The sequence below is a fragment of the Anopheles cruzii genome, chromosome 3 (assembly GCF_943734635.1).
Source record: "Anopheles cruzii chromosome 3, idAnoCruzAS_RS32_06, whole genome shotgun sequence".
Lineage (NCBI taxonomy): Eukaryota > Metazoa > Arthropoda > Insecta > Diptera > Culicidae > Anopheles > Anopheles cruzii.
In genome coordinates this window covers 23,366,361-23,438,449 of record NC_069145.1, presented here as the reverse complement: position 1 = coordinate 23,438,449, position 72,089 = coordinate 23,366,361, and the positions used below count along the sequence as shown (strand labels likewise).

The window sequence follows — 72,089 nt, the reverse complement described above, 5'->3', positions numbered from 1 at the left end:
CAGATGCAACTAATTACTGGAAAAATCTACTGAATTGAAACGAACAGTTAGCCTGTAATTGTGACGTCCCATTGGAAGCACCGTCATTTTATCAATTGGTGCTACGCGACACGTCTCGGTCACGGTCGCAAAAAGTAATGCAATACTAGTTTTTATTGGGAAAAAAGAATTCGATGTAAAGCTCTGGATCCTACTTTCTCACATGTTGCTATGAGGGTTTTCTAACACAAGAGAGGCAATTTGACGAGACAATTGGTGTATGCGAGAATTGTATGCCTTTTAACAGGTTACGGAACACTATAAACACTCACTATTGAGTACCTTGAGAAAGCACAAAATTTATTGTATCACCATAGGTTCAACTCAATTTGTTCGAATATTCATTGCCGGTTGACTCCGGTTACGATACAATCGTTCGTTCAATAATGCTACCAGTCATAATATATCATCCCGTATCCGAGAGGGAAATCGAAACCATTTCGATTAACTGTTCGATTCAAACGTCCCGTTTCGCAACCGTTAAACGTACGTTGGATGTGATGTTTATCAAGCTCAATGAATGCAGAATTTCGTATCGTTTCGAATGAATTTACATAAATTGATATGATGTATTTATGTGTGTCATGAGATTAGGATGCAAATAATGGCTCACGGCGGTGGCAGCCACAATTGATCGGAAAGGGAAAAGGCTATGAAATAAGTTTTACATATTTCTACGGTACTTGTTTGAAGGTTCAATTCTTTACTGTGGGGGATATATTGTAGATAGAATTTTGTAAAACTCATCGAAAGGCAGGCAATGCGAGGTGCAACGATACAACTAGGGGCCAAATGAAAATGGAATTCAAATGTCTATTGCTAGTGGTGTCTCTTCTGGTGTTCGACAGATGCCGCATGTAGTTTCATTTGGTGAGATTCTAAAGGATAAACACTGAACCCATTTACTTAATCCGGGACGAGCCTGTACCGTAGCGGGTGTATCGATAACCAGATGGCCAGCTAGCCTAGTGTTAGGTGATTTAATCTCATTCTAATCACACCGAATCTAAATAGAGAATTCCCACGGTCAAATTGCTTCATGCCAGAGGCATGGCCAAATGAATAGGACCAAACGGTGGCTTTCTTCGGTCCAACGCATTGCTAATGGCTCTGCATTATCGCAAAACAAAGTGGACTAGCTTTAGGAGTTGGTCACTACACGAGGAGGTGTTTAGGATGTTTTTTTCCGGTTTTTGCCTCACACCCAAGCAGAGCATTCCGAGCACCCAGAAACGACAAATAAATTGAGATCATTAGCGCTAATTGGAATCATTAAATGTTTTTGGCCACCATTGGTACGGTTCGAACATGAGACGGTTTTATCGCAATTGTCGGAAAATTATCCGCCGCATACCGTGTAAGAGTCACGTGTTCGTTATTCAAACGTAGTTCTATGAAAAACATGACACACTCCAGTTCGGTTCTTTGGAGTTTTAATAAACACCACCCAAACTCAAGTAACTGAGCCTACAAGTTATCATTGAGCCATTAAATGCATGCTTGTTTTAGTCCATCATAGTATGCTCATTGGGATCGGAAAGCGATAACATAGACAAATACCTAAACTTGTTTGAAATTATTATTTATTTGTGCTTCTGACTGCTGTGAATGAAATGAAAACAAACGCTAGCATGTGAGATTCTTCAAAACTGGCTCAAAACAGTTAATTGATACACTATATTCAATCAAAAGCATGCAAAGTCCTCCGATAGCAGTCAACTAAAGAAGACGAAAGTGGCATAAGAGGCTTTCGTTAGGAATGTATCGTTCGAGAAGTACGGAGTTTGCTGCACAGTTCCCGGCCCGGCAGTGCATGGGTACGTTGAAGCGCTTCCTCATGTGCTTCCAGATGTTGCATCAATTTATTGCATGTCCTGACATGAGCACAAACCTGCAAAGCTGATGATCGAATCGACCCGTATCTACTGTGCCTGTGTTGCCGGGTCGTTGCCTCGCAAACGAAGAACCGAGGACCAAGGACTTAGCGAAGAGGTTCTTCAGAATAGCAGCAAATGGCCTGTGTGAGTGTGTTGTTACAGCTGGCTGTTCGCTTAAAGCTTCTCCTTCCAGTGGGGTCTGCTAGGTACGCTATAGGCAGGAGCATAAAATCAAGCAGTTTGTGACAACCGTCGGTCGCCGGTGCACGTGCCGACGTGAACGTGTGTCGCACAGGGCGTTAAACGGTCGACGCCAAATTGTCGCCGTTAACTGAAGAGCCTACTGGCAGAGATAATACTAGGTATAAAACAATTTGACGGCATTGCCGAGTGTTTAAAAAGCTCCACCAAATGGCCAATTAACGAGTAACGTTCCCTACCGCTTTCTTCTTCTTTATCGATGCCCTATTGACACTGCCGGGAGTCACGCAGTGTCACGCTTCAAGCTAAGCGGTGCATATGGTGTGTGCTCAGAGAATTATGTTTAATTAATTTAAATCATTTCCCTAGCATCCATCAAATTAATACGCATACTCAGGCACACACTCTACATACAAACAAACTGCATGAACGTTTCGTGCTCCGTTTTATTACTTAATGACTCAATTGAGAAACTTTCGTGAGAGGGTACAGTTGCCGTGGAAACGCCGTTGCTGAAACTCCTACACCGTATCAACTTCTTGAACAAGAAGACTTTTCTTTGAAAAGTTTTACACTAATAGTTGGTGTACGATAAGTCTTCCTTTCGATTTCGAATTAAAGTTTAAGGGCACCCATGAAACAAGAGATACACGGGCAGCGCTGTTAATGTTCCATTGGTTACAGCCACCGATTTTATGTTACGGCACAAAAGACAGAACGCTGAGGACAGCAATGCAATCTGCAATCTCATCAGTGTCAGTTTTCTGGAAATGCCAATCAGTTTGGTCGATAGCAAAGCGATCGGTAATGATGTGATAACGGTGGCATCGTGCTACGATAAAGTCAATTTATTTGACATCCTTAATGATTCATTTAGAGCTTTGGTCAGCATAATGTTCTTGTGCTGTTAGAAATTGACCAATTGACCAGAAATTGGTTAATTTTGATAATTGTTGATACACTTTTCCGTATTGGAGTGTTTATGAAGAATTGAAGTGCACCGTATTTTCTTAATAATGTATGACGTTACGATTAGTAGGACGCTAGTAACTCAATGAAGATAAATCATGATTAATAATAAACTCGGTATCCTGAGGCGTTTTAAGAAACGACCAAAATGGAACGAAAGAGAAAATTGGTCGATAAGACAGAGTGCGAGAATAAAGTTCCCCGTGGTGTCCATTTTCTTTCGCGACGATATCGTGGAAAATGGCCGACACATAAAAACCTGGTTTTTGCCACAAATGTTTCGTTAGCTTTCGACGCGGTGACGAATTGTCTTGCGCCAGTGTACACGTTGGCGCGTGAATATGTTGCGATTCACCTGGTCGTCCACTTTCCACAGCCGGCTTGGCCACAAGATTAATTGCTGTCGAATATCAACTCCGTGATTTTGTGTTGATAGAACGTAAATGCCGACATACCGTTGTAGCGACTTCCGCTGTACTAACTGCCCTCCTGCGGGCTCGCAGCCGCGTTTAATAAATCTTTCCACCGGAACACGATGTGCGTACTACCACCGACAGATATTCGCCAGTGCAATGATTAATTATACCAGCAAAATCATAAATTATTCACGTTGTTGTACAACCTGGACACAACTGCAGAAGTGTTTGTCTGTTCAATAAATTAACCTTGGTTCCCGGACACGGGAACGGGAATAATAAGTGACACAATGCTAGAAATTCAATAAAATGATGCTGTCACTTTTTTGAAAACAGTATCGATGGCATCTGTTTAAGGAAATAAATTTTACGTACGCAGGATAGGATGTGCCACGGAAGAGCAGGGTGGTCTTTGAAAATATCTTATCTCTCTGTTTTACAAAAACCAATCTGAAAGAGACTTGAGACAAAATGTAAATAATTAAAATGTTCCATCCAAAGGATGTTTAAGCTAACGGGTTAAGCATTCAGATGTTCGTGAAAAACACATTTTGCATCCATTTTTAGCTACACGTTTTTGGGCAGACATGCAGACCTAATTTGAACTTTTTACGGTTATGAGTCGTACTGACTTTCGCCGTTCTGTGAGCATACGAGAAGTGGTAAATTACATAAATTACATTCGAATGGTTCCTTCTTTTCCCATTTTCTTAAAATCCCCATCCGTTTGACATTCTTACTGTAGGTCGGTGTAGGTTAGCGCAGAAACCAATAGCTACACTGAAAGGCTAACACGCAACCAACTTTAAACTTTTAATTCAAATTCTGCCATAAACAGTGTTAAATGGTACATGCGGCGTGTGTCTGTCGGCACCGTCCGGGCTGAACGAAATTCCGCCAACTATTCTGGCGACCCATTCCAGTGCAGAGAAGTTGGCCAATTTCTACATTCTTTTCTCGCTCCGAGCTATGGCGACCGACTGCCATGTCACTGTCGTTATTTTGCAACATTGTCACGAACAGATTAACTCGAATCCTGGGGCGTTTTTGCGAGTCGAGCTGAGTTGACGGAGCGCTTAAGAGGCACCGAAACAGTAACGAGCGCGGAGAGTTGAGGAAAATACTGTGCACGAGCTTTCTTCAAGCTTCTGTATCTGTTACGAACTGCAACCGAACAGAAAGTATATGGAGTTATTTATGTGTAAGAAAATGGCAATTGATAGGACCTTACAAGGATTCGCCGCGAAAGAACCGCGAATACCAATACAATACAAATGACAGTTTTTTTGGTAGCACTAAAGTTTAGTGTTGTGGCGGGCAGCAATTACGAAAACTACCAGAGAAAATTACTTCCGTTGTAGTACGTTGAGTAAATTGAAACAAGTCTAGCTAGCATTCCCAATCGGTTGAGCTGCTATTAATAACAAAAATACTAATCAATTTATTTTGTGGACCCAACAGTCTATGCGATATTTGCAACCTCATTACTGTTGCGCTCTATTTCGCAACGATTGATTAACACGCATCAGCACGATTTCCGATTTTCTCAAGAGCTTGTGCAAACCGAACCGTAGTGGAACGTTACGTGATTTAGATGGTTATTGATTCATCGGTCAGCTCCGGAGAACCAACGTCGGTGGCCGCGGGCGTACTCAAGCATCAAACAGTCACCATCAATCGGGGCACTCCAAACCAATTCCGTGCGATAAATTGTGGACTTTTGCTAATTCATTCGCGTTCGTGCTTGGAGAGTGCAGCCTTTCGCGATGGCGATGGGTTCGACGAGGCCAACATCAAAAGCGACGGTGCACCGTGGCCAACAGCAAACCACACAAAACGCAGCACGGCCACTCGAAGCGCAAGGGGTCCGTTCGCGGCCCGACCCGACTGGTCCTCAGTAGACCCGGTGGTCCGTTTGGCGGTGGCAGAGGTTTTTCATCTTTCCAAATGGACCCACGATCCGGGCATCGCGGACTACACTTGTTGACTATTTCAAATCGAAACGGACGAAATGCGCGAATCTGCACAACGATGGCGTCACCGTGATGTAGTTGCCGTGGGGTAAAACATCAGAAACGGGGTGTTTTTTTGCCGTTCGCCACTATGCGACGGTTCACTGGATTCCGTTTAACATGAGTATCCATTTCAAAGCCGGAATGAACCGACCCGGATCGCCGTGGCTGGGTCGCCAGGGTCGTGAGGTGATTTTATGATTATTGTTGTTGTCGTCTAGCGATGGCGGCGCTTCACGGTGCCTGTACGTTTCGGTTTTATCGGGCGCAAAACAGCACAAAACACTGGCTCACTCTTGTCGAACGGATGGACCCACTCAAAAGTGACCAGTTTGCACCGTGTCTACATTGCCATTTGAAGCCAACGTGGTGCCGGTGGTCGTCGTTAGAGCACCCGCGGAGTTCGATTCTCGTGAATGCAAAAAAAAATCCTAAAATGTGCATTTAGACGCTACACTTCCACTGCGGGATGAATGGAAAATGGTACGTCCGGTACGATAATTACCAACCGACTCATTGCTGATATTGTAAGCGTGAAGTACCGACATGAAGTACCCGCTTGTGCACGATTTTATTTCTATTGCACGATGTAAAAATTAAATAGAAAATATATGATGGTTATTTAAGCTACTTATGACCGGTCCTTAAATAGTGTTCCCTGATGTGTAAATAAACTTAGCAGGAAAAGTCAGGAATTCACTTTGCTAGACTAAGTTGCCACGCACATCGAACGGCTGCGGTTTCGGTGCTACCTGGTGTGTAACTGATAGGATGTAACTGATACACGACGCGAGTGCCATTTTCAAGCGGAAAAAGATGCCAAAAAATCGAAACATCTTCCTCTAAAAGATAGTCCATACCGTTTGATGATCAGTTACTTTTTAACGATACGATGCGGAACTGACAACGAGCGCCAAGCTAGGAAAGTTTTGGGCAGTCGAACCAAAGAGGAAACTGTTGCCGAGATGTTCGCGGGCGAAAAGCAAACTGATGTTCGCGTAGTTTAACAAGACAAAGAGAATAAAGTTCTCGGCTGCTGTATTCCAGAGCCCGCGAAACTTACCTTGCGCATTTATTGACGGGAAACGAATAGTTGCGAAGTCGCGAAGTGTCTGGTGGTGGTGAAGATTCAGAAACGATACGTCCCTACTTCCGGTATGCGGCCCATTTGTTCGGCACTGTGAAGGGTGTTCGAAGTTCCTTCAAGTGTATCGCTAGTTTGTGGTAAACGTGTTGAGAACTGAAGACAAATGTAAAAAAATTTCACTCCAATCAATCTCCGAGGATCAAGCACAGAGGACAGCACCGTTTGTGTGTCAATACCATAGAGAGTCCAAGCACTTGCCGCATGTTCAGCACAATAATACCCACAAAACTGGGCGCAAATAACCGAGCTTTTCATTAAACAATTTAATGCTAATGATAATAAACATGTTTAAAATGTACCTAAAATGGACTTCCTTGTAGCACCAGACAACGAAGTGACATTGATGGTGTAATCCTTCAGGCAGTAAAGCGGCGATACGATGGCCCTCGTTTTTGATGTCCTCCCCGTTGACAATCCGCTACAGCCATTAAACGTCCCTTTAACGATCGCTTACCGTGGCACGCAACAGCAGGACAGTCTGCAGCCATGTAACACCTGCCATATGCAATGATATATCACTTGCTACCATAAACACCGTACCCGGGTCCGCTACGTGAACGTCCGCTGCTTGCCGGCGCCGCCGATGGCGAGCAAACTTTTTCGTCCACCATTGTTGGAGCACTGTGGAAAATTATGGGTTCCCACCCATATAGCGGCATCTTGCAAGCTGCTGGTGTGCGTACGGTTTTGTGGTCCTTCAGTTAAATCCCGTCGCCGGACTCGGTGCGACCAGAAGGAGTGTTTGCCGACTTGCCGCACCCGATTAGCCGGCACAGGACGCGCAAATATTTGTGCTGGTGACGGCGAGGAAAACGTGACCGTGTGCATCTTATTATCCTCCGCTTTTCCGGGCTTTTCCGGGTGACGGTGAGCGGGACGCTTTCTCGGTGCGAACACTGTGAGCCGAACACTCTAGGCTGCAGCTGGAATGCGGTTTACGGACGGAAAGCGACGGAACCGGTGGCCGTGTTCCGAATCGTGGCGGATTTGGATAAATATTTAAAACAACAACCACCGATCCAACGCTATCACCGCGCTGCACACGGAACCAGCTCTGGGGTCCAGCGTAGCTTCTTGCTGCCATGTGAAGGGTGATTCGCCCAAAATTGTGTCTGACTGTCTTGTTCGGCTTGAATATTCATAACGATGCATGAACGTGCAAATTTGCACCGAATGATTAAAGGTAAGCAAACGTGTCTTTTTATGTCACACTGGTGCCGGCAATCAACCGCCTTCCGTTATCAGCCCAACGAGGCACAAATGGCACGATTCATGGCACGACTGGCAGGGTGGGGCTTGCTCTCCACTCGGAAGGAAAAGACTTGAGATTTTCCTCAAACAAACGTTTTAATTTGCTTGAATTATCTGCCTTTACCAGAGTATCTGAATGTTTGTCCAACTCATTGATTTAATTCGCTGCCTTTCTTGGCGTAATTTTCTTTTTCAAATATTCAATACAGGTTTAACTTTGTTTCAACCTGTGCAATTGCTTGGATGAGTTTTTGGTCAAACGTCGAAGCCCTGTGCTCAGTCAAGGTAATACGGAGCCCGGACTACTTCATCCAAAGAATTCTGGAGCTTCTAACAACTATTTTTGAGAAGGCCTTCCGTATATCGGTAGTGTGGATCTCTTCCCACTGCGGTATCATGGGTAATGAAAAGGCAGACTCACTGGCCAAAAAGGGAGTTTTGGAAGGGGCGCTGTTTTCTGGGCAGGTTCCCCCTCACGAGTTTCTCCTCTTGCCCCAGCAATTTTGCCTCGGCAAGTGACAAAGGGACTGGGACGCGGGAGAGCTTGGGAGGTTCCACTATACTCGATCTCTCCGCAAGTCTCCTTGCGGCCTTGGAATAGTGGTCTGTCGGTATGCCGAGCGTTCATTCAAATGATGTCTAGACTTCGGTCTAATCAATTTGCATTGGGCGCTCACCTGGAGCGTATAAGACGGGCTAGCTCCAAGGCATGCGTCTGTGGTGCTGGATATCACGATTTGGACCACCTTCTTTTGTCCTGCGTGGAGTTCAAAGCGACACGACCTGCGTTGCTTGCGAGTGAAGAGGCCGCAGGATAGCACATCCTGGTGGGGCGCGATCTTGAGTATATGCCTCCCGTATACACGTCCGTTTCGGAGAACGGTACCGTCCTGTAAAACTTTACTCAATTGGTTCTTATTTTTAGGTAGGATTGTAGCAAAATTCAATGGATGAAATAAAGATGCTCCATTTTAGGTTAATGTTACAACGCGAGATTTGTGATGCGGATGCTTCGCGAGTTTAATTTATTTTAAGTAAAGTATTTTCACCTAAATCTCACCAAGTGCTTACGCTCGAGTTAAAAGGTAGCTATAAATCAACGTTCTACGTCACGCAGCTGCCAAGATCGGAGTGCTCCAAGTGGCCACTTGCAAGCACACACATCCAATCAGTTACAATTGCACATTCAAGTGGAAGAACACACAACGTGGACGACCAATGTTTTATCGCGCCATTCGTGAAAAGTGAACGTAGAAAAAATATCTTTCTCTCTCCCTGCTTCCGGCTGCATCGTCGGATCGCACAAATTAGTTACTTGCGCTGACAGTTTGAAGTTGGATTCGAGTACAGCAACGGATATAAGGAGTTTTTACCGCTCTGCTGTTAGTATCTATTCAGACTTTGTGAAGCTTAGGAACGGCTGGCTGGAATCACATTGCTCCGATTGAAAATAGGTTTTCATGGACCGAAGCTAAAGTAAAATTTTGCCCGCAAATCTGTTCAACTTCAACGCATTAAAGTTGAATTGGTCTATCAAAAATTATAAAAAATCTGCTGCAACTGCTAGCACAAATTAGTGATTATGATAAGCTCCGAACGCCGATGCCACCGTGCACAGTGGTGTACCACCGGTCTCTCTGAGCTTGCACTTGATAAAAATGCACTTACAGAAAAGACGTCCTGGTTATGCATGCGTCGGTACAGGACTCCGACGAAGGTAAGATAGCGGAGATTAGGAGCTCGATGACGGATGAAACAGCAATGCAACCGGTTTTCCTGTATGCCGTTCGTCCAATCACACGTTTAAGAAATCCCTCTGCTTCGTTGCAACCCAAAAGCCAGTAGATCGATACCGGTGCCGGTGTTTACAATACAGGATGCACCGCTACCTTACCTTTTTACATCACAGGATGGCACTAAGCAAAATCAAAGGATTTCTTTCATAGAGCGGATGCTACAAATACGAAACGTAAAACCGTTCAGCAGCGCTCATAGTAATAATGATCCTTTATTCATTACATTGCTCTTCATTCCGCAACATAGTTCGCACACTCGCCGAGTTCGCAGACACCGCAGACGGGAACTGGGCCGTGTGGAGTACATTGTGGTTTTGTTTATGATAATAATTTACTTTGCCATCTTCACTATTCCACCCTTCTTTGCGTGCACTTATGCGCACCTGCGGCTGCACTTCCACATGTTGATCTGACGTAAATCCGCGGTTTCCTTTTTTATGTTTGTGTTTATTTGATTTTTACACTCTATAATAATACAAAGGGAGAAGAAAAAAATCGACATAGCTCTTAAAAACGCAACGAACGCCAACGTGTTTTGGTTTGCGCAACAAAGGTGGGAGCTATCTATAAAATATCGTTTGCTCATCTTGCCTACGCGAGCGAACATCAAATAACCGTTGGGCAGCGAAAACAAGCATCACAACACGTGGTGCACAGGCTCATGTTGGCGGTGGCCATAAATTGAACGGCCTATTGGAAACGAAAACCACCAATTAGAAGGGGCACGCAAAGGAATCGTCAACCACTTTCGCTTCGATCCAATAAGTTCTGGAACCGGGAGTAGAAACATTGTATATAGAAGTGTGTGGTGTGTGTATTTTGGGGTGTGTATTTGTGGGTTGTAAAAGTCTTCCAAAGGATGACGGTTGTATACAGTGGGGGGGAACAGTGGCTTCAATGGTTCTTGGTCAACCTACACGACGGCGTATAAGACAAACCTGTGCACAGCGCAAAGGACTTCCTTACGTTTGCACAGATGGGGTATGTATTTTGCTACGGTAGCGATCGTTATGCTAAAATGCCATTGCAGCCCTCTGGCCGCTTGGTGGTGGGGCTGCGAAAATGAGTTTGATTGTTATTCCTACTCACACCGATAGTCGGCCAATTTGCTTTGTGCCGCTATTTGCTAAATTTTCCATTTTTCTTGCTCTCTACACGCTGAATGGGTAAAAGTTTCGTCGAGGATGTGATAAAAGGTGAAGCTGTAGATAGTTTTCTTTTTTACAGATAAATACAAAACCAAACGTTTTTCACCTGATCCCACGGCACAGCTCTCTGGAAGCTAGTTTGACGTGACGGAAACTGTTTCCCAGTTCTTGAAGGTGCCATTTTGTAATAAATGCATAAAAATGAGCTCCTTTCGGGCTTAAAGCATAACCATTTCCGTTACAGAAAAGCGTACCGAATCCGAAACGCACCCTACCGGGTGCTGTGTTAGTGAGTGATGAATGTGGTTTTGCTTTACAGACAGTGGTAACACTAATTATTTTCATCATTTCACTTTCACGTGCTTTACATTCTCCATCGGCGCCACCGGCATCACTGTTCTTGCGTTCTGGTTTTTGGTTTCACAATATTTCTTTCCCCTTTGTCGTTGCCATCCTTTCGCCGTGACGTCACTCTAAGAGTTTTGGAAAATATACTTTCTACTTAGTTTTCAGAAGGCAATAAACCGATTTATCGAAAGTAATCGGAAAATATGTCACGAACGTGTCTGTACGCGCGCCCTCTCTTTGCCTGTGTATGTTTTATTTGTATGTATATGTATAGTATATCATATATATATATGCACGTGTATATATTTCTCTTTTTCCCTACTTCCTTCCCATCCACCGGCCGGCCACGCAATGCTTTCTCCATAGGTCGCCCCTTGTTACCGTCGCGTTCGTTTCCCTAATCTCGATCTTTCCAGCAAGCCACTGCGCGTTTGCCACACAGCTGCTCACTGTTGCTTTCGGACGGTGCCTCGATTCCCCCTTTCCCTACTTTTGACGACCTCAACTACCGGATAATCGCACACTCTTTGCTTGCATCAACCACGATCACTCGCGCCACTGTCTACGTGCCAACGAACGCTAAGCGCGCCCGCCGGCACTCATTACGCTGAATATGTTTTATGATTTGTTTTGTATGTCGACTATCGCTACAGATACTGCTTTAGTCCCTAGCTCAATAATAACACACCGATAACAGCTTATTCCTCGCGTGTGTATGTATGTATGGGGGTGGATCAGTGGCGAAACAGGTGATCTGTGAGCTTATTGCTGCGTGTACGATGCGCGCGCGAGCTTTTGCACGCGTGTTTGGGGGGCGTGCGTATTTTTATAAATCACTCTTTGCTTTCACTCGCGATGAAGTATGCAGTTTTATCCTCGGACTTTGCACGTCCGCCTTCCTTCTCCGCCTATTGGTGTATGCTAGTGGCTTTCCTAAAGTGCCCTGTGCCACTCTGGCCACTGGGTGCGTTTATAGGCAGCGGTCTCCTATGCTTTCCAGTTTCCCCTCTGCCCTGCTAATCTGCATAAATTCTTAGTTTGTTTTCCCTTCAGCATACCGTTTTATGCTATGCCTCTCTAGACCGTGTGTGTTTTAACGCTTTAGGCAGATCGCTCCTTCTTATTGGTTTGTTTATTGTTTGCTTTCCAGTTGCTCTCGTTTTTCCCGTTTTTAAATAGTAGTTCAGTGTTAAGCCTAGGTTTATTTTGTTTCAAATTTGTATTACGCTTCGCAATCGTTTTAACGTTTCATTCTCTCACTTTCTCACTCGCTGTCCCGTTGGTTCGACGCAATATCATCATCATCATTGTTTTTGCACTTTCGGTAATAATCTCAACCAGCCTTCGGAACCGCCGTCCTCGTGCCGGTGTAGTGCTCAACTAGCGCGATCACATGTAACCACCGTTTATTGTTCCATTTGATGTACTTGCCTCACAGAGCGTCCCTCGCACATGGATCGCGTTTAAATGCTTCGTCGTGCCAGCAGCCAGCAGCTTGCAGCTTCCGTCGGTTCTACGTACGTTCCGTTTGTCAATGGTCCGCTCATTTGTAGTTTTATTTAATCCGATATCGAATTACTTTCTTCGGGAAATAAAATTACACTCGAATCCGAGAATTTTTGCATTTTACTCGTAAGTGTCAGAATACTTGACAAGCGAAAAGCGGAATTTCGGTAAATTCCAAACGATTAAAATAAATACTCCTTATTTGCAGTGCACAGCGGGTTAGTCTTAGCTGCCGAAAGAATTTTGGCGCTTGGAACCGAAAGTACGCAGAATCGGAACGGTAGAGGAAACAACCGACGGACAGTTGCCAGCACCGGTCGTGACGCTGATGGTGGATGGTGCGGCAGAATACAGCAAATCTCCGGCAGGCGGCTGCACGGAACGTGCGCCACCGCTCGTCGTGAGCATGGTAGTGTTGTTGTTGCCACCATTGCCGCCACTGCTACTACTGCCGGAGATTGTTGAAGCCGGTGCAACCCACAGTGGTGTGGGTTTCGGGAGGGCTACCGCCGGTGGATAGTGTGGTAGCTGTCGGCTGCTCGATGGCACAGTCGTAGCCACGGCTGGCGGAGGCGGTGAAAAACAGATACGCCCTGCGCCGTGCGCATCCGAAGAAGACGTCCCATCCGACGTGGATGCCGTGCGCGGACGGCTGGAGGACGACGTTTGGTGCAAATGGACCGCTTGCAGCTGCATGATCGGCACGGTCTGTATCGATGGTGGTGGCGGAGGTGGTGGCAGCGAACTTCCTACCCGGTTTTCTGACTCCCGTTCTTCTTCCTCTTCGGCCTCTAGCAAAAGGTTGCGTGCGTCGCAGCGAGCAATCGAGGGAGTGGCCGGACGTGACAGCGAACCCGGTGCCGCCCTGGTGCATTGCGGTACGCCGTTCGAACGCTCGTCGGTGGTAAACATTATTGCTTTTGAGGGGATTTTATCCAGCACCAAAGACGATCGGGATGATGATGTCGATGAAGGTAGTAAGGCCGTATTGGCTGCTGCGGATGGTTCCGGTCCGTTCTGGTGTGCCAAACTCTCTGCCCGCGGGTCGTACGGTACCGCGGTGCTGGCGGTCAGAGTGCTTTCTTCGTCATCGACGTTGCTGCTGCTGGTGGCGGAGGTTGTGAGGCTAGTGGCGGCGATGGCATTGGCGGTCGTGCTGGCGGCGGCTGCTGTTGATGATTTTTTCTTGCCGCGTCGCGTCAGGTAGCGGTTGAGAAGGGAGAGGAATTATTATTTCCGTTTATTGGTTGGATTCTGATTGCGCTGGGGTGTCTGTGGCCGTTGGCTGCTCGTGCCACTGTACTGGTATTTTGCTTTCTTTTCCGATGGTTTTAAAATCTACAAATGAAACGAACGAAAATGAGCTAATGAAACCTGCGAAAAAAAGCAGTCCGAGAGCGTACCTGAAACGAACACATCAGATTTGCGTCCACCGACATCATGCCGCCGGCGTTGTCGAACTCGCCACAGTAGTTGGGTGCAGAAAACAACGTCACTAGCGACCGGCGGGCGAAAAACTCGTACCCATCCTCGACAACCTGGTGCGCTCGACAGATCAGATCGAGTTCGTGGATTAGCAAAAACTTCGCTACAATGTCCACCCCGAACGTGAAGCTCACACCACGATCATTTTCGCCCCAGCCCTTCACATCCTTATCGGGATCGCTCCACAGCAGATCGCACAGCAAACCCGTGTCGGGAACATCCGTCGGCCGCATTATGCGTTTGATTTGCTCCATGTGCTGTAAAAGAAAGTTGTGACATCAGTATTTTTGCCAGCACAAATTACGGCTTTGGCGGAACGTACGTTCAGATCGGGGCTTAGACCACCGTGACAGCAGAAGATTTTCTCGTCAATGATGGCGGCAATGGGCAGGCAATTGAAACAGTCTGTGAACGTCTTCCACAGCTTCACATTGTAGCGCCGCTTGCACTCGTCGTAGAAACCTGGAACGAATCAGAACGTTCAGCCGCACAGCTCAAAACGCCGCCAGACGGTCGCCCCACCCGGCACTCACCATATATCCTATTAATACTGGCACACTCGTGATTTCCGCGCAGCAGGAAAAAGTTTTCCGGATACTTGATTTTGTAGGCTAGCAGTAGACAGATCGTTTCCAGCGACTGTTTACCCCGGTCGACGTAGTCACCCAGGAACAAGTAGTTGGCCTCCGGTGGGAATCCACCGTACTCGAAAAGCCGCAGCAAATCTGTGTACTGACCGTGTATATCACCTGCACGGAGCGAAACAGGGAGGAAAATCATCACGCGGTTAATAATGTTGTTTGATGGACACAAAACCAAACTGCCGGCCGCACAATGCAGCGTAGGGCTTACCGCATATTTTAAGTGGAGCCTCTAGTTCCAGCAAGATCGGTTGCTGAAGGAAAATTTCACGAGATTTTAAACACAGCGAGCGGATCTCTTCTTCCGGCATCGTGACGGACTTCCCTGGACGGCATCCCCGGACTGTGAACGAGAGTAAAGGAGGTGAAAACATTGATAAATAAATGCATGTAAATCGTATAAAGTACTTGGCAAATGTATAAGTTTCTGGATAGGAATTAGAACTAATACGATCAGATCTAGGCTGCGTTCGTTTTCATGAAGTTTATCTCAATTTTGACTAAGGGTCAACTAGAAATAGTAGTCGTCGCTGCCTCAAGGCCGCTAGAGAAGGCTCAAAAAGGTCAACAGACGAAAATTTAAACCATTCAAACAATATTAATCCAATTACAACGTCCGTTCATAATTTCCAGTCGATCTGTCCCGTGTAGCTAGAAGGCTTTGAAGGTTCTAGAAGCAGTGGTTAGCATAAAAAGCTGCAATATAGTGAGCTGCTGCCAACGCCGGACGATCAAACGGCACTCGTGGCCGGTCTATTGCTAGTAGTATGCTATTTTTAAGCCCGCCGGTAAAACTGCATTCAAGGCAAGACTGAGGTCCAATTACTAGCGAAGTGTCATCAGCTCTATTTTTCTCTGTTGACTGCAACATTGGTCAACGGGACAACGAGCTGACAAACACAGCCTGCCACGGGGCTTCGGAAAATTGCCATGGCTCTTCCTAAAATCAATTACTTCCCGCAACCACGAAGCACGAAGCGTGAACATATCCAAGGTCTAGGGTCCAGATTTTTCATACTACTACCTTCAAACGATAACGTAAAGTTGAAGCTGATGATCGCTAACCAATCGCAGCATACCACAGTAATTTAATCGTTTGCCGATCACTTGCGGATTAGTGCGCGGACTAACAACCAGTGTCCCCGGGGAGTACATGTGGGAACACAGCAGAAAAGAAAAGCGTCGACACGCAAACACTGGCAAACCGAATCAGAGTAGAGCAGAGTGTTACATGTGTTAATTACACTTTTCCCTGGTGTGCTGCTTCCCAGCTGACACACCTAGGGGCCGACGATAATATTAGAGCTACGAGGAATTATTTCACACACCACCGTCCCGCGTGGCGCTTAGCTGAGGGCCTGTGCTATTTCTAGTTTTCCACGGTCTCGTGTTGTTGGTTGGCGCGCGCCAGCCCGTCCCGCCCTAAAGCATGCGAAAAAACGGTTCGCTCCAATTTGCTACCTTCCCACAAAGTACGGCTTCTCGCTTCTATTCAGCCAGTGGCAGGGTATAGAATTGTCGAGCTAGTAAAAGGCTTGGTAGCACAGCAGAACAATAGTACCGCTCCGCGTTACACAGTTTGTATGGATGCGTGGTGGGCACGTGCTGCGTGTGCGAATGCCCTTCCAACGGAGGTGGTTGTAATCGAACCTAATTTACCCCTTCGTAATTCAGCGAATTCGTCGATTGAATTCGGAAAACAGTTCCACAGAGAGCGCGAGACCCCAGTTGCCGTGTAACGATTGTTTCGTGAGCATGTGGAACCCCGCGGTTGGGGCCGGTCAGTAATGACGTCAGGCTCAAACTGTGGGGAGTTGAGCAATTGAACCCGTCATCGAAATCGTGCCCAGCGTGTGCGAGTGTCTCGCGTGACTTTAGTTGTTGGTGGCTGAAAACGCTGAAAATAATTGTAACTAACTACTGGCCTCTGCCCAGCCGGTGGAGCTACGTAGAGATGTTGGGATGGGATGGGATGGGTTGACCGGAACGGGGAACAGACAACACTAACTCCGGGTGCCTCAGCGACCTGAGACGGCACATGAGACCTGAACGTGATAAAATTACAACCTTTGCGCAACCATCACAACAAGTGTAACGACGCTGGGAACAACGACAAAGAAATAATCCGCCCACGGGCTTTTTTGCTGGATTGCGTGACGCGCATTGCATTGCCTAAGTGGGCGCCATGTAAAGCGTGCGCCCGATTAATGGCACGTAAAATGCAAAGCTTACCGCAAGTGCGTGACTCAAAGCTTGCAGCAAAATGTGGTCTAGAATGCATTTTAAAACCCCTAATCTTCATTTACAGCTTTGGAGTCCGGGTCCGGGGCAAACACGCTGCCCCGGACGATAAGTTAAAGCACAAAAAAAAAGAAAGAAAGGCCCTAAATCAGCCACAAACAGCACAATTTTTAATGATTAGTAACTTTAGTATTTCTTTTCAAAAGAGTGCCAATTTTTATATTGATCACTCAACATACGTGATTTCTATTGCGTCATGGAACTCATAGGATGCACCATGTACTGGCCCAAGCCACCGAAACCGTGTGGTCCATTCCGAAGAGGAATTAAAATTCATTTTGACCACCCATTTATTTGCTTGCCATCCATCGGATTAGATCGAATCTATCAATCGCAGCCAAATGGCCGCAACCCCTTCTTCACGAGAACCTCCCCCAGAGAGCTGTCATCTGATTACCGACGTTTACCGCGCGACGACCAGCAAAGTGTTGGCTACACGGGCCTGTCGGTGGTGACGAAGGGGGTGATGGATTTATAGCTGTAAATCGTAAATGGGTTTGAAAACCGAAGAGCGTTGGCCATCGAGTGAGATCAACCATCACCGACCGCCGTTTCGTGAGGACACAAAATCTGACCCTGACTCAGCTCGAAGCGCGCTGGGCAAAGTAAATAACAGTCGGGTTGGGGCCCGCCCGGGACAGCGATAGATGTGGCGGCAGGTGCCGAGTAAATAAACAATAGTACGGTGAAACCGTTCGTTCGCACACCAGCTGCTGCTGCTGGACCGATGCCATGAACTTCAACTTGACGAATGGTGGCCACGAGGCTGTCCATGGAGACTCCGTTACGCCACATTGCGACACCGCGCGGCGACCTCTATAGGTGGCGCGCATCCGCCTCATTTTCATGGTGCACCATAAAGCTTGGCGATGATAATCGTCGTTGCGCGACAGTGGATGAAAAATGGGCGAAGAAATCTAAACCGCTCCTACTGCTGACGGTGCGCGCGGCCCACGATTCGTTGCGCTTCGAAAATCGCCGTGCCGCAGATTTGTTACCCCAAAGGGCGCAGCACGGATGGCGCGAGCGGTGGCCCCGCACCAGTTACGGTTCGTTAGCATAGAAATTAAGTTGCGAAATTGGCAGTGTTTCAAAGGGAGCGCGAAAAAATGGAGCGCATAGTGGACGATGGAGCTGGAAATGAGTAGTAGATTTCGTATGCCTTTGGGCGCGTTAGGATTACGACCGACGACGAGCAACGAAATATGAAGAAAATTTAAAAAAGGTGTCCGTGGGTACACCCATTCCTCGGATCACGGTTCGAAGGTTCCAAAATCTGCTGCTTCACCACAAAAATGTTGCCAACTACATTACCAAATCAGCCACAAACGGCGCGCGCGCGCTACGGAATCCAAAATACTGACCTGAAACGAAAGAGCAGAAAAAGAATTGATTAAACCATTACACGAATGTCGTCATGGAACTCTGCCGGTAAAGATCTTTATCGGGGCCAGTCCACAGCAAGACAAAAAGTCTATTCATTCAAAGACAACACTACTTGCAAGACTAGCAACAGCAACACAAAGAAAAACCAACCGCAGAAAGTTTTCTAAGACAAATAATCAACGAGCAATTTCAACGGGGTTCAGGATAACAAAGGTTCAGACCGGGCAAGCATGGCAAGAGAGCAACATATTCGGTGGGGGAGGACGTTCTACAATTAGGTCCGGATGTGTTTTAGATGACAGACTCGCTGGACGAAAAGTTTTCCAATCTCTCCCTTCAAACGACTGACCCAACAGTATACAAGACGGACAATCAAACATGCTTCAACCATAACATCAATGCCAAAGAGAAGTTATTCAATGTAGTGTGTTTCAAAAGTAAAAGCAAAACAATGGATACATTAAAGTTACATAACTCTTCACTCGAAAATCTATAGGTGATATTTGCGCGTGTCGTACAACGCACAATTTCCACGACCCGATGGAGACGCCTGGTACCCGTTGTAAGCACAGAGCTCAGGTGTACACGAATTGTTACCCATTGTGCTTAACGCTTTTCAGAACGTTTTCCACCCATTTACGGCGCACGAAAGTTCAATCTTTTAGCGCTTTTTCTAGCACCCAACAATCAATCTTTCTCACTTGACCCACGCGCCAAACACGCGGCGGGTGCGGGCGAATCCAATGTTTTCCTCCTTTCCACGCAAAAAAGATCGCGCAAATAGATAGATAGGTGGCGCGCGTGTGGGTTTCCATCATTACGCGCTCGTATCATCGTTACTCATCGCCACCACCAGAAACACGGTGGTGGAAATGTTTCGGAAAACATTTATCCATCCCTCAATTATGGATCAGAGGCTAGGATAAGAAGGAAGCCAGCAGCATGTGTGTTTGGCCAGCGCTGTTGGTCGATCTTACTTTTTGGCTTTTTGAGCATCGTCTTCTCGGCTTTCGTAGGCTGTACCGTAATCGCTCGACAACCCGTTAATTAGCCAAAAAACCGTGATGCCGCAATAGAAGCTTGTAGTTACAGGCGTTCTTGATGGCTCGCCACAATAAGCTTACTTCCGACGCTCCCATTGAGCAATCATAATGAAATTGAAGTTGAAATTTGAAACTCCAACTGGCCTGCGCTGGGGATCCACCTCTGCCAACGCCAATGTTTGTTCCTCCCTCGTGAGAAGAAGTTTTAGATGGAGAGATAGCACCGAAAGAGAAAGAGCCACCGCTTCGTGCAGTACTCTCATCAAGTAAATGGAGGAAGTGAAAGGCACTTGCACTGAAAGCAATGGGAACCAATCCCGCTTTTTACGGCCAACAGTCACACCATTTACCGTCTACTTGCGTCGGTCGACTGTTACGCAACCTGCCAACGAATGGGCATTCCTACTACACATTTTCCAATTCATCTGCCGACCACAATGCCACATAAAAGAGTTGGCCCTGTTTTTTGGAAAACCAAAATGACACACAACAAGGTAATATCTTTCAAGATGGTAACACATTTGCGTGATAGTGTCATGTTTATTTTCACGCAAAACCGTGCTCGGTGTTGATAGCGGCTGTTTTTGGGTACATCTCATTGCCCCCGTACCGCCGTTCACACCACCTAAACTCTCGTCAGCTGCGCCAAACCCGAACGTGGCCGACCCCTCGGGCGCTTTATCAGTCAATCCATCCGCGCGCTTACCCAATTAAGTCATAAACGATAGTAACCATAATAATCGCAATAAAATGTCATCATCCACAGCATAACCTTCTCCGCCGGCTCGGAGGTTTCGCGTGCGTGGTACCACCACCTTGCATTTGCTTATGATAATGACATTGACGGCAACATTAGCCCGCAGCAGGGTGGTGCGCGCCGCACAAACATTGCTCAAACCGCGAAACGAATAAACAGGCCCCGTCGGCGAAAACCAGCAACTTGGGCGAGTTCTAGGGCCTACCACCGCCGTCGCCCGCACCGCCGTACGTCATTCGGTAAACAGGCGGAGGGATACAAATGACGGGTCACCCCGTTAGAGGAATTTACATACATCGCCGGCAAAACGCGATCGGCAGAGCGCGGATGGTGATGCAACGTGGGGGATCACGTGACAGAAGCGACTATTCCGAATATCTTCCTCTCTCGAATTTCATATCTACTCATTGTAGCAGATGATCGAAGCCTCGCAGTGTTACTAGCCGATTCCACAAAAAAGATATCATCGTCACAAGGGTTACTCTAATAATATCGAGAATGTCCATTAATGTTTAAAATTAAATGAAGAATGAAAAGGTCATCCTTCGAATCGAATCGGATTACCCAACTGCGGTTCGTAAGGCACGCATAGCACTTCATCGCTTGAGAATACTAATGGATTACGACACACCCGATCGTGTGAAGAAGGTCACTAAGTACCATGCCGGGTATTCTGATTTGTAATGGAAAATGAATAATTTCGTACGTTTCCCGTTTTTAGCAGCTCGAGAACGAGAGAAGACCCCCAATCAACGTCCGAAATTGAGCCATTGATACCGGGGGCGACCAGTAATTGCTTTCCTCCGATAGGTTGGCGTGTGGTTTTTTTATGCAACTGGAAAAGTTGATTTTAGTTCGATTATTAATAATTCAGACAAAACACGACTTCTCTATTACTATCCATACCACACACGTACCTGCGGCCGGCGTAGATCTATGTGCTTCGAAATGCGTCGTTTTAACAGAGAACCGTTACCCCCGTTCCATGTAGGACGTAAACACGTACTTCGATTACCAACCGTATTTCGATGTGTAGCGCAAGATTCAACGTAGTAATTTACAGTACATGTACCGAGTGTGTTAGCAGAGCAGAGTCGGCACACAACCATGGCCACAACTGCAACCAACGGAAATGCGGAAAACTAAAGGAAAACTAAAGGGTAGCCTACGCGCGACAGATTCGCGCTATTAAGAGACGGTCTAGAGCGATAGGAAAAACGATACACATCGACAACACAGGCAACAAGATACTTAGGCTAGTTGGTGGCGCACACATGACAGGAGAGCGATAGGTACAGAGAAGAAACCAAACATTACCGAAGTTACAGAGGTAAGAGTAAACGGAGGGCGCTTAGAGACCAGAGCTTAGAGCCGCCGTGGAGCACTACTACTTGCACGGGCAGTAAAACGGGAGGTAAACGAAACCAAACGTAACACAACACACTAGACTCCAAACTCCAAACGGAAACCAAAAACGATAAACCATACGGAACGCAACACAGGAGAAGGGAAGGGCTAATGTAACGCTACTGTACTTGCGAGAACTGGTACACAAACACAAACAGGGAAGAAACCAGGTGGCAGCGGGGAGGATGGAAAACAAAACAATAGGAACTGGCGCCGTTTTCGCATAGTATACCCATGAAGTCGTGCGAGAAGATCTCTTTCAGTTTGCCCTTTTTCCGCGATTCCTGCGCTTGTTGCTGCTGCAGTTTGTGAGCTGTGCGTGTGTGTGTATGTGGTGGCAAACGGGCCACACAACGAGTGCGAGAGGGACACAATATACACACACACACAGAGATACAGACATTCGAAGCGCAAGGTGGTTGTTGTTGCAGAGTCGCGGTTGCCGCAGAGATGCACGGTGCGTGAAGATTGTGTTGCGTGCACGTGGCACAGCACCCACCACCCAGTCGGGCCCGGAGAGCAGATCGAAGCAATAGAAGAAGAAAAACGCCAACAAGAGCAAAGAGAAGGAGAAGCACATTCATTAGCAGACAGTTGTTTTGGCGGGGGGCGCAGTAGTTGTGTAGTGTAGTTGTCATCGTCGGCAGATTGGTGTCAGTTGGCCATTTTTTGCCAATGGCATGTGGGTGTGTGTGTATTCGGAGATCATGAGTGATACAGAAAGGACATAGTTGACAACAAAAAACCACACACACACACATACGCACACAGATGGGCGCAGAGAGAGAGCGTTGTGGTGATGGTGGGTCGATCATCGGAGCACAGTAATTCAACGCACGACGACGACGTAGCAGAAAGTGAGAGAGCGAGCGAAGCAACCAACAACAACCAACGGGAGTGTCATAAACATTTGGTGTTTTTTGGTGTGTTTGTTCGGTTTGGTTGGTGTGCATTTGCATCGTCGTTCGTGTGTTGGTGTGTGGTGTGGTTGGTACAGTTGGTTGCAGTCGCAGTCGCGTTACACGAAAGCGAATCGCAGTTGAAAATTAACGCAATCCAGAGTAGCGCAGGAAAGCAGCAGGAAAAAAGAGGAAGAGAAGAAAAAGAAAAGAACACAAATAAATAAGGCTTAACACCCTTCACCCTAATCGGTTTCGATCGGTCCGATTCGTGTTTGGTTGATGGAGAAATACGATTCACGAAACATTTTACTGCAACTGGCGAGATGCGGCCAAATGCACAACACGGTTGAGGAGGGTCTGGGCTAAGATCAGCCACCGGAAATCATGATCCGTTTGAAGGTGGAGACGATTACTGGCTCTAGAGGGGGTGTCATGCGGCGGCACAGTTTCGATGCTGTTCTTGTATTTTCGATAGCTGAGTAGTGATGTAACGTGTGAAGCGGGGGGCGGGTGTTCGGACAAATCAAATGGCGTTACTTGACAGATGAATGGAAGGTTTGAAAGTAGAACAACACTGGATGAGACAGTGAAGAGATCGTCAGTGCATCGATCTCTACGGAAGAGTAGATGGGCCTCTATATCGCCACGCCACGATATTTTAGACTATTGAACTAAAATAGATACCATGAAGAGAAATTGTGATTCATAACGTTCACTGGTCTTGGTGGCCTTAATTACAACACCAGTCTTGGTACGGTAACAGAGAGATCCCGACAGTGATTTGAAGCGCATCCCGGAATTCAATTTCCTGGCGGCACTTGGGCTTTATAGTAGCATTCGTTACATTCGAGTTGAAAAAAGGTCCCAAACCTCAAAGAAAAAAAAATCCAAAACACGAACACTGATTCTACGCTCCAAGAACGGCCACCAGATGGTGGGTCGCCGCCGGGTGAAAGATTTTTCCATCGATTTTCCAATAATCACCCTCCGCGGGAGAGTCGCTCTCCATGGTTCGGGAGGCTCCCCGGGTCCACGCCAGATTGGCGGGGCGGAGGGAATTTCATTTACACTGTAATTGCTGTGCACAAATTGAGCCAGCAAGCCAATTTCCGTCTGCTTCGCCGAGTCTTATGACGGAACGGTCGACTTTCCATTTCGCTGTCGGCGCCCATCTTGGAATCTCGTTGCACGGCGGCACCCTCTCGGCTCGGGATGCGCTCTTAAATAACGCTTCGCGGCTAAAAGTACGTTACTTTAGTGTGTGCAAACCATTACACAAACCACACCCGGTCCCGTGGTCCCGTGTTTATCAAATATCCGCCGCAAATGATGAAATGACGCCCGAACGGAGGCACGGGACAAAACTGGCCTAGGTTACCGCCGGTGCCACCCATCACCACCACCACCATCACCATCACACTTCACGCTCCGGCTTTGAATTACTTGCCGTTGGATGAAAATTCAATTTTCAGCACGGCGCCGTCGTCGTTGGGGTCGTCCTCGACGGACGTCCATCTTTGACGCTTTGGGCTGTATATTTTAGCGAAAAAACATTGTACAGGTCCGTCATTTTTTTGGTTGGCACGTGGAACGGATGGAAAGCCCGAGGAGCCCACGGCGACGGCGACCGGGATCCGTGAGACTCGACGACTTCTTCGCCCGGGAGATGACATAACACACAGGGCGGCCACATTATAGCTTGCTATTCTTCACTGCCCGGAGGCCGTGTGTCGTGAAATGACACCGGAACCCGGATCTTTTGCCGCGCGCCACACCGCAGCACAGCACAGAGGTGATAAATATGTAATACCACCAAAAAGGTATCGCTTTCCAAGCGCGAAAAACATTCACAGTGCGCGCCCCGCCATGCGGACAAGATTAATGGCGAGAGGGCAACCGTTTCTTTGAAGCGACCCGTTGTTACCGAGCAGAGCTGAGAAAGGTGTGTAACGAATCATCGAGATGATTCTGGCAAACTGGGGGGTGTATGTTTACGCGAGTAAAACACCTGTAACTAAAGCACACAAAAACCATCAAAAGAATGTGGACAACATTTCGGGGTTTCGACCAGATATCGAGCTTGGCACGCCAAAGATAGCGTGCCGTTGACGCGAGGCATGTGTGTAGTTAAATGCACAACGGGGCACCACAGAATGGAACAACCCACAAATCCCTCGCACGCGTTCCAGGTACCCTCCGCTCCGGTAGGGTTAACTCTACAGTCACGTGTAGTACCGAACAGTTTAAAATCGTTGTTGCGCAGGGTGTGCTGGTGAGCGCGCAACACACACGCAAAACGCGTGTTCGGGGGGGCGCGAACCACGTGCACCTCAGCTGCGCTTGGCTTAGGAGTCGGTTTGAATTCTCGATTTTTGTTCCGCGGCTTCCACAAGCTTTATTCGCGCTGTGTTTAGATTTGCGCCGCGTGCCTTTAATCGATGGGCGCTTCGGCGACGAGAAACACATTCTCAATCAATGTGCACAACAACAAACTGCATCGCGCGTCCTGCTTTCCCCCTTGGCCGTGTGCACCTCGCCACTTCCGTCTCGACAACATTCCGTGCAACACGGGGACCGGGTAGCGGAGAACGATTCGAATCAGTGCGCGCGGCCGCGCGGCAGGAACATAATTGAACCCACGTTCCAGAACTGCATCTTACACCTTAGGGGCCCGCGTAAGGGAAGCCCTTCCAGCGCCAGCGCCCGCGCCCGGCAGCATCGGGGGCACAATGACCAATTGTAAGCCTGCCGAGAAGTTGAACCTATTCATTTAGCTGCCCAGCCCTACACTTCCACCCGACGACGACGGGCTGTTGAGTTCTGGTAATTAGCTCCGCGCGTATCACAACATCATCACGCTTTAGTAATCACGCACCGCCAATGCTGGTGGGTGTTTATTCAGTGCTTAAAGCGGTGCCCTGTGTGGATCTTGCTTTGGCGTTAAATTCCAAACGCTGCGCTAATCGATCCTAAAATGCGTTGGTTCCGTTCTTCGAACGGAAACGATAGCATGCCAATCAAAGGAATGATTACATTCAAATAAGTCATGTTCGTACTTTCGACACACGCTTCACCAGGTGTCCGGACCACGGTCATTTAATTCATTGCAGGGTGTGCTAGTAGAAAGGCATGTTTGATGGCGTGCTCTCGACACTATGATCACATCTCGCTGACACGTATGAGTCTAAACACTGCTGCGAGTGGTCCGAGTGCGGAGTAAAGTACGAAATATATTATTCATCATTACGGTTAAACGTGGCGTTCAGTGGCGCGTAGGTGAACACCGATGACGCATGGATAATCCATTTCAAATGGGTGAGCTTTACGGGTTTGCATTTAAGAGACTGCCACCGATGTGACCGATCAACACGTTCAGCTTTGAATAGTTGCAACTACCTGCTGTCTCAATCGAGAACTTAGGAAGGACATATTAAAATTAAAATGGCAAAAGTCCCAACCCCGTAACGAATGGTTCTGTAATATCTAGTTCTGGTGGTTGAAACCCGGCAAACACGTGTATAAACTAACGCGAAAGCAGCCTCTCCAGACGCCATCGAATAGACACGTCGGATTACTGTAGACTAACAAGAGACACCACTGCGACTCGCTGATTCCGCAATGTGGAAATGCTTTCCCACTCGAGGAGAACTGGGAAACCTTTATCCCTTTTTCAGAAAATGCAACCATGTGTAGTAAGAGTATTAAAATATTCCATGAACACACTTTAAAGCGCCCGTTGTTAAAGACAGTATCCCATACTGTACCAAAACGAACGGCTAACGAACACCAGCGAAGAATTTATATTGTTTCTCGATGGCCTTGCTGCTGCCTGGTAAATGTTTTGCAGATTGCACACGATATTATGACCATATATTTTCAACGGTTGTATTTTCTACACGCGGTGGTCCACGCAATCACACCTACATGGCACGCCGCCGACAACGCGCGCGAAAATGATTTCAGATGTTGATAGTTTCTCTTCCGTAACGACCATTGGCGAACGGAATCGATTGATTTTGCGGATAAACTCGCATTTAGGGCCAGTGTGTGCAGTTTGCGAGCTAAGCAACGTGTTTGTCCCTGAACCGGTCCCTGGGTCGGTCCCTGGCTGATGCCACAGGCTGTCACCGACAGCTTTCGGTGCAACTTTGCGAGCTGCAAGCTGCAGCTAACAACAACACAACACATGCTTGATTGACGGCGCAAGCAATAACATTCAAGGGTAGAATAAACAGAAAATCCCACCATAAACCATTTGACGCGCTCGAACCCAGGAACTACCAAAACCAAACACGTCCGTTGAGGAACGGTAAAATTACAAAACGGTTGACGGTATTCCTTCAGTGCGCGTGAATCTAAAATTAAACAAAAAGCTGGCAAAGCATCAAAAGCATGCCAAAGGTCGAATATAAGTTGCAGAACGGCGAAGTCATAAAGTAGGATTATTAGTACATCTCGGTAGTGTAATCTGGACAAATTAAGAAGAAATAGTCATCAATCGCTTATCGTGCCTTACAATAGAACCTATTTTGAACGTTACAAAAAACCGATCGCAAACCCACACCAGAGAGGGCGCCGCCATCCGCCTGCCTCTTTCCAAACGCTTGCCTTATTGGATTCATTACGTAATCGCTCTGAATGGCATGAAAATTTCGATTCAATTACCTCACATCGCGCTTACTCACATGGCGCGGCTTAGGCGAAGGAACTTCACAACCAACTTTTCACTATTAAAAGCTACAACATGGTCCAACTAGTGCCGCTAGCAACCCTTGGTGACCGAAAGTCTACCGTTGGCCCCGAAAGAGGGACGCGAACGCAAGACCGAACGAACAAGTTTCAAAGTAATTATCTACCTTTCATAACTTTTTCCAAATTCTGCGCTAAGCGCCCGCTGCTCTTGGGCACAGAGTGAAGATGCCAGGAACTGCGTGTTCACCCCGGACGACTCCAGGCGTGTTCGGCTCCAGCGTGACCCCCCACAAACGAAGGGCGGATTGATTGTAAAAAAACAGTCAGTTTCTCGGCTCAAAATGAAAGCTAAAAATACCACTGATGCCATCGGCTCAACGAGCGGCCATGCGCGCGCAACATCCTACTCTATTTTCATGATGACTGTATTTTCACGTTAGTTGCGCGTATTGAGCATGTTTAAACTGTACAAACATGACCTTCTTAAAACCACTTTGAGTGAGGAAATTTAGTTCAAGGTTTGCCTCAGGAGTTACCGAAACGATATGTTTTAAATCCAAATTTATTAGGTTCTACCGCTGGCAGCGGCGGCACGCACCTACCGGAACTATATAAAACATGATTTAAACCCACTACTGTCGGGCCCTCGTCGGTTGCTGGTTTATTTATTTGTAAACACAGCACGGAACACTGTGCATTGCGTTTCTACAACCTTTTTACACCTTTTCACATGACCAACCACAGGTCAGCACTCGAAAGAGGCGTTGGACCTTTTCTTCGATCACCTCGGGTCGAGATTGTGAAGGGCACCGGGCACAGGTTCACGGTTCACCGAGGGTTTTTGGGGGAGAAATTAATATTACAGTTTTCCGTGAAGGAGATTCTGGATGTTTGTTTCAGCCCGCACCTCGAAGGGTGCCCATCCACCCGTCCACCCGCCCGAGAGAAGAGAAATCGGACATTATTAATGTGTATTTAGTCAATCGATGGAATCATCACCGCGTAGCGATACAGCTTTAATGGCAATATGGCTGGCTTACAGCTTGCCTTTCGTATCTGTACCAGAGAGCGAAGTGTGTTATGTTTCATTTATGTAGGTTCATTTCTCCACAACTGTCCAACTGTTGAAAAACGGAAAATCTGGGCCCGCAGGCTCCTACTTTCAAAGTTGAACGTCTTTTTGCCCGTACCCGAGTGCGAGGTCCTACGAGGCATTCTAAGCAGAAGTCACGCCCTTCCGTCGGCCAAACGCCAGAGAAGCGACGCTACTTTTGCTTATCTCGCATTTCATACATTTTTCAGCGGCGGCACCGGTAGCGATGTTTGATAAATTCGTAATTCAAGGGACACCTCCAGTCGAGCGCCGCACAACAATGTTCCTAGCGCCTCCGGGCTGTTCAATCGATGACCCCCGCTAACTCGTTGCGCGCCTCTTATCAGTCGTCGAATCCGACCCGAAGGAGCCTGCCTTGTGCTGTTTGCCTGACGCTTTTCACTTTTCAGGCTGCCTTCGAAAGAAAAAGAAGCCACTGAAGAGTGAGAAAAACAGGGCCTCGAGTCAAGGAAGCCCACTCTGGGTGCTGCCACCAGTGGGGAACTATGAAAACGTGGCTATGTTGGCCGATTATTCCTGCTTGACTGCAGCGCCGCCGCCGTTGGGTGGACATACCAGGCGAACAATAATCCTTTTTCCGTCCACTCTTCCGGGCACCCGAGTCTAGCGGGTGTCATGGTCAACGAACGATGGCAGCAGGATAGCAGCAAGGCGGACCTGCTTGCGCGTGCTTGAAAAATTCAACCTCCAGTCTGCCCCTTAGCCTGGGCGTGGGCACCTGGCGAATCTGGAACGGGATATCGGGGAGAAACTGGCACACACTACCGCAGTCCCGCCGGCCAATGCTGGCTGCGTCGACTTCCTGTGCTCCACCGGGCTTCACACATCAACACACAACACGCTTGCCTGGCCCCGACCTCGCCTAAAGAAGAAACCATAGCGGAAGCGTTCTAGAGCGCCACCCAGCCCTGCTGTCCACGTGTGCTGTGGGGCGTCCCGGCGCAGAACTATCGATTTTCTCAATCGCTGATAAATAAGGGCGAGGTTTTCCGGCCCTGCACACACCCGTAACGATAAGAATCGATGGCGGCGCGGCAGCAGTGATGGTGGCACGTGAGCTACCGTCGGCCAAGGAATCCGCCGGATGGCGCACATCACAGAACTGCGCCACGGTGCGTCGTTTGACATTTTAAATTGTATTAGCAGCAGCAGCAGCACGAAGAACCGTCGGGCTGCCATGATTAAAAGCAATATGCAAAACTAGCCGCTGCTGCCAGGCGCCCTAAGGCCGATGCAACAAGTTCCCGAGTGCACTGCTGGCGGCGGCCATTTTGCAGTGCAGTGCTTCGAAAACGGTACCGGTCACCGCATACAATGCGGAAGAAGATCGTGGGCGCCCACCCAGCCGGCAAGGGCCAAAAATCGATCGAAACCATGAGCCTCCCCGCAATGTGGATCACAGGCCGACGTAAAACTGTTGAGTGCGCCGTGTCGGGCGAACTAGATTTTCCAGGACACTGGGTGTGTGCGTGAGTGAGTGCATTCCGTGTCAAGGACATTCGTCGAACGGGAAGCGATAAAGAAGCCGTGGTCGGTGGTATGGTAATTCGGGCCAAAGAAAGCACATAATCGCGAAACTATGCCCCAGGAGCGTGATGTTGAGTGCTGCCGGCAGCACAAAGAGGACGATTAGCTCCCGGCCGTCTCTCGACCGTTCTCTGTACGGCGTCCTTCTTTGGCCAGCCCTGCCAGCAGGCAGGCAGCAGCTTATCGCCGATAATAAAAGACGATTATGCATCCAGAAGAAGCTACGGGAGCTCAAAACGGAAGGGCAGCAGGATGTAAGCACAACTGAAACTAGGATAATGGTAAAAGTATTTTAATATTTCACTCAGACCGTTGGATTCGGCGGGACACACTCTATACTGCATCTTGCGCTTACTTTATTAATTCCTATTCTTTGGGTTTCTCTCCTCACCCTTGCCGATTAGGAATAAATCAAAGAAGGATATGTTTCTTTCTCGTGCACCTCACCACGCGATCCTTGGGCCTTGGACTGAACAACCAAAGAGCGAGCACTTTTGATAGGATAAAAATGATGGGAAAACCTTCCTGGCTCAACTACACTTTCCCGGCAACACCGACACAAGGCGTTTTTGCCGTACCACCGCGTTAAATTTATCACTAATCTTGGCCCTCACTGATTAACTGTTGTACGCTTTAACACGCTTCCTGTTAAATGCTGGTAACGCTTCTTTGTGCACTTGTTGGTTCGTCATTAAGTGAAAAATTGTAAATACATTTTACATACAGAGAGATAAGAATCTGGAAGTGCATTGTTGTCTAATGCAGCAGTTGACGTGGCTTCCGTTGCAGTAAATAGTCACAATAAAATGAATCTTCTAAAAGGCGCCAAATCGCAATCTCTGGCATCGAAAGCGAATGCTGAATTATGTGCACACACAGTTCGCAGAATCGCGTGGCCAACGGACAGACCCGAAGAAAGGGTGTACCGCATACAACGGCCGGCCTCAAATCATCATCCATCCATTCGACAGCCCATACCGAGGCCTCATCTAGCCCGACACCACCACCGATCGGCGAGGCCACGGCGCACAGCGCACAAAGAAGCCGTGTCGCGCGCGCCTTTCTCAGTTCCATTGGATAAGATATTTCGACAAAGATTGAGAACACGGTACGGGCTATGGTAAAAATAAACCCCAACAACGACGACGGCGCCGGTCATCAGAGTCAAGAAGTCGGTCAAGAAGAAATTGCCCCAATTCGCCGGAACGTGCGAATTGGAGTGATGAAAAAGCCGTACAAAAAAGCTAGCTTCCAACTTAGAGCGTTAGGCGACAAATGTGGCACAAGCAAATCGCGTTCGATCAGGCCAGCCGCTCAGAAGGCAAAAGAAGTTTTTTTGCACGTTAAAGCACAGTGATTCCTTTGGAAAAGCTTCACCATGCTGATTTTTAATATCTTCTGAAATTCGTCAAATCTCTCTGTTGCCTGCGTACGGTGGCTTGAACACGACCTTGGACGCGGTGGTACCTCGTGTAGGGACTCTACCTGTCCGTGGTAGGAAGTAAATATGCTGAGCCTGATAAGATAGGAGATCTTGCTGGCCACAACTTATCAGCGTCGCACGACCTCGATGGTACGCACCACAAGAGATATATTGTATACTTCCTCTTCGCCCTCTCGTGAAACATTATCATTTCCGCGAATTGAATAAAAAAAACATGATAACGGCATGATCCTTAGATGGTGTTGCTGTTTCTATTTTACCAGCACATGGTACACGCAATTCTTTGTCACGGAGCATGTCGGAGAATGAAGCAAAAGTTTGACTAAATTTGGTGCCGATACTATTTCGTTATTTTCAGAGGCGAGAAAACTATGGCCGCCAACCGGGAAAACAGAAACCACCTGAAACCGGTTGAAGCAACAACTATTTTTGGAAACACGATGCGGGTCGTTCGGATTTTATACATTTCGAGCGAACGCGCACCGCACACATGGCGGGAACCATCGCGCAGCCTGCAGGGAATCCAGCACACGCAGCTCACTTTGGGGGCCGACTTTGGGCAGCGCGCGTTTGATTAAAACACCAATTAAATGACATATTCCGTCACCAAAATACACTAACTATAACCCCATCACAACGTGAGCAGGCGCGCGTGCGACTGAGCTTTGCGTGTTCAGCCACGTGTTGGTATACTTTCAAACCGAATGCGTGGATTTTGTAAAGTCCGAGGCGAGTGGTTACCTTTTGGAAGCAACGATGCTTCCGATAGTAGTGTCACAGACATTCACGACAACCGGGGTCTAAAAATAGAAGGCACCTCCCGCTGGCGGACACATGCGGTGGGTGGCATACTTTGCTCCGCGTTGGGGTCGCTTGGCGGCTCACTGCGTTCCAGCAGAAGGTGACATTTGTGCAATATAACGATGGTGCGATGCCATGTGTCGAACACGCACCCCACACATACGGTGAAGGAGAAACCCAAAGCGCACAGCGCACACCAAAAATGGATCTTTATGGTGGCCGCGCAGTCATCACGTGGACCACAGTATATTGACTAAATCAGAGCAACAACTGACAGAGTGTGAGTGGATGAAACATGACGGTGGCCATAAAGCGGTAGAGATGACACAGTTAAAGGACAACTTGTTTTGAGTAAGGAGTAGTCGACACGGTCGGGTTTAGGTTTGGGTAGCAGCAGCAGCACAAACCGAAAATTTAACGATAAACATCACGCTGTTTCTAGCGATCGATCGCATCGATCATTCGTTGGAAGAAGACATACTCTATCAACAGTCGGCGTAGTTTATTCGCACTTCGCTCCGACCAACTGTATCCAGGCACTCGATAGCACCTTGTTGAGGGGCAGACCTTTTGGAACATAAATAAAGCATTAGCAAAACTACGAACTGGATCGGGACTGACGTCGTATACGTGAGGGGGATGTTGCGCTAGTTAAAGCCACCCAACCAGCCAGAGCCCCGCACAACAACACGGCAGCGTATATTTACATTGGCGCACTGAGGGAGCGCGATAAAAATAGCAATCGTCACACAACAACACGCGAATCGGTTGAAGGCATCGATCGTGTACGATATTTAGTCGACCCGTCTCTTAATCAAGCCGTCTCCACTCGAATCAGAAGCAACTCGCGGTAGTGTCTGGCCTCCCCAAGTTTCTTGATAAATTCTTCCAGCCGCGTATGCCTTCCTCGGCCGCCTCGCAACGCGCAGCACCGTGCAGCATGAAGGTGATACCGCCATTACCACGCGAGAAGTGAGTTGCGTTTGTGGTCTGAGTCTTTCTCACTCTCTCTCTCTCTCTCCTGGAACCATGTTCCGTGCTATTTCAAATTGTGAATTTCACAGTCGCATGCTATTTTTAACCTATGCAAAGAGCGTCTCTTTATCGTCTCCAGCCCATTAACATGCTGTGCTGTGTTGTGTTCGCACAACAAATTCACCCCAAGCACGTGAACTTTTTTATAGCCCCAAACAGTCGAGAAGACCCAATCGATCCGGTACGCGATTCAAATATTTGCACGCAAAGTATTAATAATCTCCGGGCGATTTAAGCCAGTGTGCGAACGCACGAGAAGGCCAAAATGCAATGGGAAATATAGAATGTTGCCCAGAAAAATCGGCTCACTGTCGGTCGAAAATACCATCGTGATGTTTTTACATTACCGCCCGTGGGCCTCGTGGGGCTGTTCGTTATTTTTCCCGACTGTTATCAACCAACGTTTGGGAGGGAAACGTGTCCTTCCAACAGCTTATAGGATGAATATAAAGTCGAATCGAAGAAGACGTGAGGGGTCCATGGACGACGAGCATTGGCAAACACACTGAGCAGGATACATGCACATAAGCGTAAAACACTCAGCCTCACATACCGTAGGTTTTTCGGCTAAATTTGACATTCCATTTTCGTTGTTTCCACCACCACCACACAACAAACGGCAGAAGGTCGCATATTTCCCGTCAGGCAACAGACACAAGTCACCTCGCCGGTCGGCTGCCGGCGTGATAAGACAGAAACAAGCACCGAACCGTGTGTTTGAAAGCGTTCACACAAGAAAATGGTGTGATTTATGCTAACGAGCAGCGCGTCATTTCTGAGAGTAGGAAATGTTTACAAATGATATAACCATGAAACGCATTGCCGAGGTAGGTTTCGAAATGGTAGCGAACACCACGTCGGTCGATAAGGAATGGAATATTTAATTCAAGAATTAAATTTACCATAACGCTATGGTGCTCTTGACCCGGAATGGCAAGACACTCAAAGCTTTGCGGTTTTTTGGGGTCCATTCACTTTTTTGCGTTTAGCAAAAACTCACAGCATGTTACAATCATCAACAAGCTACCCGGTGGCTTAAGGGTAAGAACCACACACGCTACTACGCGCATCCTAATGATGAGCAGCGACCAGTTCCAAAAAAACAATCTAGAGTCGGCACGAGCGACGACATTAGGGGTTTAGTTGCTGTCCAAATTCGAAAAATTGGCCATCGTCAAATATGGATCGCGCACCCAAATCAGGTGTATCCGAATGGATGGCGACAGCACAGCGTAAAACAAACATCAAATCGATCAAGACAAATAGAGAATGATGCGAACTCCTTTCTCGGATCGTGACCAACGAGCACCCCGGAGTTCGGTTGGAGGGTCGCAAATCCACACTGACCATCCGGGACACGTTCCGAAATCTTATTCGTTTTATATTCGATCAACAGAACTGGGATGCAATTAAGGCAGCTTTGGGTGGCGCGTGACCTCACGAATAGAGGATATTGGTTATTGGAAGATAATGTTACACGTGCACACATTTCTGAGGCTTTGAAGGTCCTTTAAGAAGAATTTAATAATACAGCAATTGACAAAGTACTTTCTTCGACGTCCTAGGAACGCTACGTAAAAAAAAGGGAACCAAACATGGATGCGTGCGTCGGACCCTTTAAGGAAAATTACCATTCGGTGTGCTGTGCGCGGTGACGGCTCATTTCATCCTGCCGATGGTGGGCGGCACCACGCTCCCGTTTGGGGGCGAAGTGGATAGAAAAAAGTGCTTGTAGCAAAAACATGTAAAACCCATCGCAAAAACCACCACCACCGGAAATCAAGCATTGACTTCGCTTGGTGTGGTCTCGGCGACGAGCAGCAACAAGCGGCAAAAAGTGCTAAATGGTCGTCTCGGCGAGATCCCACAACCAGAAATTACCATAGAATGGAGCGGTAAAGAAACCCCAACAAACGCTGCGTGTGGTTAGCGAGAGAAAGAGAGAAGGTTGTGGTGGCGGAGGGAGCGAAATCAGATCATCGCCACCCATCCGTGGCTCAATAAATTTTTAACCACCTTCGCACATAGCCGCGGGTCTCTTTTAAGAGGAACACCTTTTGCGCGTCTTCGTCTTCATTCATGTTTCTGCTGCTGCCGCCGGTTTGGGCGGGATGCGGGTCATCATCTGCTCTGTTTCGCCCACAGAGCACACTCCGGAGAAGCTAACGGATTTGCGGAGGCCGATAGCGGCATTCAACACCCGCTCACGCCCCGCGCTCGTGGTTGGTTCTTTCTTAATTACTTTTTTTCTTACGTTCCTCCTTCGGCTGCGCATCGATGTTTGAGGGCATCATGGAATGCTGAGTGGATACATTGAGGAGGGCATCAAGATACCGGGGCCTGTTTTTATAGGTCTTCCGACCATCAATCCGTCGGTGGATAATTTTCCGACAACGCATTCAGCTTCTGGCAGACAAGAGTTCAACTGGGCACCCTGTTGATGTGTTGATAAATGTGTGATTTAGGAACAACTGACCGTTGACCAGAGATTTGTTGTAAAGTTGTTGGTTCCACAACTTGATAGAACCCACAGGAACCCATTTTGTGGTGTCGAAACGTGGAGAAGTCGATCACAAAATAAATCAAAGTTAATAATAGAGATGGCAAAACAAGCAACATTCATCTGACTCACAGGACACAGCTAAGAAACCGGGAAAGGCGCACCCATTTGCATAACGGATCGAACTTCAATTAAAACACAGCGCAAACTGATAGTATCAGCGATCCACCACAAAAATAGTTTCATCCGGCTTCGCAGTGGCCGCACCGAAAAAGCGTTCGGCCCAAACCGTTTACATTGGCACGCGAATAAATAGACCAATCGATGGAACTGGTGGCAATGGTTGCGCTTACAGTGACGGACAAATTGTAGGTTGCATGTACGGACACGATCGAGCGTGATGGAATTGAGCGGGATACGTCCGATAAGTAGTAGTGTCTGCCCCAACGCTATCTATATATATAAAAATGGTTGTTTGTCTGTCTGTCTGTCTGTACCGCATTTTCTCCAAAACTACTGAACCAATCCACGTGAAATTTTGCACAGCGTAGTTTTGTGACCCCGGATTGTGAATAGGAAAGTTTGACCCTCCCACACCTTCGGCGAGGGGGGGCTCCCATACAAACGTAACGTACCGTAACGCCCATACGTTACGTCCAAACGTTTCAAACAAATCGAACCAAACTCGGTAGGCGGGAGTTTTGGGGAAGGGGAAATGTTCTGGAGAATATTTGAAACCCCTCCCCTCTTTACAAAGACCCTCTTTGTAAAATGTGGAGGGGTTTAAAGGGAGAGGGGCATTAACCCATACAAAATCTGGGTTAATGTCAGCAAAACTCGGATAATTTTCAAGCAATTTGAGCCAAACTCAGGTGTTGCGAATTTTGACATGTATCCAACGGGAAGCCGATCCGATACGTCACCGGGAGACGGAGGAGTAACGGGAGGCGGGAAGGGAAATTGAACGAATACGTCACCGGGAAGCCCGATCGTTTGAAAAGTAGGAGTAACGGGAAGCGAAAAGGGAAGCTGATCGGATACGTCACGAAGAAGTCCTCTGAACCGCCTCCCAATCGAGAAATAAAGATGAAATGAGGCGCAGCGACGCGCGCCGGGATCTGCTAGTACGTTATAAAATTTATATGTGAACATTTGTGGAGGGAATCGGAAAAATGTGGTGCAAGGTAGTGACAGTCCTTTAAAGTCCTGAAAGTTTAGGATGAACAAATGATAACCACACGAATAAAGTACAGTGTTTGGTCCAAGTATCAATGTGATTGTGAAACTATTGGGACAATGTAATGTGTTGGATCGTACTGGCGCTGCTTGATTTATACTAGAGCAGTGTGCTGGACAATCCCCTTCTTCCGCTTTGCCCACTCACCTTCCAAGAGCCGTTGGATCAGATTGTCCACGTCCAGCACGTGATCGACCATTTTGACTGCAGTGTGGATCCGAAACGGGTTACTTCTCGGGGATGTACCGTTTAGCTTTTTGATCAGCAATACCAGGGGGCCGGCACTCTCGGTCAAACGATGATTGACTCGCGGGGTCAGTTAGTTTGCGGTCGACTGGTGATTGATTACCACACCGTTCCCGCGGCTTTTTCTTTCCGCGGACCGAACAATTCTATCACCTACAAAATAAGCACTGTCGAATTTTCCCGCAGATCGGACGAAATGCGAGCAAACGGCAATCCACGGTTTACTAGATGAACTGATAATTTAGGTTGCTCACCAGCACACGCACTTCGTCATTCCTGCTTACTTGCGCTTAACACCGTTCTTCCCAAAGCTCATAATCTGTCGCGGGTTTCCACTTGAGCGTTACTTGGTTTTAATATTTTTGGCGTGGGAAAACGTAATCTCCAATATAGTGAGTTAAACCGGCCGGAGTGCTCCGAGAACACGACGCGGTTCGTCGGTGTCTCGCCTGTGGTTTATTAATAAACAAACAGGCGCTTTTCAACCCGCTCGGGCACGGTTACTAGATTGCCTCGGTGTTTTTTTCTTTCCGCGAGCGTATCACGTTGTCAGCACTTTGTTATATTGCACAACACTCAGGCTATGTTTTTCGTGCGCACTAAATCTGCAAAACAAAATGTAGCAAATAGATTTATTAATAAGCCTCGCATAATGCTGATAAGGAGCAGCATTTTTGCAACCGATGACATAATATTAATTAGTTCCGCTCTAGAAACAGGAACTGTAATAGACCATAACAAAAAAAATCCTGACATTTCCACTAGACACAGTATTTTTGAAGTAATGAAATAAAAACCTTAAATCGATACAAACGTGTGTTTGTGGGGTATTTTTTTTTTTTTCGTTTCACTGCGCGCACGCGTGAGTGGTTCCCTATTGCGCGAAGCTGCTTTTTGCACTCGGCGCCTAAAGTTGGTTCACAGCGAGTTGCACACACGCGCAACGATGACGCACGAAAAAGGCGTCCCCGTCTCGGGAATCGATTCTTAATGGCCACCGCACACAGCAAAACAAAACAAACGCACACCTCTCCCTTCTTAGTTTAAACGCAATGAAAAAAAACCACAAAATTGTTCGTTTGCCACAGAAACGGCGTTCGCGCAACGAAACGGCGACAACCACTACTACCACACGGCTCTTCCGCGGCATGTGCACACACAGTCACAAAACATGCTGTAGAAGCGGCGATACGGAGAAGCGCGCGCGTGCTGCGGCTGTTACGATATTTTTGGCTAACGGTTCAACAGAATCGGGCGGCGTCTCGGTCTCGGAATCACCCACCGACAGGGCCGGAAGCCGTTTACTACGTTTACTAACGTGGTGAGCCACGCAAGACGAAAAGTCGCGTGGGGAAGCAAAATGCAACGGAGCGCAACAAAATCACCCGCGAGCCAATTGGCTGCCACCCTCGCGGGAACCTAGGTTGAACAATAACGAGAAAAGAAATCCCTCCTCCGGGTCGCTTATCTTCCGTTCTCGATATCTTCCCATTGGCACGGCCGAGGAGCATAAATTTTCACTTCTGCTTCGGTGTGTGGCGAACAAGGGCTGGGCGGGCACCATTTCCTTCGGTGACTGGATTGTTTTTTTGTTACCCGCACAAATGATTTCCTGTTTCCAGGGACTTTTGCCACCGCTTCCCGAACCGGAACATAAAACACTTGTGCCAGACCGACTGGTTCCCGCGATTGGGCAACAGTTTCATCCGTACAATGGAGAATGCGAAAATTTTCACTTCCAGCTTTTCGCGCTGACCACTCTGGAGCGTTCCGCGGTGAAAAGCCAAACTCCTTGTTTGCCTGTCGTTTGGCAGGGCGTTGTTTCGTTTTTTATTGGTTCACACTTACAAAAAACAGAGCTGCCAACGAAGCACGCACGAAAATGCAGCAGCTCCTTCTCACGGGAAGTTTCTTGGGCGAGTATTTCTCGAGTATTCACGGGTCTTTTTTGGGTAGATTCGCTCGGAACACGTCAAACGTCAAAATTTTTCGCCACTCTGGTCACTTTTGTTTGTTGCTTCGAAAACTAAGTACTAGAAGAAACGCAAACCTGACTTTTGAACCTGACCTTTCTTTACCGAAACTGACCAAGTGTCGAAAAGGACAGCATGACGCTAGACTATTTCGACTATCTCGCTCTAGCGTCATGCTGTCAAATGCCTGTCACTCTCTGCATGCTGTCAAATGCCGTGCCCGATGCTGTCACTCAAACTCAAAGTCCTGTTACGATTATTTCGAATCGTAATCAGAATGTTGTCTGTTTACTCAGTAACACTCGTACTCCAATTTGCTGAGAGACAAGTTACAACAAACCCATTAAATTTTGTTTAGTTGAGAAGGAGTATAAATCCAATTCGTTATCAAGGACATTTCTGGCAACCCTATTTCACAGCACTCATCAAGCCGTTATACCATCTGCCAGCATTCACGAAAGACGAAATGACAGCTGCAAACAGCAAACAATCGGAATCGGAATCGGAAAGCGTAGCCAAAACAACGCTGGTGTAATTTTTTAGGATTTTATCGTACAAATTATCTACGGTTGTTGGTAGTTGCGGAGCAAAATGCCGCCCGACAGTGCACCGATTGAGTTGACCAGCCAAACGTGTCGTCTGTGCCTGAACATCAGCAACGAATTGATAGCCGTCGAGTCTGCTCTAACGTCGTCCGAGCTAAGCAACGTCGTTGACAAATTTCTTAACATCGACGTAAGTATCGTGCGGCCGGAAACAGGCGAATGGAAAACTGAAGCATTTCTCGCGTTGCAGCTAAAGGACAACTGGCCTTTCAACAATGCTTGCCACAACTGCCTGTACGAAGTGCGCCGGATGGAGAGCCTCCGAGCGGCGTACGACGAAAAGAATCGCATTTTTGATGTACTTTGGACGTAAGTTGTCCTTAGCTGAACTTTCTTTGCAGTTTCTTAAAGCGCCGGTTGTGTTCGCAGGCAATACAAACGAATCCACTCACAGGAGAACAAGAAATCGATTGTGATTCACCAGGATCTGGTTGATATGAACAAAGTTACGGAGGGGTACATAATCGGCGACATGGTTCTAGAAAATACCGGGTTGGATGCAGATTCTACGGCGTTGCTCATTAAAACCGCGGGCGATCATGGACTGGATGTGATCATCAAGCGGGAAGATATCGACTCAGAGGGCGTTGCACTAGAGGAGGAGCTAGTGTACGAGGAAATGCTACTGGAAGAATCGGAACTCGAGGACAACATTGAGCTTATAGAGGAAGACAAAGTGGTGTTACTTGAAGAAGAGCAGGAGGATGATAAGGTGGAAATGGCGCAGCATGCGACGGAACAGGATCCGAATGAAGACATAGAAGTGATTGATGAAGAAATTGAGGGGTACCATATTCATTCGGTATCCGAACTAGAAGACCCCAACAACGCAACGGTCAGCGGAGACGAAATCGAACAGGAGCCAGACGACGATAGTGAAGGATTTTTCGATAGAACGTTAAATTGTTGCTATCTGTGCATGCAGACCTTCGATGATCAGGAGAGTCTCAACGAACACTTTAACGGTCAGCACCAGGATGTGTTGCCGTTCCACTGCGACAAATGTCTCGCATACTATCCGACGTTTGAGGACGTTAATCGCCACCTCATCTCACACGTATACCCTTTCGTGTGTCTTTACTGCCCGCGCCAGTACAGTGACGAGCGCCGACTGCTGCAACATAATAAAACGTGCCGCTCCTACAGATGCCCTCACTGTCCGGCCGAGTTTGAGGTTATGGCGCATCTGAACACACACAAAAAACAGCACACGGCCCAGGTACGGTCAGCGAATCGGTGCAGAACTTGCGGCAAAACATTCACTCTGCAAAGCAATCTGGTGCGCCACCTAAAGATGCGAAGCTGCGGGAAAACCGGAACAAAGATGCCGAACAAAGCGGAGCGTGCGGCCCTTTTGGAGCGTATGCGATCCTCCAAGCTGCGAAGCAGTGAAAGCAGTTTGAGTGGCCATGATGGGATGCGGCTGAAGAATGTGCTCGTGTGCCAGGTGTGCAGCCGTAGGTTCGATAGCAATTGCAACCTGGCGCGCCACATTGACCGGGAGCATGCGGAGTTCAAGTTTCAGCTGTTTGCGTGCGACGTATGCCCAAAGAAGTTCACCGTGTTCGAGAAATGCATCCGGCACCGAACATTTCACAGGCGCTCGCGGCAAAAGCCAAAACAGGCGAAACAGGGTGGCTCCGAGACGGTGTGTAAAATATGCCAAAAGGAGTTCCGGGTAGACCATTTGATGCTGCGCCACTTGGCGGAGGCCCACTCGTTGGCGCTGGAGTTGTTCCAGTGTGATCAGTGCGGCCGAAAGTTTTCGACTGAGGCCAAACTTCGCAAACACGTGTACAACAGTCACCGTGAGAACAAAACGTTGTACGTGTGCTCGCACTGCGGGCAGAAGTTTGAGAAGAGGCTAACCCTGAAGGACCATGAGGCAAAGCACTTGGGAATGCAGGCGTATCGGTGTACCGTGTGCGACAAAACGTTCATTCACAAGCACAGTCTCGATCGGCACGCACTCGTGCACAGTGACACGAAGATGTTTGAGTGCGAATTTTGCCACAAGAGCTTCAAGCGCAACAATACCCTCGTGATCCACCGAAGAACACACACCGGCGAGAAACCTTACGAGTGTGAACCATGCGGTCTGCGATTTATCGACTCGAGCACGCTCATCAAGCATCGTCAACGTCAGCACACGAAAACCGAGTGATGCACTTTCCGGTCCGTTGCCGTTACACTTTCCTTAAATATTTTTGTTTTGTAGTATTCGGAATCGAAAAATTATTTCTTGTGCGTGAGCCTCTATACCAGCAATTGAACCAGCAATTGCGTACATCATTTTAATAATTTGCAGGAGTAGCGTGACAAAGCCCTGCAAATGACTCAATGACTGGAAAATACACACATTTTTCAAAGATAAGTTTAACGTGGTTTAAACCATTTGCATAATGGTAGCAAAAATAATCGTTTTGCTACGTTATGTTTCTTTTCGTCCTCTCTTTTGAATGCGAACCTACCGTGTAAGAAAATAAAAAAAGGATCCAAAAAAAGGGATACTGAGTCGAGTTTGCCCCGAGCTTCCCTTTTCCGGCTGAAGGTGTATGTTTGGGACGGCAAAAACGTCGGTTGAAGAACGTCAAATGGGCATTGTCGATCAAAGTGAGGCAGAAATCGGTTAAACAATCAAGGGTTATTAAAACTATGGTCATATTCAATATATTAAAGGCAAAATTAAAATCATAAATACGGCAAAAACTAAAATCAGAAGATAAAGAATTTCCTTCCATGTCATTCGACGTAGTCTGAAGAAAGCAGGCGAATCTGGCTTTGTTTTCTGAAAAATTGAGCACCTAACTAATTTTTCCTTATCGTACATTTACCATTGTTCGAAATTAGAATTTGACAGATGAATTCCCGGAATCTACGCAACATGAAAGGTTAGATATTCGGATTGGCCATAGATAACTTATCTATTTCAGACAAATATAACTAAAATCCTCACTATTTAAAATGAGTTAAAAAAAGGTTTTAAAATTTAAAAAGACCGCCTTTTCGCCATAGCGCAGCCGTTTATGGCAAGTAAAAACGGTTTATAGCAAGTTGAAAGTACGCAAATCTCGATGAGAAATATTTCGATGCTTGAAATATTTCAAAACCAAGACCTGATGAAAATAATCGCAATTCAAATATAACGTACCTTTGGGCAAACGAATCCACTAGCAATAAATAAAAAGTCAAATATCCGAAGCTATTTCCCAATTTAGTGCAACTACACAGTTCTTACAGAATCAATTATTTCATTGTCTAATGTAATTGTTCCGACAGTTTATCAGTTTTGAAGCAAATAGATGTTCTTTATTTGCTGGTTTAACCAGATAGAATAGAGATCAAATTTAAGCAAATAGATGTTAGTTTGCTTTGTATGGCACGGAGCAAAAAGTTACATTTATGCGGCAGCAAAACGTGTTATCCAATCGTTTAGAGATCGATAAAGTTCACCCGACCATTGCTATCGAACGCTGTGCGAGACTTTTTTCCCTTCATGGCCGTTTTCGAAACAATTGATAGCGTTTACCTTGATGCCAGTTGTGAAGCGTTGGAAAGAGCACCATCATTTATACTTCTTCGGCGCTAGGTACCGTGGGGATTTGCTCACCGAAACCGGAGAATCAGCAGCGTCAGACTCTGGGAGCACGTGGCCGTCACGAGCGAAACGTTCACCGACATTCGGTGTAAGCATATTTATGTGCCCGAGGGGTGTCCTCAGCGCAAAACGTTCGAAAATTGTGCTACCTTCCGGCCGGCACGTTCGACATAATAAATATTTTTGCAGAATATTGAACAACATTTGATCATGTATGTACATTTTGATGAGGTGTGGAATGGTTTTGCCTGCGGTATTTGGTTTACCTATGAAGGCGGTTTTTTCGATTTTCCGGGACAATTTTCTTGGTACGTACATTTAGCGTACGTACGCAATACTGGAGTTTCTCACATCACAAGACATTTACCAAGTTATCATGTTTCTACTTTCGACCATAAGTTATAATATTATTTCAAAATATAACTGTTATCATGAGCGATAAATTCACTACCCTTTCTTATGGGTTTAGAAATATCCGAGCTTGCTGCAATGCATTATCACAACATAAAAAACACCCCATAAGTTACGCTGTAAATCGTTTCGTTAATTATATTCGATTACGATTGTTTTAGTATCCTCTTGGCAGACAATCTACGACGTGGTATCAAACCACACAAGCCACCGAACGCAAAGTGCTTGTCATACATTTTCATTAGGCTAAGAAGTCCAACTCCGTACTGCAACGTAATGTGCTGTGGACGTCCTGCCTACGGCCGATCGGAAAAGAAATGATTTTGGCGCTGGATACTGGACTATCAAAGAACGGGGCATCTCCTCAGGGGCGATCATAAATCCCGAAAGGCACCAAAGACAAGACCAGACGCCAGCCAAAAAACCGCGGGAAACTAATACGTCGTAGCCGTCGTGGTTCCCGGATGTGCGGTTTTGCCCATTTTTTGCCTTCTACTGTGTCTCCTGCGGGACGACAAAATAAATTCCAATTTACGCAAGAATTGGAACCGAGTGCATGCGAAGGAATCGCTCGATTTTGCGCTATCCTTGCGACAGTCTGCGAAAGTATTCAAAAGTGTCCTGCTTGCCAACGAGTAAGAGTTTCTCAATGTACGCCATTAAAAAACCGGGCATGCGAAGGACACGCATGCAAATGGTCATTTGCTTAACACTAGTGGCAGCGGTGAGTGGATGGCACTTTGTTTCCTGGCTGGCAGGATGAAGTGGAAATGTGTTTATAATTTAATTAAACACCAATCCTACCCGCCACCAGCGATTCTTCGTACCCCGATGATTCCACATGCTTTCCAGTTCGTGCTCGTGCCGGCGTAGAATTGATGCGATAGTTAGCCCGAAGTGCTATGTTTTCGCATTGTGGTTGAACAATTTTTCTGTCGGCCAAAAGTTCCGTTTCTTGCCGCACTGCAAGTCACAACGGCGGACAAATAAACATCGGGCTAAGCAATGTACGACCGGAAAGGGTTTCATGGGAGTTTTTGTTTTGGGCATTCTTACCCTCGCTGATGTAAGCCCAGCGAGAGTCCTTCTAATGTGTTGTTGATGCAGATTTACGACACACAATTCTTGCCGTCTCGAGGCAATGGATGCGGGGCCGTTCGGTCGACCAAGGAACACCGCCAGGGAGGAAACGATTTACTATAAACGGCCTTGCTCTACGCTTTCCGGTTAATTGAGTTTCGAGCGGCGTTACAGTACTCCACCCGCACTGGAACCACCGTTCATCCCCGTTCGAGGTGAGAGTAAAAAGTCGACTTCGAACACTTTTGCACATTCAATCTAAACCGCCGGTTCCGCTGGGTGGCGCAGGCGGCCGCCTTGTTCACTCCTTCGGATCGGGACACGTGTCGGGCACGTGGCACGAGGACATCCTTGCGGCGGCGCCACAGCCGGCACGCTGGTGTAACGATCGTTGTTTACAAGAAGTTTACACCCTTTAATTATCCAATTAAAATGCTATATAAACAAGCAAATGCGTAAGTATTGGCTCGTCTAACTCCGTGTGCGGCACAAGGTTGCTGTTTCAAGAGCCACGTGGGCGTGAGCACCGCAAGGCGCCACTTGCATTGCTTAGGATGGTACAGTAATGATTCTCTTACACAAAATACGGTCGTATTTGATTTAGGGTGTTTATTCTACCACGAAGAGCAGGAACTTCAAAATCTTCATAGTTTCGAAACAAAACAAATGCATAAACTGATGGTGTACCTATTGACACAGTGAGCCAACATTATTAAATAAATAAACTATAGAAGTATTTAACTCAAACACAATAAAATGTACAATTTACCAATCGACAGTCCAGTTGAACGATTTTAAAAACCCTTTAACAATCAGCAACCGGATCATTTTTTTTATTTTAATCTTAAAAGAAAGGACCGGGCCGTATTCATAGCTACCGGATCGTTACTACTATTGAAAATTTATTAGTATTTAGAATACGATGCACTGGACACCGACCGTAAGATGCCTGCTGCAGATTGAGCTCTTCCTTCATAACCGCGCTGATACGATGATGTTGAGGTCGAAATCGTCGTAAATCGGTTTTTCTTGAGGATTTTTTGGTTCACTTACTTCAAATTGAAAGATTTTAAACATTTTTGCTGCAAAATACCAGCTATGTTGCAGGACTGTTTCGAGTGTGAAACTTCGATTTGATTCGGTTGCTTTTTCGGTTTAAACCCAATCAACCCGGCACCGAAAAATAAAATGTAACATTCAACCCAAAATCGAGCAAATTGCGATATGATTCGGGGTAAAAGTGTGCTTCGTAGGCACCGCTAAGCAGCACAGGACATAATTTGACCACTTTGGGGCATTGCATCAATCATCAGTCAGCGTGGTGTTCGGCGTGAAGCAAATCAATTGCAGTGCGACAGACTGCAATTAGGCGTTCGGTGTCCCGAGCTAGAATTTCTAACCAACTCCAAACACATTTTCACCAGATTGGGCATGCAAATAAATACGGTAACCGGGGGCCAGAAAAATGTGCCCACCGGTTTGACACTGCCCCGCTCGGAACTGACTCGACATTAGATTGCGCTTTGCGTATGCCGGGGACAAAACTATTTTTGATAAATTTAAATGATCAAACTATTGTTGGTGTCGTGTTTAGGTGGCGCTCGTGCAGCGCGTCGGTGTGGGCTGCGCAGGGTACAGGGCCCCAGACGTGAAAAGTACGGTGAAAAAACATTTTTTTCTCGACTTAGACACATTGCTCTTCAGAAGGTATCTTTTTCTGTATCGAAGGTGTCCGTGTGAAGGTGAAGCTTGCGGTTTGAACTGCAACGGCACCGTGCGGAGCACACCGACTCAATAATGAGTTTTATATTCGTCGCAGAGCGCAACACACAACTGAAGGAGTGCCATCATATTAATGCAGGACTTTTTGCCTCCTTCGATCGAAGGCTCCCCATCGACGGAATCACGAACGGAAATGGTCAAGTTAAGTCAAGTCAAGTTGCAAATTTACCCTTTTTATGATAGTTTAAGGATTTGCGCAAATTACCAGCTACTTTAGCCAGGCCAATAAGTAGTTAAGCTGAAACTCCTTTTTGGTGACAGCTTCTTCGGGCCATTCGGGAGTTTATATTGTCCAAATCTGCATCTTTGAAAGTGGGTTATGATTCTGAATTCCACATTTGTTTCTGAATTACTTCACTTTTGATGGTTTTGAGTTTCTGCAGGTCTGTGAAAACAACGCTTTCTATGAAATGAACTTCTCTAGCTGAGTTTCTTTGTAGAAATTCGTTCAAAGTCTTCTAGTTTAGCTAGTTGTTTAAATTTTCTGAAACAAATAACAAATTCAGTGAAATCATAATTATGTACAAACAAAACATCAACCAAGCGATTGTTTAATGTTGTGTTTCTTTCAGTTAGAAAATAATGCCAAAAAAGCGTCATCGGACAAGGAGTTTTCCATAAAAAGTAAGACAAATATAGAATCCGAGATTATGCCGAGGCTCAAATTGTGTATTGTGGCTTGCCAAAAAGGTTAAACATGCAGCAAACAGGAAGCTCTTGTTCCTCTTGTTGTCAAACGTCACTTGAAGAATTGAGAAACATCTTAAAATTAGCGGACAACAAACAGTTTCGATTGCAAATCGCAACGGCTAGGGTTTCCAGCTTCGCAGCTTCTTTTATTAAAATGTCAAGTCAGTCCGAACGATTCGCACTCGAAAAAATAACCTTACCGAAGAGGTGCGAACGATCGAGGCGTACGAGGAAAACCGATCTGGCCGTGCGCACACGGCCGTGGTCATCGGCCCTTCGGGTTCGGCGGAAAATTGGAAAATGATAAATGAATTTTAATCTCATAATTGGCACGATTCATATTTTAGCGACAGCGTAACGACCGGCTTTCTCTCTCTCTCCCTCCTGGTCGGCAACCAAAACCACTTTGCGATGAAATTGGAATTCTTTGCAAACGAAACGGGAAAAAGGAAAAAAAAAATCTTCATCCACCGGAAAATGGCGAATCCCGCTCGAAAAAAAAACCAGCAACCCACCCGTAATGTAATGAAGAATTATCGTTGATCAACCTTTCACGCTTACGGCTCCACTATTTCGGTGCCGGTGCTGCAGCTCTCCTCCGGGGGAAATAAGATTTGCAAAACTTTGCCCATCAACGCGACAGGGACTGCCGCGGTGCCGCGAGAAACGCGGGCGGGAAGCGGAAAATTGCACTAGCGAAATCAATTCCATCAATTGACAGTTTGGCAGCGGCAGGTTCGTGCCGAGTGGTTCGGATTGGGCTGGGTTTCGGCGAGGAAAAGTCAATTCCAAATGAAGCCCAAATCGGTGCCCGATTGGACCCCCCCTTCCGGATCGCCAGAATGAGTGCCATTTTTCATTGGCGGCCCGGGTACCAAGCCGGAAGTGGCAGGCGGGCTCCACCGAACAGCGCGCGCACCCAAGAACCCCAAGGAGCCCGAGAATCGAAAATCGAATTTGAATAATGGACGCAAGTGGCCTTTTGATTGGTGCTCCCAGGAGTGGCGCGGTGGGTGCGGTGGCAACCTTACGGTGAAAACGACGCACTTCTTCGCAGTGGGCGCACACAAGGAAGCAAGAAAACTTTCTTCGGCGGTGGGTGGCCCCCGTTCCCGAGCGAAACGGTGGGTCATTATTGGATGATAAATTATGAAAACAGCAAATACATTAGCGTTGAAAAACAGATTTTCCCGATTTTGATACTTTCTACTTGTCCCGCCGTTTTTTTTTCCTGTTTGGTCCCATTCCGGTTCCGGAGCCGATGTTTTCGACTGACGGTTGTTATTTTTGTCACTGACACCCGATCCCCAAGTGGGACGCTTGTGGGGAGCCCGAGCGCGTTTTTTTCTTTCTTCGGCTGGCCGAGTGGCTTTCTTGGCGTTTTTGCTTCTTCTTTTCTCTCTTCTTTCGTCCTTTTGACAGCCACAGTTCTTAATGTTTTATTTTACTTTTTTCTCGCCACGTCACCGGCGTCGTGATCGCCAGCGGGAGTTTCGCAAGTGTTTTAATTTTCATTTCCTTGTCACTGGCGCACTGACAAATGGCGCTGACGCTGGTGCTGGCGTCCACCATCGTTCCTGGTCGCACCGAACGCGCCGTGAGCTGTGATTTTATTAATTTTTTTCGCTTCTAATTTTTCTCAATCGTCCTCGTGGCGGCCTGGGGCGCCAGCGGCCACCACCGCACTGCAATTTGGCCACGAGACTGGCCGTTTCTTCGGCCCCCGGGGCACAAAACCTGCTTCAAACGCGTTTTTTGTTGTTGCGCGAACATCCTTTTGGTTGTTTTTTTTTGTTGGTGTAGCTCTTCAACCTAAGAATTGGTTTTCTAGAAAACACGCGTCTTGTGTTACACCCCCGGCACCAGGAGCGCGCCCCCGGATACGCAAGATATCATTTCGAGTTTCTTCCGTGTGCTGCGTGGCCCCGGCTGCGACCCGCGGACCCGTGGACAGTTTTTTAATTAACGATCGCGTTTTGATTAATTAAAAAAATATGCTAATGGGCTGCATGTTAACGCCTCCGCCAATCTTGGCCGTGATTGGTTCGGTTCGCCCGATGGCGAATAGTATTTGGTGCCAAAATGTTGCTGCCGCAAACGGATCGTTTCACCGATTCGCGGCTCGGCTGCTGCCCGCGTAAGGATGTTTTCCTTGCCGATTCGGCATGTGTCGCGTGCAAAATCGTGCACCGGCGCGCGTGCAGCATTAGTCACCGCACCGCGTTTTTATTTTCTTTGGCACAATCCGTTCCGTTCAGGCATTTCGATTTAAATATTACCGCGCTACGAACCAATCGGCCCAATCGAATGGGCGGTAGAAATTGATTGAGCAAGGTCACCACGGCACGGGACGCGAAACTACTTGGACTCACCTACCAACCAGACGGTCGGAGTGGCCGCCGCGTGCAGTACGAGAGGGGTGCCACTGCAAAGGGCCATCCGGTGAAGCAATAAAGCTCGCCCCGGGCGCGCCCCGAAATGCCTTGTTCCGTTCCGAATCGAGTGCGATAAATAAATCAGGCGCCAACGATGATGCACCGATTGGCTGTAGCCTTCGGGCCATTCGGGCACTGGCGCATCTATTCCGTGCAGATGTTACAGTTTACAATAATTTACTAGATTATCGTTCCAAATCGAAGATTTGCATGGCCGGGTCGTGGCGGGACCGTTGCAACCGATCGATTTAATTGACTTCGGTTTGTGTAGGGGTGCTGCAGGTACATTGGCAGGGTTCGAGTCATCAGTCAGAAAGCGAAGGCGAAACGACCAACCGAGGACTGATTGGGAACACCGCCAGCGGTGCGATGCTTGTTACGTCAGGGGTTGGTCCGGGCCCCACAATAAAGCCATTCCGAAATTCATCGCATCACGGGTTAAGAGGTGCCGCGAATAAATCTCGGCGCCCGATCGCGGCCCACCAGGCCCTTTTGCGTCAATAAAACGCGATCGGCTCAATACCGAAAAACAAGGGTGAATTTCGAACAACAAATTAGACACTCCGACTCCGAATCACACCGACTGCGTCGATGTTCCTCGGAACCCCTATTGGTTCGGCCATTAAAAAAACAACAACAACAAGCATCCCAGAAGAACCTCCCCCGGAACAATGTGAACAATCATGACAACAGCTTCGGCGGTCATAAAAGCGTCGTATAAAATCACCTTTAACCGCTTCTGATATGTGGCTCCGGCCTTTGGCCGACCACCAGAAGGGGTGTTCATATGTGTGTCCGTTTGCCGATGATGGTGCCTTTTCACCGACGAAGAGTAACCCAAAACGGTGACCGAGGTGTTCGGTGGATATTGGAGTAAAAAATTGGGCACCCAGCCGAACCCAGGTACGCTCCTGGGAGGCTTCCTTGCCGGTGCGCCTTAATATCGGTATGTGCGGCAATCATAATAACAATAACCTCCACACAATTCCACATCGCCACATTGATTGCTTTTGGTGCGCCGACCGACCAACCGATAAAGGGTGCGTTCCGCCGAAGGGCCAAAGGACCTTCGGGGGCCTCACGGGGGATGATGTCGATGGGAAAAATAGAAACATCGCGCAGGCAATCGACGTGTGAGTGTGTGGTTGAGATGTTCCCGTTTTTTTTATTCGTGCTCTGGTGCCCCGAATGGCATTTTATGTTTTTACTTTGCAGCGGTGGCCCCGGAGGCGAGCTGGAGGTGGCCATAGCATTTCATAACGCGCATAAAAGTGGATGCGGTTTTTTGATTTTTGGATATCTTTTTATGGCCATCCCAACTGCGCGCCCCGGAGACCAACGGGGTGCGGCGGCCGACCAACGGGGCCGCCTGCACCCGATGCCGGTAGCGCACTGACACGGGCAATTCCGGCCTGCCACGAAAAGCCACCGCGGATGGTAGGAAAGCTGGAAAGGCAGCGGGAAAAGAAAGCACCAGCAGTGACAGTGGGTCTGCACGTGGCAAGGGTTGTTTTTTCGGCGAATTTCCAATAATTTTGTTATTTTCTCCACCACTTTGCCGCCAACGGAAGCGTCTTAATCCACCTAACGGGGCCAGCACAATGGACACGGGGGTCCTTATTTTACTTTCGAATTACAGGCAGCGATAGTCATCGACTGAAACAAGGAAAACAATTGCTGAAGTAACGGTGACAGTGAAATAAACTTCAACCAAACATTTAACAGAAGTCAAAACTTCAAAGTTGTAGTTGAACAAATATTACACTGATACTAACTACTGTTAAGGAATCACCTGGAACATCGAAAGAAACGGATTCCATCGAATGGTTTTCGAAACGTCGGTCATCATCGGGCACGGTACCGTTACACGCCGATGGCCCTTGATGACTTTTGGAGACCGCCGAAGATCGGATGGACACTTTTCCGACCGAAAGTGTGGGTTGCGGTGCACGGGATGGCATTTAGACGTCGCCCCTGCGTCGCCAGTAAAATACCAGTTGTTGAGGAAACGTTGAGGCTGCCCCGGCGGTTGCGGCAGAAAAATAGGAACCCACGGCTCCGGAGACATCCGGAGGAGAAGGAAGTCGGGCTTGTCGGGCTGATGCTGCAGAGCGCAAAAGCCTCCACCGGGTTTATGGTATCTGCCGCATCGGCCGCCAGTGCCTACATGCACACATGCTGGGGCAGTAAAAAGTGGATACACCTTTATTACCATATTTTCCAGATTCAATTATTCGTGCGCTTGTTTGCCTGCTTTCGAATGGCGCGGACGAAAGCGTCGTCGTGCGGTTTAGTGGCTTGGGGATGGAGGTCGCAAATCGCTATGAGGAGGACGGTGGAGTCTGGTACGCCGACCGCATCGCGATCGTCCGGCGGCACTGAATATGATCTCTTGGTTTTAGTGAAACAATGATCTTAACGGTGACGTGCCATGCGAATTCCGATCGAAATTGGATACCAAAACATGGCTAACACTACTCTAGGTTTATTGTACGGAAAGGAAAGATGTTTGGTCATTTCAATGATGGTCATATTTCTAGAAGCATAATGAGTTAAATTGAAGCATGAGCATGATAAATTTTGAATCAACAATATGAAACCCATTGAAACTCAAGGTTTCCTTGAGTTGTAATTTTGTTGCAGGATTTTCGCACTAGATTTTCGCACAGGAATGTAAATTCTTTTCTTTTTTCGATGTTATGGAGCCATTTAATTTATGCCAAAATGAAAAAGATCTCTCTACTTCATAGATCTTTTTAAAGATCTGATGTGTTAGATCTATCGCCCAGGAGACTGGTACATTTCGTTCCAGGGGACATCTTTCTCAAGACCGTGTTCGATTGAATTGTTGCATCTCTGATACCGAGACTGCCATGATTTATCGGCAGAGAAAGGAGTAACGTCGTTGACCGTCCGTTGCGCATCGACCGTCCAAACTAATTGAGTATTTACAAGGACGTGGTACGGATGCGAGAGGGTCTCAAACGCATCAATCGTCCAGTCCATCAACCGGCGAATCTCTACAAACCAAAACGGCCAGAGGTAAAGTATCGGTAGCAGAGCGGTATCCAGCAGGACACACCTTTCCGTTGACGGGGAAACCTCACTGTGTCGCTAGTTCCGGCCCGCAGCCTCGCCAGGTAGAACCTTCCGGGGGTGCCATTCGGCAAAAGGATCCGTACTCAATTGTTGTACCGAGTCACGGAAGGATCGAGGGGTTCACTAAACGGTGCACACACTTAGTCCAAATAGGAGCAATAATAATTTTTCACTCTAGTGTCACCTATTTGTAGCTATTAAATGGCCATAAATAACGCCAATTAATCTATTGTACCCAAAGGCGGCACGTATGCGTGCGTGTGTCTGTGTGAAATGAATTCCTGAAGTCCTGAGAATCGCCGTCGGATCGGCGAGGGGAGCGCAAGCCGAAATGCGTGCAAGGGGAATAATTGGCGGTAAAGGACCATTCGAAATGCTGCCAGCGGAACAGCGACAAAAAGTTTGACGAAAGAGAGTAAAACCAGAAATCTATTCCACACCGGGCATCCGGAATGAAGCCGTGGCGATGAAGGTCTGAATATTGGCCTCAAGGGACCCGTACACCAGAGCGGCACCACTACTCAGTTTAGATATAACGTTTGTGTTTTTTTCTTCTTTTGGTCCAGCAAAAAAGGCTATTCACATTATTTTTATTCTGATCATAAAAAGTGGACTGTTTTCGTTGAGGCCAGAAAATAATTGGTGCTCGCAATAACAACAACGAAAATGGTGCCACTATAGGGAGCGGCACTGCTTGGCCACTGTGGCAGGAACAATAATGGTTGAATGCAATAATGGCGTGGCGAATTATAACGGAAGAAGAAGATTGTAAACTTTGTGCGACCATAAATTACGGGACAGTTTGCTTCAGGGCGAGTTCATTTTCGTTGCTAACGGTATGTTGTGTGCCATGATGACACGGAACCATACTATAAAATTGGAAGTACATTAAAACTTATTTTGCTATCAATAAGTAATAGGAGTAATGTTGAAAGACTTTTAATAAACTATGAATGTTTGAAAGTTGAATAACAATTGTACGTTTTTCTAACGCAATGCGCAATACAACGCATTTCCACTGTCATCTACATTGTCCTCTCTTCAAATATCGTACAGACGCTATTTTCATGTGTTCAGCCGTTTTGTATCACAAACTATAATTATATAGTTATAAACATATACTTGACGTTGATCTATTAAACTTTTAACTGAACCCAACGAGTCGCACACATGCTTATTGAAAAAAATCCTTATAAAAAGATTTTGGTTCCTGAATAAATTATTTTGTGAATTTATCATTATTATTAATTTCTATGTTCGTCACAATTAAATCTGTGAGCTATTTGATGATACAATATTTTTTTCCTATCTGTAAGGTCTGCCTGGACAACATGCCATCTATCATTTTGGTTAACATGCATCGAACGAAATCCGAAGCGTCATCAGAATTCATTACCATGGAGATCGACAGTTTTCCGATTCTACCTTTTTTTCCTGTCCATCTAGCGCTGTTCTCGTCACGTTCCAAAGTTAAGCCGACGAAGAATAGGCCCAAACATGAGGTGTAAAATATTTTAGCTGGATATTATAGACTCCCGACCCTGAACGGCGGAAGCAGGGTCTATACAGAAACGGAAACACTTTGGCGTTTCGGTTTTCTCTTTCATCACATTGAATCATAGAAATGTGTGTGACATTCAGGTATTTCAAGTGACGACGGATCGACGCAGTAAAAGTCATCGCTTCGGATGCAGTCAATTGGATGTGGAATTTCGCAGCGAAGCATTTGAATGCTCAAACATTAGGTCCGTACAGAGGAATAGGACCAAGAATAAACATAATTATTAGTGGCGCAATAGTGGTTATTAATTGACCCCTGTGAATTAATTAAACCCTCACGGAGTATTGATACGATGGATAGAGTGGCTTTTATCGTTCATTAAGAAGTTTATTGAATTTAAAAATAATGTTCAAACAACGGTTTGAGTGTCACGGGAAAGTGTCGGGAAAGTCTGCGAATTACACTGAAAACGAAACGCGTCTAAAATTCTTTCACTTCCAATGCCAGGAAATGACCGGATATCCTTTCACGAGAAATCCAATTCACGCTGCCAGGGTTAGGGGTGCAACATACAGAAAGGACCCACACAAAGCTCGTCATAGAGAGAGAAAGAGAGAGTGTCAACTATCCATTAACTTTTGTCAAAAAGGTTGCCTTCTCCATTTCGGACAAAACGTGGGACAATGATTTTCTCCGTCGAGCTCTGCCGCTGAGATTTCCCATTGTTGTGCTCAGTTTCCGCCGGCCTGCAAAGGGTGGGATCGATTTGGAAGCTCGAAACCGAGGCAATGGGAGAGGTGTGACAATTTTACGGCAGTTTAATTTGTGGTTCACTTACGAAGCGCGTCCGGACGATCTTAAGTGGTTCAGGTACCGGAAGGAACCGCCGAAAGTGTCGTGCTGCGAAGGTGACGCATCGTTTGCAATCGTTCATTTACGACGCAACAACACTCTGCATTTCTGAAAATATTATACCGGAAAAACGGGCTTTCGTTTCATTTTAAAATCCCCAATGCACCGAAATATGGTACCGTCACTTCACATGCCGTACAACACAGCCTGACTGCTAATAACGTAAGTTTCGCTCCGTCGTTCGTGGCGTTATTTTTCTGGCAACAGCCGTTGCCAACTATCCGTCAGCAAACTTTTTATCAAGCAAATTCGACAGACCGATTCAAGCGAGGCGGGCGGAAAAAAGTGCAAATAAGGAATAATTTCACCCCTGACATCGCTGCAATGGTAAAGTGGTACGCGAAATACGATGTTCCCTTCGCTGTAGTTTATCAGTGTTTTGCCGTTTTGGTTGCAGTTTTCGAACCATTGAGCTATATTATGTTTTAATTTGATGAAAATAGCAATTTCAAATGTTGTCCATATTTTGGTTTATTCTCGTGAAATTTTGCTTCACGCAGGGAAATGGCTTGGCGGAGTTGGACACACTCCGTGCATAAATATGCATTCGAATGGCTCTAATGCTCAACATTATTGTATCTTTGGTGGGGAAAAACACAATCGCAATTGGTAGCAGAAAAAAAACACACACACAAAAGTGCACTTCATGCAAATGGCAACCGGGAGCGCCAGGATAGAGAGGTGTTTTCGCTTTGCTGACCCCCGCGCGATGTGAGGAAAGGATTACAGCCGGATCCGGCATCTCGCTCGCCCGATGCGCAATCGCCGCCAGCTGCCGTCGAGGCGCACCATCTTCGCCGTTAGCGTTGTCGATATCACGCTACACACCGCAGCCCCACTCTCTTCTTCTCGCTCTCTCTCTCTTTCTTTCCCGCTCAGATCCTGACCTTTGGCCGAGGAGCAGGAGCAAGGATCAAGCGTCACAAAAAGCGCACACTAAAAATTACGAAATTATAGCACCACCAGCAGCACATCCGGCCACCCTGCGCCACGGCGACAAGATCGGACAGAGGGGGGCGGTGTCGGTCGGGTGAGCTGGGATTGTACCGAACGTGTAATCCTAACATCATTATTGTGTTGTATAGAAAATGACTAAAAACGAATTGAAAATATAGACCGAGGAACCCATTAACTCTCGGTTCGGCCATCCTCTCGATCGAATTTCTTCGATACCGGCGGATGTCGCTGTGTCCCTCTGTGTGTGTGCTCTGTGGGTCCTTGCGCTCATCTTTCGCCCCTTACACGGAGTCGGAAGTGTGAAACAGCAACTTGCTCGCGCTCGCGTGTGTGTGTGTGAGCAGCAAATGGTGAGTGAGAGAGAGAGAGAGAGAGAGCGAAGTGTCGTGCGACTGGTTGATAAAGAAAACGAAAAAAGGATTAGCTTCACGTATGAACTGCGGAGGTTCGCAGGCAGCAGCCAAGACACGGGGAACATTGTTTATGTTGTACGCCCGTGGGGATGGCCAACCACCCGCCCCCCGCGTCCCCAGTGATCCCACCAGGACCCTGGGTTGCCGGTTGCGGGACGTAATGCGAAATAGAAGCCTTCGTTCGTTCGTGTCGGAAATGAATGAACCCATAACCGGAGCTCAGCCCTTTCGCCAAGAAAATCATCGTCGAAGAAAGACCCGACCCGAGCGAGACGGCACGACACACCGGCCGAGCGAGATGGCGCGATGAATTAATGAACTCACTGGTGTATTGACTGCGGTGAGGAAGCCCCCCCAAATTCCGCACCCGCCATCCCGCGCCGATCGTCGACGCGGTCGGCATTTTGTTTTCTCACTCTTTCTGGCCGCCGCCGCTCGTATGTGTGTGTGTGTGTACGCAGGCGCACTTATGCATCACACAGGACGAAAGGACGATAACCGGAGAGGAGAAAAATGGATTCAAGTGCCTTGGGTTTGTTCTCTCGCTTTTCCGACGCGTTTTCTCTTTCGCTCTCTCGCACACGCTCGACCGATCGGCGCGCGTGTGTGTGCGTGTGCACTCCGCACTCCGGTGCTCCACCTTTTTATCCCTTTTTAATCGATGGGCGGAGCGAATGGGTGCCACTCTGGCACACCAACACCAACACACCATCGTTGGTCCGTGGCCGTGCGATGGCCGCATGGCCACCAATCGAAACCGGAACGTCGAACGGTACGAACGGACATTCGCTCGGTCGCTCCGGTCGAAAGCATTCCGCGCGATCCATCACACAGCATCCTGGCGATCCAACACGTTCGCAGCGACGGAACAATAGTGGTGACATTTGTAAATCGTGGCGGAAAATAGGCGCAAAAATAAATGTGTTGTTAACGCCGTTTGACATTTAACGGAATCACTTCCGAGGCCACCGTTGATCCGCTCGAGAATCGCGAAGGGCGGTTTGTCATTCCAGTACACTGGGTCACGCCGGATCCGGAGTCCTGTACTCGTGTGTTTATGTGTTCAGCATACCATAATCCGTGTTGTGAAGATATCAAAATAAGTGTTAATATTTTTGTGTTATCGAACATCTTCGGTTGAAGAAAAAATAAAACTCAACATTGTGCAAATGTTGCGTTACACGGTGATGCAAGCGAGCGATGAAGGCAAACAAAGTAACCTGCATGTGTTGTGATTAAATTCGGTGTGATATTTGGTGAGATAAAAACAAAACGTAAGGCGAAAATCGTACAGGCCTATGTGACGGGCAAACGACTAAAGTGACGTAAATCGATGAACCAAAGTTGGGTTTCGAAGTGATTTTCGATTTGTGTCCTAGTTTTGCGTGGCAGGCTCGGAGTGTGTGTTGCGCAGCAAAGTCGACTAACGGGCCCCTTGGAGGCTACGAGGAAATCGGAGGCAGCGGGACGGACGTGCTGAACGGTGGGGACCCGGGTGAATCCGGGTGCAACGCGTTGACCCTGGCGGCCTTCAGATCACCCGGGCTGCTCGGAACGCATGGCTTTGGCTTTGGCAGCAACTTTGGCTTCCGCGACCCGTCGTCGTCGTCCTCGTCCTCCTCGCCAGCGTCCTCCCTCGTCGCGTACGATCCGGCCGCGGCCTCGCACCTACCGCACGCCCTGCCCGGCGGCACCCTTCCCGGCGGTGCTGGGTCCGGTTCACTGTTGAACCTTTCGCAGCACGCCGCCCACTTCCATCGCTCGTCGGCTCACGGACACCACGGTGACCCCCGTGGTAGCCCCGTCAATCTGTACCTCGGAGGTCCCGGATCTTCGCTCGCCGGAGCCCTCACCGTGGCCGGCAGTCCGTCGCGCGACAGTTCCCTCGAAGTGCCCTCCGTCGATAGTCCTTACGGGCGGCCGTACCACCCGGCCGCCGCCGACGTCGCTCACCTAGGAGCGTCGTCCGCGTACGGTGCGGAGCAGGACAAGCAGACGGACGACGAGATCCACATCCTGCCCGGAAGCCGCGAGGCCAGCCCGGTGAGCGGCCGGCTACTCAGCAGCACCAGCTACGGTTCAGAGGGCAGCCCGGAACCGGGTGGTCGAGACGGGACGGGCGGCAAGCAGCGGCCCGAATCCTGTGGCAGTGCCCGGTCGTACTCTAGTCAGACGAAGGAAGGTGACGGCTTGGGAGGACTCGGCGGCGGCGGCGCTGGTACCGGTGGCTATCCACTCACCGGAAGTCCAACGGCCGACGACAGCATCGGTTCGTCGAGAAGTCCCGAGAACCTTTCGCACGGCCAAGGACCGACCGGCCTGCAGTACCACTCGGCGGGCGGGGTTCCCGGCAACGGTATCACCTCCGCGGTGTCGTTTGCCGCCGGCGCCCTTTCGGCCGTCGGCCATCAGCTGCACCAGCAGCAGCAGCAACAGCAGGCCAACCACCACCAGCAGCTCCACCAGCACCACAACAACAACAACAACGGTGGGGCCGTGAACCACAACCACAGTCTGGGGGCGCAGAAGGGGCCACCGAAGACGCCGCACACGATCTCCGACATGCTGGACCACAAGCTCCACCTGAGCTTCCTGGGGCCACCGTTGGCGGCGCTACACTCGATGACCGAGATGAAGGCGGCCCAGCAGCAGCAACAGCAGCAGCATCAGCAGCAGCACCCGAACAGCCACCAGCACCAGCACCACCAGCACCACCAGTCCCCGCCGCACCCGCAGCAGGTTCCGCATCCGGGCGGAAGTCCGGGCGGCCACCAGACGGGCGTCTCGCAGACGCAAACGCACGCCCCGACCGCCAGCAATCCGCACGGGATCGACACCATACTGTCGCGGCCGCCGCCGGTCACCACCGCTCAGCTGAATGCCTTAGGAGGTGAGTGAGGTTGCGGGAAAGGACTTTCTGATGCCCCTGCCAGTGGATTCGAGGGTTGACCGGTTGTTGTTCCGGTAATTTTTGCTGGCAGAAAGAAGAAGATTTGTCACCTCCATCTTGGGATCCTTACCGGCCCAAAGAAGCACGTGAACTTTGAAGGTGTAACAAGTCTGTGTTTATCGTTTTGTTATCAAAAGTCCCATACGATCAAAGCTGGATTGCAAGCTTTGTTTCTTTTTTTCTTTTCTGTTTGAAAGTTGTCTTTCACGGTATTGTTTTCAATTGTACCGTAATTTTATTTGTTAGTTAGTTAGTTTGTTTGTTTCTTTTGTGTTTTGTGTCAACTTTTTCGTTCGTTTTTGTTGATTAGAAGCAAAACTGAATCTTGCTATAAATCTGTGGTTACGTTTTTATTTTATCATTTAAATCCAATTTCCCTAATGAGCTTCACTTTTTTCCACAATTCTTTTTATTTCATTTGACGATTTTCTAGTGTTTTTCAAACATTCTTTTATCGTTTCTTTTTGTTTGTTTTATGTTTCACTCGCTTTGTTCTCTCCAAAAATCAATTGCCCGTGCTCTGACCGTTTTTTAAGTTTTGTTCGGTTTCTTACCGCATTGCAACCGGCGTTTAATGTGTTTCCTTTGAACCCGTTGAACATTTCGTTGCAGGCGGAATGCCCCGGTTCACGGCGGCCGTCGCCGCGGCAGCCAACATGGCGCAGTATCTGTCCCAGAACCATGCCGGCGGGCCGATGAAGGCCCACGGAGGGCCGCTCGTTGACCGGACCCACCTCTACTGGCCCGGCCTCCAGGGCCTGGTGGCGAATCCGATGGCCTGGCGTGACCGTCTCGGTTCCAGTAAGTATACGTTTTGATGCGATCCGCTCGCTCGTGGTGAACCCTTTGCAGCCCAATTTAGCACCGGACGGCTTCAGGACCGGCTGCCAATTCCGTCCGACCGTCCTTCCTTGCGCACCGAATTAATCACCGAAAATTTGATGGATCGCCGTAAAAATGATGATTGAATGTCGTAAAACACGTCGCACAGGGTCGGCGGGGGCCGCGGGTGATTGGCCATATGGATAGGCCGATTGGATGGCCATGGTTGGCGTGTTACGCCGTGTAATTGGGCTCTAATGCTGGCGTATTAATTTCAATAACACGGCCCGGCTTGCTTGGTGGCTTGCTTCGGACGACGGAACGCGCGTTCGGTACGCCACCCGTCGGATGGGGCAAAGGACGATCCCCTCTTCACAGAGCGCGGTTTGTGGTGGTTGGGCATCGATTAGTTACGGCACTCGATTAGAGTTGCATCCGGAAAGGGGTTGCTTCGCTCGAGGGTTACGATGCACCCCCAATTTCATCCATCCGACTGATAAGGCGTCGGCTGTGGTACTTTGACAGCTATTCGAAGGCGAAGTTAAGCACTGATTTAACGTCCGCGAGAGCACTTGAGCACTTTTTGGCGATAAGGCAGATCCATGAAATCTACGCCCTTTACGGGTTTCAAAATGAAAAATCTTCAGAAACCGCTTTGAGTAGGAAGACCCTGAGAGGGCACGACAACAGCGCTTGCCGGCGCAGTGTAATCGATAAATCAGTCGTGCCATCTGAGACGGCCATTTAGTGCCGTCATGGCAGCCACTCAACTGCTGCTGCACTCCGGCCCAGGGTTTGACACCCAACAAGAACCACTCCATTTGGGCTCGCTTCCAACGGGCCATTAGAAAGACCCCCAGGACCCGTTGTGACTTACAATTTGTCGTTCGATTTCGCCCGGCGCCTGGCGATGGTCACGTTCCAATATATCGACTTATTAGCAGCACCATTACCGTGGGGCTGCCCGGGGTCCAGAAATGTTGGACATGCACACAGGCTGTTCCGGCACAGTTTGTCGAGAGTATTATACCTTCATCAGGGCCGACGAGTTGGACCCGTTTCGGTTCGGTTCGGTCCAGCAGGTCCAACGCTTGATAAATTTGCAACCGCCCGAGAGGGATGCACCAAGGGTTGCGCCGTCCAGTCCACGCTTTCGATAGGTCTCTGAGTGGGGTGGGGGACCCTAGTGCATTAGCACGTCGGTCTCTCGGTCGAGATTTCCATTAGACTAACGAGTGCTGCAAACTGGCCCGGCCCGGATGGAGGTCAACTGGCAAAGAATCGATGCTGGACGATGGACGATCTGGCCCTGCAGTCTGCCAAAGAGGGTTTCCGCCCGGTTGACGATGGTGCCGACGACTGGCTAATGAATGGCGAACGGGCTAAGACTCGGGCTCGGGCTTCCGGGCGCATCACTGCGCCCGTTCGCCTGGTCACCGGCACCGGGACACGTTAACAGACTTTTGACTCTCTATTATAAGTCGTCCATTGCATGTCAATAGCTGGATAATGATGATCCGGGGTGTTGTGTTATTAGCTGGGCCTAGGTGGGCCCCCGTAAGCCAGCCCGGAGCCCAGAGCTCCACCGGGCCACAGGATCCACTGGAGGGCCACTCGTGTGCAAGGAGACCATTTGGAAGGCTTCAATTAAGGCACCCGGACGGTCCGGCCTGTCCCCAGCTGGCGAACGTGCTCCTTGGAACGATGTGGAAATTACGGGGCAACGGTCCGGTCCGGTCTCGGTCCGGACACTCGTCCCGGGGCGGTCAGATTTCTTCCGACTAAAACTGGCCTCGCCGGCCTCTCGGTGCGGCACCACAAGTCCGGGCTCGTTTGCAGTTTTTCTGCCGGACCGTGATGTGTCATCAATTATTCGAAACATGTTGGAGCACTTTGCCCCTCCGGCCGCCGCCACCTGCCCTGCGTCAGGACCGTATTCCGGGATCTCGGACGGACTTTGTGGGCTGGCAGGATGTGCTGACAGAGATAATTGACCGATAGACAGCTGTTAAATTGTTTCTTTATCGATTTTCTCCAAGTCCCCGAACACAGACGGACACTTCGCACAGTCGGATGCGCGTTTCGATGTCGGGATTTAGGAGGCTCCCTGCCTCTCGGACTGTCCGATGTACTGCGGTCACTCTGGCACGGGGAGGAGTTGATTGTCCTTTTTTCAATTAACATCATGTAAATACAAAGTAATTTTACCATCATCCCGATAACCGGAGACCGACCGGTCCGGATGGTTTCCATTTATCCGTTTCACGTTTTATAGTGTTCCATTAGCCCCAATCGAACGCTGCCCATAAGTAGAGGGTGTTGAAAGGTGCCGATTTTATCTACGCCGCCGATGGGCCGATGGATGTAAAATCATGATTTACCGGCCCGGGTCGGTAAAAAGCCTCGGTCTCGTGTTGGCCATCCTTTGCCCGCCGGTGGAACATTCGCGAGCGTACGAAACATTCGTACCAGTGGTGAGCAAATAGTGTTATCGGTGCTGGGACCATTATCAGGTATTAGCCTCCCGCCGGGGACGGGCAATAAAATTAAATATTGTTCTAATCGATCAAATTCAGGGGGATCCAAAAAGATTCAGGGCCAAAAGTATACCATAATAGTAACAATCAACAAAAAGCTACTAGAATCAACATATTTGTAAGATAGAAAAAGAAGTGAGCCAACAGAAGTACCGAGGGAGTTGATAAATATGTATTAATATTTTTAAACTAGATTCTTTAACACTTGAGTGCAATAAGTTGAACAAACTTCAACCGGATAGAATGGTCCGACCGACATAATGAGATTGAGTGAGATTCTCGCCTTGTGAATGAGATTTTGTTCTCACACGCTCTAGAAAGCCTTCTTAGATTAGATGGCAAACATCTTTGAAACGTTGTTTCGGATCTTTGACAGCAATTTCAATTGAAAGAGGCACCACTTAAAAAAATAGATTTTTGTTATATAAACTAGGCAAATAATTGATTTTATATCAAGCGGAATAAAGCGAATAATCGGGATAATCGGGAATAAAGCGAATAACCGGGACCCTTAGCGGAACCCTGTCAATCACCATCATTTGTTGAGTATAGCTTCGAACGCTGTTGGACTGCGAGTGGGCTCAATAGCGCAACATGAAGTGCATGTCCTTTCTATTTGCACACCGCCAAACTTCTCACGCTTACGGATCGGGTTTAATCGATGCGTCGGCTTTCCTTATCGGAACCATCGTCACCGGCGGGCGGGTGATGGCTTTACGGTGCCTTCCACACGTGTGTGTGGGGTGTGTCGAGTCGGGCCTGGCACGTGACACATCAGCAACATCGACAACAATTGTGGCGATTGCTTCGGTATGCAGTGCCGCGTACGGTCGGAATTTTATTGCATTTAATTAAACCCAAAGCTCGAAACTCGGGCACCCTCTGCCGAGAGCCACACGGTGGAGACGTTGTGCTTCTAATTGTAGCGACAACCCGTGAGCCCGGGGACCCCCCTACAACCGAGCCACCTTGCGGTGTTCCACCTTGCCGGGCCGATCGACATACGGTTGTAATATGTGTTTGTTGCAGCTGAACACCGCACCACATGTGCTCTCGACGCTCGACGACGACGACGACGACGATTAGGAAATATTTTGTGATACGAGCAAACATTTCTATTACATGTAATTAACAGAACGAACGTGACAGTCGTGCGGCCGTGAACCATACGTCGCAGTGAGTGTTGGTGTCTTGTAACGAATTGAAGGCTGCTGGTGCCATTGGTGCCATTGGTCCTGCCTTTTTTGTCCCGCACGTGAAACCCAGTGAAAATGCGCAAAACTCCCGTATTGAGCGTATGTTTGTATAAAATAATTATAATTTCATTCGCACCACGTGCGAAATCCGCCGTGATGTCGTGTTAATAATCAGCGTCGGTGTCCTTGCGTTGCCTAATCCCAGCTTGGTTTTTTTGCCGATTGGAGTTCGTTGAGTCCTTATCGGGGTTTTTCGAAATACACGTCGTCAACCCGACGGTCAACAATTAAAGGTGTGGTGTGTGAGGTTCCACTAGTTCCACCGATCGAAGCGCTTCTTTGTGCAACTTAATTTCGCTTCAACATCTCGCAAACGCTTCCATGAGCCGTTGTTTGTCTCTCGCTCCTTGCAGGCGCGGAAGGAAAAGGATGTGCCGAACGAACACACAGAGAAGGGGTGCAGAGAAAAAATCGATGCACTTTTGCGACGATTTAAATAAAAATGGCTGCACCGGTCCTGGGGCTGCACCACCACACACAGACAAGCGAGATGCGCTCGGCACTCGGAAAGCGAAAGCTCCTGCAGCTGGCGGGCTGCTACCGGTGGCGCTTATGTATTGACGAACACAATCACACACACCCGTGCACAGTGGGGGGCCTTGTGGTGATGTTCGGTGTCGGAAGACCCGTCGTTCGCCTTCGAGAAGGATAACAAGGGAGCATTAGCGGGAGTGGAGTATATAAACAAGGGCGTTCGGTATGGTAAAACCAACCCCGGGGCCCGGAGCCTTTCTGTGTCGGGCTGAAAGCAACTCCGGAGCACTTTAGGATAACTTTTGCGGATCGATCAGAGAAACCTCCTGCTTTCGGTCCGGGTTCGGGTGGCCATGCGATGGGATCATAGTGGTGCGACGGAATATGTTAATTAATTGAAATGGTTGCCATTTTAAAATGTTGCTCCGCTCCGGCTGCTGTGTTTCGTTTGTTGCTTTAATCACACCCCGAATGGGGATTGCCGGGATTTTTTTTGCGGTCACCTTACAAACAAAGGATTTCGAAGTTTTGTTGCACAGTCGGACAAGATTTAGTTGGGTCCGCGTTGGTAGTTGAAGCAGTTTGTGTTAGTTATGTACAGCCACAGCTTGCTTTGCTTAGCTTATTTTATGCACTGTTCAGGGTTAGTTTTGCATACGGGCGGTATAGATGCAAGGACGAGCTGCTTTCTTCATGTGCTTTTCGAGAACTCAACCATATGGTGACATGAGATGCGTAAGAATTGGGCAACGACAGATGACGTATCACGCAAAACACATTTTTTTTATGTGATTGTGATGTAAAGATTATTATGTCTATCAAACGATAACTGAATTTCTTTCATCAACCCCTGGTGAAAATAAAAAAAATCTACTCAATTAATTCAAATGTTCCCAATAAATCTCGATCAGAAGTCACTCAGTTTTTACATTCGAGTCTTCCCGAGTTTTTATAACAATATCATCCCGGATCCGGTGGCATCACGTGTTGGCGGTTTATCGCCAAATTGGCTACAAACTGGCACATCCTTCACCTGCCTGAAATAATTAACTACACGGAAAAGTTCGACTAGTTCGCGTTGAACCCGTTGCGTTCATAAATAAGATCGCCGGCGCGGCGCTGGGCTTCATAAATACCTTGTTGATTATTTTCTAAACAAAACACACCGTGTTTTGCATTATTTATGCATGGGTCCAGGTCACCGCTAACAAGAGAGAGAGAGAGAGAGAGAGAGAGAGAGCTTGGGTGCGTGCGAGAGAGAGGAGAATAAAAAACAACTAAACCACAAAACAGCCGCCGACGGTGGCGCCATGTCTCTATTTCAAAAACCATCAAATCATTTCTTCTCTCCTAATGTCTGGACCCCGCCGCCGGCGGGGTGTCCGGGTCCGGCGCGTCCCCCCCAAATCCTGGCGGCGGGTGGCGTCGGTCCTCGCCGGTCGGGCCGCTGGCCCGTTGATGAGATTCGATTTAAATTTGATGACCATAAACGCATATTATATGGCGCCGTTCCGTACGCGTCGAAATGTGTGTTCTATTGGTGAAAATGAAGGCAAAATATGTATCCCAAGCCGCTCGCTGGTAGTGGTGTTGCTGGTGATGGCCGTTGTTGTTGTTGCTGCTGCTGCTGTTTTTTCCCTCGTTTAACCTCTCGCGCCCAGTTTTGGGGCGTTCGGCTACGGGTGTTGTGGAAGCCAAGGAGAAAATACAAAAAAACGTGGTGAAAATGGTTCCGAGAAAATGGGATACGGCCCATGAATGGATGTAACATTTTCACCAGCGACCGGATGGCCGGAGCTGCGATGGAACAACAACAACCGCAAAACATTGTAGCAGAGCCCCACCGTGTTGTACTATATCAATCTGGGTCTAGGCTGTCGCGCTCTTCCGGCGGCTTCCAAATCCTCCGGTTCATTCGATTTACTCGGGCCCAGCCTGGCCCCAACATACTGGCAAACACACACACACACACACGAGTAGAGCTACTGATACACGAGCCCACATTACATTGCGGCTCGAAGGGGATTCCCGGAACACACGGGGGCCTCCTCATAAATATACATAAAACAGCGACGACGATGGCGATGGCGGCACAGGCCGTGATGCTGAAGGCCATTTTCTTCTTTTCCCCACAGTTTTTTTCCTCTGCCTTTTTCTGGCTTTCCCCAACGCGACGCTTTTCTCCACACGCGTTTCATAATGATGTTGCTCCATAATCATCCAATCACGGACTCTTCAAAAACTCATCCCCAAAACACGCCACGGAACGGAAGCCGAACCAACACGAGCGCGCAGACCGACGGCCACCTACACAGCTGGCCGTTGTCTGTGTGTGTGTGTGTTAGTGGGGAAGCGATGTTGCTGACGATGGTAATGATGATGATGACGATGATGGTGGTGCTACTGACGCTCTCTCGGAAGTCCTTTGCAAGCGAGATGAACACATTCCGTCGGAATGTGCGCTCGCGCCCTTCTGCGCGTTCTGGTGTGTGTGTCGGAATGATGTAGGCGGATACTCGTCCTTCCACGTGTGCCTGTGTATGTTGGAGTAGCGCGGCCACCGTTTATTGAAATGCGAGTAGCGTCGAGATATAGGGGAAAAGAATCCTGGCGTTTTTCGAGGTCTCTTCTCCCTTTTCGACACACTCTGACTGTTCCGGTGAAAAAGTCCGATGTCCGACAAGCGGTGGTTTATTAGGCACGAAAGTGGAGCATCTTTAAATCCGTGGTCAGTCACCGGGAAGTGTTCCATTTATGTTGCGCTTGAAGAGCTGGTTGCCACACCACACCAATTAAGTTGCTTTAAAGAACATCGTTCGTTTCGATAAATCTGCAAGAGCCAGAGACAGACAAAGAACGATGCTAATGCTAGCGGACGGAGGCAAAAAGATGCCGCCATCTATCCGTCCATCCATCCGGAGGCAGCATAATGTCCTGGGCATGGGATGTAACCCGAGGCCCGAGTACATCACGTGATGTGTCGTTAATATAATAAGCGCCATCTGTCGATAATGACGCGGCCATCAGCGCAGAGCCTGGCAAGGACGTTAGAGAAGGCTGCAGAGTAAGGGCGGCCAACAGAAGAAAAAAAAACGACGAGCATAACCATCACCAGCCCAGATCGCGTCCTGCAATATGATGAAGTTGACGCAGAGCTACACCCGGAGCGGCTGCGCCTGGCCACCGCGTGGGAGGATGCGAAATTTTGTGCGAGCTCCACAAATTCTCGTCCCCTTCCCGCGCACGGTTTGGTGTCAGTGCACCCACGGCCCAGTGGCCCGGGTGCGATCCCATCTTCCAGACTAATGATCATTAAATGTTATAATTCCGCAGTATTTTCGTCATTTGCTGGCCATTATGCCGGCATGATGCTGCCGACCGTGACGGATGGTGGCGCACACGGAAGAATTTTTGCCTAGACCACACGGCGCCGCTCCCCGTCTTTTGGGCCGTCAAGATGCTTAACATATTGTGTCGGGCGCGTAAAACCGGGCCGCCGCTCGCAGGTTTGATGTCGCATTTTTATGTTTATCGCTCACTCGAAGAGTCCCTTAATGGCGGACACTTTGGTTCGCCCGACCGTCGTTGCTCGTCCGTAGGTACTTCGTGGCAGTGTCGTGGCGTTGAAAATTCGGCCCAAGTTCGGCGGTTGTACCAGGCGACCCTGCTGGCTCGCGGTGCGGTGATTATCGTTATCATTATCGTTCTAGTTACTTTTCACCGTTTAATGATGTTTGGACAGGCGCCGGCTCGCGGTATGTTTTGCGGTGGGTTGAACCCCCCTTTTGCCGGGGTGGGGGGGAGATAGCTCTCGACGGAGGCGCTAGGCGTTGTCAAGATTTCGCTCTCCATTGTGGCTTTCGTAATCCACTCGGAAGCGCAATAGAGCGCTGGGCGAGATTAACACCGACTCGGTCGCCGGAAACCGCACCGGAAAACATGCGCGACGGAGAAGTAATGGAGTGGCGCTTTATTTTATCGGCAAACTATAGAGTTTTTGTTGGCAATTGGGTGCAACATTTAATTGCTTTAGCCTTTGTTTGCGCGGTCGGAGCTGGCAATGGCGCACTATCGCGTCTTCGTTTAGGTAATAGCACAATAGTTTCACAAACTCTCCATCAATAAATCAATAATCAAGATGTTTGGCAAAATGGTAATTTCGTGCAGTGGTACTTACTTTACATGATTTACAACACGCACCGAACGGTGGCAATATTTTAACATCATTAACGTCGTTATGTTGCCTGGAAGCAAACTATCGTCGCACTTTACGAGCCCCCGATTCGATGGGCCCATCGAATGATGCCCAAATGTTTGCTCATCTTGCGGCTTCCGCGACGACCGTCCGATGTTGGGGGAGCATCGTAAAATTGATTTGTTTGTCTCGGTTGACCATTGGGCGGCCATTTGGGATAGTTCTGCACTAACGGTGCCCACTAACGAAACAATGGCCGGTGGCCGGTGGTAATCAACCGAAAGATCATCCAAACAATTCATCGATAAACTCGAAACGACCTGGAAAAAAGATGCCCGAGGACTCGGGGCCGCTAATTATTCGCCGCCTCCGCCCACGTAGGACGTTGCACACCGTTCAAAAGCCCATAAAAGCACCCATTAAGCGTGGTTCCTAACGGTCGTAAAAGAATTATCGCCCCATAGTGCGCGATCTAGTGCGGGGGACCATCCTCACGGACTGACCGTTGGAGTGGTCAGTCTATCAGCGAAGACCCACGGCAAGGATATGGATGGCCGAGTCTCCGGTCTCCGGGCGAGTGATTTGATTGGCCGCCCGGCAGTAGTCAACTAAAATGGAGTGAGGGACCCTCAGTAGGACGTAGGACAGATTGAGTCGTATAATGTTGACCAACAGTGAATCTGGCTGGCCATATTCTGGCCCATTTGTCCCATTTGTCCGTGCCGGGGATCATAAATCGATAAAATTTCGTTACCAAAAATTACCCCATTTCGCGCCACTGAAGCCGGCTGCCCGGGTTTTGGCTGAGAATTAATTTTACGACCCCCAGAAGAAGTACCCACTTTCCCGCGCGCGGGGCGGGTTCTCCGTAGAGACAATCCCCTTGCTGTCGCGGGAGCGCTTATGGCCTTTCTCCTCGGCCCCCGATTTATGGGCCTCGGCCTGGCACGGGGTGGTAAAATATTTATCGCGTTCATTATTTTAATTATGATTATCGTTTTAATTGTTACACTCTCGCTCCGCTCCATTCCGGTGGGTCTCGGTGCGATTCCGGGCGGTGGCGCGGCCGGGGGCCGAAAGTGTCTTCCTGGGGGCCACCACGGGACCACTTTTACACGCGGCACGCGGATTACTGTTGCCCGAGAAAAATTTGCATACAAATGCTTGGTTAAAATGGTGGAAGTATGAATAATTAATCCAGCACATTCGTCGGCCGCCGAAGGCCGGGAACACGGCCCGGGAACCGATCCGCCTTTGGGCAGGGAATTTTCGGGATAGCGGCCATCATTGCTGGGAAACCCCTTTTCCTGGTACGGCCCCAGAGACCCGGCCTCGGTTGGGCGCCGATTCGGGGTCGGTGGTACTGGTTTTTCAATCTCATTGTAGCTTCCGGGCGATGTGGCCATTGTGGAGGGTTGGTACGCATTCATAAACTTGGCTTTAAATCACGAACTGTATTATTTAAACACCCAGCATTGAAGCCAGTGTTGAAATTGTAATTTGATTGAATAAGGCAGACGCAAATGTTCGGAACCGAACCGGTGGAAAACATTATGCGTCTTGTCAAGAATACTGTCAACTGTTCGATTGAGTTCAAATCGCAGAACTCCAATAACTCTAACAATAAACTATACAGGAACGAAAAGAAACATCGACTTTCATTGGCACAAGCAAACATATTTAGGGGCCGTAAAATGAAGATGGGAGCACCGGTGAGCCTATCTAGGACAGTATTGTACAGGCAGACCACTAATGTTAGTTTATGATCGATTAATTTCTGTGATACGTTCTAAATAGATCTATATATCCATTAGCTAAGAACTCCGAGATATTACGGGTCTTAAAAGCTGTTCTTTTGTCCGTCCGATCCTTCATTATGCTTGCGTCGCATTGAGACCTTACTGGGCAAGTTTACTAGGATTGCTGTTTCTCGACTTGTGTGGTAGACCGCTGATCTATTACCTCATTACAACAAGCGCTGTCTTCAATCTAAACTACGGTCACTCAAGCCATTTTCGTATTTAAGATCTTGAATTCCCATATTGACACTTAAACACTCCTTGTTTAATTAAACATTTTTGTTGTTTTCGGTTGATGTTTGAGGCGACGACCTGCCTTGGAGCACAGAATTGTTGCGTGGTCGTCTTCAACCGGACATAGTGGCCCGCTACTAACTATTTGTCGTTACTCGTATTCTCGACTTTAATATGTCCCCTGGTCAGTGTCGCAATATGTTCGCTTTCATGCCTTCATAGTCACTGATAAACCTAAACGGGTTATCGGTTTTTGTTGTCGTCTCGTTCCCTGCAATTTCTGCTGCCATTAGTTCAAATTTAGTACAAACAATTAATTAAATAAATACATTTGATTGATTTATTCAAAAGTACGAGCTTCAAAATGGTCTTTTAAGCCGAATAGTCCTTCTGTAACTTTTGCTGTGTTTCGCAACAAAACTCGAGGCACCGAACCCAACCAGGTTGCAATCCTTATTTGAATAATACACAAAACTGCAAGAAAGATAAGTTTTCAAACACATTGAAGCTGGTTCCTGCTTTCCCGAGGCTGCAATCTACCATCTGGGGATGGTTTCTCGTGCCACTCACTATTGTTTTACGTTTTCACAAGACAATCCACTTATTTTATGATGCGAAACAGTAAGACACCACTAAAACTTGGAGGCCATTAAAATTGCTTCCCAACCATCCCGGATAATCATATTAAGCTAACTCATCGGTGCGACCCCCCGGCACCGGGGGCCTCCAACACTCAGCCAGAGACGGTCTGGCAGATTGTAACCGCGGGCAGAGCATAAGGTTCAGGGCACACATTTATTGCGCCACATATCTCAATAAAGCCTTATCTTCGCGGTGCCGCGTGCCGCGTGACTATACGAACTGTGACACGATAACTCACCGTCCCTCTCAGGACCCACAGCAGGACCCACCGGTGTGGTCCACCGACGCCGGGTTTGCGAATCAATTAATTATTATCGCATCCCGCGCGCCCTATCTGTATGCTGTTTTAATTGTAATAAATGTTACGTTTATTTTATAATTACACACGGGCGATGTTTTATGTTTTGCCCCGCGCGCATACCCCGCACGCTTCATCGGCCACATTTATGCGAGCGACCGGGCCGTGACAAAATGGCCCGTGGTGATCCCGTGTCCG

At 48.1% G+C, this 72,089-nt stretch overlaps 2 protein-coding genes across 3 annotated transcripts; one reads left to right on the top strand and one right to left on the bottom strand.

Annotated features, from left to right (window-relative positions):
* Nucleotides 1-13,888: 13,888 nt before the first annotated feature.
* On the bottom strand, nucleotides 13,889-39,142 carry LOC128273285 (serine/threonine-protein phosphatase PP1-beta catalytic subunit-like). Its single transcript, XM_053011221.1, has 8 exons — nucleotides 39,077-39,142; nucleotides 37,130-37,833; nucleotides 21,963-22,043; nucleotides 15,048-15,179; nucleotides 14,729-14,944; nucleotides 14,518-14,657; nucleotides 14,114-14,452; nucleotides 13,889-14,048 (listed from the first exon to the last, which is right to left on the bottom strand). Exons 2-8 carry the CDS (start codon nucleotides 37,179-37,181, stop codon nucleotides 13,941-13,943), a joined length of 1,068 nt encoding a protein of 355 aa, XP_052867181.1. The 5' UTR covers nucleotides 37,182-37,833; nucleotides 39,077-39,142; the 3' UTR covers nucleotides 13,889-13,940.
* Nucleotides 39,143-39,749: 607 nt separating this feature from the next.
* Nucleotides 39,750-42,078, top strand: LOC128272582 (zinc finger protein ZFP2-like). 2 transcript variants are annotated; one of them, XM_053010415.1, is made up of 3 exons: nucleotides 39,750-39,936; nucleotides 39,997-40,115; nucleotides 40,176-42,078. In XM_053010415.1, exons 1-3 carry the CDS (start codon nucleotides 39,793-39,795, stop codon nucleotides 41,968-41,970), a joined length of 2,058 nt encoding a protein of 685 aa, XP_052866375.1. In that variant the 5' UTR covers nucleotides 39,750-39,792; the 3' UTR covers nucleotides 41,971-42,078. The 2 variants fall into 2 exon arrangements, with proteins under 2 accessions (XP_052866375.1, XP_052866374.1); XM_053010414.1 differs by having other exon boundaries at nucleotides 39,750-40,115.
* Nucleotides 42,079-72,089: the final 30,011 nt, after the last annotated feature.

Coding starts and splice junctions, on each gene's coding strand:
- LOC128273285 (XM_053011221.1), bottom strand. CDS start 37,181: ATGGTCGATCACGTGCTGGACGTGGACAATCTGATCCAACGGCTCTTG. Junction 22,044..37,129: donor GATCCAACGGCTCTTGGAAG/GTGAGTGGGCAA, acceptor ACACACGCACAG/CTCACAAACTGCAGCAGCAA. Junction 15,180..21,962: donor CTTCTCGCACGACTTCATGG/GTATACTATGCG, acceptor TCTCGTTCACAG/TCCGGGGATGCCGTCCAGGG.
- LOC128272582 (XM_053010414.1), top strand. CDS start 39,793: ATGCCGCCCGACAGTGCACCGATTGAGTTGACCAGCCAAACGTGTCGT. Junction 40,116..40,175: donor ATTTTTGATGTACTTTGGAC/GTAAGTTGTCCT, acceptor TTGTGTTCGCAG/GCAATACAAACGAATCCACT.